We start from the raw sequence: 69335 nt of genomic DNA, 5'->3' as shown, positions 1-69335 counted from the left end.
AAGCAAAGTTTCTTCTCGATTTTCCACTTCTAACTCCACTTCAGTGGACCTTAAATCTGCTATAAGAGGAACATGACAATCATAAATGGCATTAAGTCTGGCTGGAGTCTTCCTACTAAGTGTATTCACCACTGCATTTGCACGACCAGGATGATCCTTAATCGTGCAATCATAGTCACTAAGTAACTCAATCCACCTCCGCTGTCGAAGATTAAAGTCTCTTTGAGTAAACAGATACTGGAACTCTTATGATCTGTGAAGATCTTACATTTCTCCCCATAAAAATAATGTCTCCAAATCTTCAAGGCAAAGATGATAGATGCTAACTCTAAATCATGTGTAAGGTAATTCTTCTCATGAGGTTTCAACTGTCTCGAAGCATAAGCAATTACCCTACCATGTTGCATCAATACACAACCTAAACCATTCAAAAAAGCATCACTATAAACCTCATAATTACCGCTATCATCTGGAAGCGCTAGAACAAGAGCATGAGTGAGATAGTACTTCAACTGTTGGAAACTTTGCTCACATTTATTATCTCACTCAAACTTAACATCCTTTCAAGTCAACCTCGTCAATGGCAAAGCAATCACTGAAAAATCCTTAACGAACCGTCTATAATAGCCTGCTAGGCCAAGAAAACTTCGTACCTCAGTGACGGTTCGAGGTTGCTCCCAATTCTCTACAGCTTCCACTTTTTGAGAATCCACTTAAATACCTTAAGCAGAAATGACATGTCCCAAAAATGCTACTTGATTTAACCAAAATTCACATTTGCTAAACTTAGCATATAGTTGGTGTTCCCTCAAACTGCTTAACACCAACTTCAAATGCCTAGCATGCTCAGCTTTAGACTTAGAGTACACTAGAATATCATCAATGAAGACAATAACAAACCTATCCAAATATGGTTGGAATACTCGATTCATCAAGTCCATAAAAGCTGCTGGTGCATTAGTTAATCCGAATGGAATCACAAGAAACTCATAATGACCATATCGAGTCCTCAATACGGTTTTAGGGACATCTTCATTTTTAATCTTCAACTAATAGTATCCTGACATCAAGTCCATCTTAGAAAATACGCAGGCATCTCTGAGTTGATCAAATAAATCGTCTATATGAGGCAATGGATAATGGTTCTTAATTGTTACCCGATTCAATTGCCTGTAATCAATGCACAGCCTCAAAGTTCCATCTTTCTTCCTCATAAATAAAACTGGAGCTCCCCAAGGTGAAGTACTCGGCTAAATAAAACCTTTATCCACTAACCCTCGCAACTGGACTTTCAATTCCCTTAATTCAGTACGAGCCATTCTATAAGGAGTTAAGGATATATAATTCGTACCTGGAAGTAGATCAATAACAAACTCCACTTCTCTATCTGGTGGCAATCCATGAAATTCCTCAGGGAATACATCCGGAAAATATCTAACCACCCAAACATCCTCCACACTACAAGGAGCATCATCATTCAACACCACATGAGCCAAATATCCCTGACAACCTTTCGACAACAATCTCTTTGCTTTCATGGCTGAAATAATACCATGCCTCACCCCACTAGGCTCTTCTACAAATGTAACTTTAGGTAATCCAGGACAATGAAATGTGACTATCTTCCCATAACAATCTATCTTGGCACGATTATAGTGCAACCAATCAGTGCCCAAAATCACATCAAAATCCATAATATCCAACGGCATAAGATTAGCCGGCATAATAATATCCTCTACTATCACTGAACATCCTCGATATACCCAATCCACAAAACATCTATCCCCTCTAGGCATAGAAAATTCTAAATTATATCCTATAGGTGTAGGATGAGGTTGTGTCACTTAAGCAAATGTATGAGAAATAACAGAATGTGTAGCACCACAATCAATCAATACTCTAGCAAAATGACCAAGAATATTTAACGTACCCATGATAAAATCTGGATTATTATGGGCATCTTGCAGTGACATGTTGTGGATACGCCCTTGATTCTGCTGTCGTCCACCGCGACCTCTGTTGGCATGAATACCACGTCCCTGTCTCTACTGACCCGACTGCCTCAAAGATCCTGCACTATTAGCAGCAATCTCTCATTGATAGGGCTGTCCCCCTTGGTACCACTAAGATCCACCGGCTGAATGTGGCTGATAAGACATAGATCCTTTTTGATACTGAGGATACCCACTCTGATACTGAGGATCCTGAGAGTACTGATGTTGTCCTGAGGTGTAAGGAGTGGCGTCGCCCTGATAATGGTAGGCACTTCCTCGTCCAGTCTAAGAATAACCACCAGATCCTGAAGCTCGTTGGGTCGGTGCAGGTGGTGGGAAATAAGGCTGCTGGGGTCTCTGCTGACTCTGAGGGTATTAGGCAGCCCTATGACCCATCTGTCCACAAGTAAAACATCCATTGTTGCCTCTCCTACACTCCCCAAAACGCCGATTATTACATATGCGGCATAAGGAAACACCAGATCCACCTAAACCACCAAAATCTATGTACCTCTAGAACCTAGGGCCTCCAGTAAATCTACCATATCTCCTCTACATATTAGTACTCAATCATTCGCTAGAAGAGCTGGAACTGCCACCACTCCTCTTAAAGTTCTGGGTATTGCGGGGTCCTTGAAATGTTTGCCTTTTTCCTTTGTCATCTTATCTCTGGCCCCCATTTTTTCCTTCCTTATCCTCACTTTCACTAGGCATGTTTTCTGAGGCCTCAATCTTCGGTAAAATCTCATAAAACTCCTGGTAAGAGGTACAGTGAGTCAATGTCGCTATGGAACGCCATTTCTTCTTAGTACCTAAACTGAAACAGCAAAGCATCTCTACCGAATTAGCAGTAACCTCCGGATCATATCTCGACAGATCAGTAAACATCCTATAATACTCATTAGCGGACATTTTTCCTTGTCTGAGATGAGTAAACTTCTGTTTCTTATTATCGATATACGCAGAAAGAATGAACTTTTTCTGGAACAGCTCCTTAAACATTCCCCAGTCCACAATCTCTGCTGGGGTTAACTGGTAAGACTCCTATCTCCACCAGGATGCAGGCTGTTCTCCCAAAAACCAGGTAGTAGTCTTGACCCACCTATCAGAAGAAAGATTCCCCTGACTCTGCATCATCTAAAAAGTCTTCTCCACATGATTCAGCCATTTTTCTGCCCCCTTATGACCTTCATTTCCAATGAAGTGAGTCAACTTTAGATTATGAACTGTCTTAAGAGGTGTCCTATGGGGAGTACAGAAACTATAGCTTCCCCTAATTGAGCAATATTAGGGAAACTAGATTCAGCTGATTGACGGGGCTCTCTACGAGGCGGCATAGTTCTGACATAAGACATCACAAGGATTATAATATTCCAGAATTATACAGGACAGTTAAACCTAGGCTCTGATACCAAACTGACACACCCCGATCGAGATCAAGGCATGCAGGTCGTCATGTGAGAGTGACGTAGTCATGTGCACAATGCGGAACTAATAATGAAAAGAAATATACGAATAATCAAAAACCAAATTACTAGAGTGCACTACTAAACAGGAAGTGATAGAAGTTAGTTACAAACGTAAATACTCCTAATCAGAGCATAGTAAGTCTAGGTGTAGTCCGGTAGGACAAGTACTAGTTATACAGTAGCAAAAATGTCCTACTATTATTTAGGTAGGTCAGAACTGCCGACGTCTTTAAGCCACCAACAACAAGCTTACTTAAAACCTGGAGGGGCGCAAAACAAAAAACGTGAGTGGGCAAAAACAAATGTTTTACAAAATCATTTTCTTTATCAATATATCTAACCCCTCGCTGTAAACCATGTATAATTGTTCCCAGAATTAGAATATAAGCATATACAAAATTTATATATATATATATACATATATATATATATATATATGAAATCATATCAATTCAATTCATGCTTCACATAATCATTTTTTAAATATATGTCATGCCAATATATAACAGAGTAAGCAATTCAGGTAAGAATAAATTCATAGAAATATGATATGTTAGCCGGAACCCCAGTGGTAGTATGTACGGCTGAATTCATAGCTTAAAGTTACTCTAGCCGGAGTCACTACAATGACCTATACGGCAACATACTGCACATAAGTCGGAACCACTAAAAAGGGGTCTGTACGACAAGATTGGGTGTAATATAATGATGCTCAATTCTATTCTCTTATAATAGCCGGGCGATAATTCGCTAGTCACCTACGAGTCGGAACCATACATAAGGTCTATACGACAAGATTGTGCACTTAAGTTGGATCCAATTTGAGCATATAGTACGGGAGGTGACGTAAATAAACAGGCATGTACTTTATGTCTCTGGCTAAATCACAATCACCCTAGGTGCAGTTTTATGAGCTCAACATTATTCAATCACATATCACATCATCGATGATTCACATAACCAAACGTAACTTACCTGAACTTACTTTTGCCTCCACAACACCACATTTATATATATGCAACCATGAAATGCATATTCAGAATATAAAAGCATTTGGCATATTATTTCAAAGCATACTTTCCTAAAAATGCATTTCTGGGAAGTATATCAAGCATATAAGTATATACTGAAAACAAAAGCTCACTCACTAATATGTCGACGGGTCGTAACCCCCGAGTCTCCTGTGGATACGCTCGTCCTTGGGATAAGCCCACCTATATGCGAATTAACTATAAAAATGTTATTTTAAAGCACATAGACAAAACTATCTAATAACTTCTCATACAAAGCTCAATTTTGGTATTTGAATATACCAACATGACCTACACAACCTCACGAACATCGTGAAAATTTTAAAATAATTTTTCTGTGGCTCAGACGCCGGGGAGGGTACGGCCTCATGCGCATCACCTTCAACCTCTAGACGCCGGAACAGCGTCGTCGGCGCCGGATTCTGGGCAGACCTGCAACTGCTTCTTTCTCGCTCGTTTTTGCACCATTTTTTATAAAATTTTCACCAGAATGTGATAAATCACGAGAGGATGAAGGTTATACCTCTTGGGAGCTTCAAATCCCTTGAAAACTCGTCGGGAGAATCCTACCAAAACCGGCCACCTTCGAACCTCGTGATACCGACGTCAAAACCGAGCCAACGAAGCACTCCGAGATTCGTGAGAACCTCCTAGAGCTCACTGTGAGCTTGGATTGTCCTAAAACATAACCATTCAAAAGTTCATGAATAGTGCTCAACTCAGAGCTTAAATTTTCAACGTGATATCGAACGAGTTCTTACCTGAAATGGGTACCTTTGAACTTGTATGGTCCTCACGAACACAATGGTACCATTTTCTTCCTCGATATGTGAAGATTTGGCTTGGTTCAAGGTTGTCCGTGCAGAGGAGAGGGAAGAAAGAGTGAGTCCGAGAAAGAGTACGGGAGAGAAGAGAGAGAAAGGGTATGGATGTGTGTGTGTGGTTCCAAAATGTACACCAATCAAAATTCTTTAATCTTTTAGCTCTAATTGTGTCCAATTAGTTAGGGATAAAACTAATTGACCCAATTTCTTAACCCAAAAATACAAACACACACTCGACGCTCAAGGGTAAATTCGTCTTTTCACAACCACGATAATTATTTCTCTGGACGGGCTGTGACATAAAACTTAAAATATAAGCTTTAAAACCCCCCAAACCATCTCCAATCATGGCCTAAAATAAGCCTTGAGGAGAAATATATCTCTGGACTAGATTTCTCTCAGGATTTAAACCTAGCTTAAATTATTTTGGACCCACCAAATCTAATGGTAAAGAAAAAAAAAGATTTTACGGCCCAAAATTAAATCTTTAAAAATCGGTTCAAAAAATGAAAGTTAAAGTCTAAAATAATTAACGAAAATTATTTAAATCAAATTTAACTTAAACTTTATAAATACCTATGTATTTGTATGATTTTTAATTACTTATCAGAATTTAAATATTTTTGGATTATAATATTCATACAAATAAAATAGGATAATCTACATAAATTTTAATTTCAAAAAAGTTACCGAACAAATAAAGTTAGGCTAAAATCAGTGTTTAGTAATCTTGAGCTAAAATTTTAAGCCTTTGGAGGAGAAAAACAGTTTATGGGATATGACTTAAAATTTTCTGGCTTAACTTTTTAAGCTTTATCCCCAAGGGTTGGAGATAGTCTAAGAGGTGAGGGGTGGGCTAAGTTTCATAATGAACTTGCAATAATATGGTTTAAATTCGCCTTACAAGTGAAAAGCAATACCATTATAATGTAGTGGCACTATTAAAATTGTTATTATATCTCTACTTAACAAGCATGATTACAACGTATGATCTATATGTGTCCCTCAGATTATTTGTCTATTTAATGAGAAATCATTTTGAATATGTCTTACGTAGCTAAATTTGAAGATATAATATATATAAGATGCGGCAAGTATTTAATCGTCTAACTCGATATGTGGCACTTTATCGTAATTTACAAACGTGATAATGTTTGATGTATTAGTTGTTGGAAAATATTAGTATTTTGGTTTATTTGAATGTTTGGTTTTATGGGCTTAGCCCATTAGAATTAGGTTTTGTTAGAGATTAAGGTTAGTTTATTATAAATAAGGTGCTTTGTTATTCATTAGAGAATAAGTTATTCACAATGTAGTCTCTTAGGTTTTTTGTAGCCGTTCCGGCATTCTCGTTTGTTTAATAATATTTCTATTATTCTTATTAGTCTTGTTCGTTGCGCATTCTAATATTCAACTTGTTATCAGAGCAGGTTTGATCCTTCGGGATTTAATCTACTTCGGGTTGGTATCTGTTTGCTCGTTTCCGTTGTCGTTCATGTTCAGATTGTTAGTTGGTATTGATTGTTTGCAAGAAGAAAATAATTGTTCGTTCTTTTTTTGTCCTGTGACTCTACTTCTGCACCTTTGAACGCCGCAACCTGCTGGAGTATCCGCAAGTCTGTATTGCTGCAAAGGAAAAAAAGGGGAGTAAAAAATAAAAATAAAAAAATAAAAAGAAACAAGAAAAAATTGGTTGCTTGTTTGAGGCCTATGCGGGCAAAGGAAAAAAAAATTTGGTTGGATTTTTTGTTTGTTTGTTCGGAAGTTGGCATCGACATTGGTATTGGTATCGGCATCGACATCGGCATCGGCATTGGTATTGGTATTAGCATTGGTATTGGCATCGGCATCGGTATTGGCATCAGCATCGGCATCGGCATTGGCATTGAAATTTGGAGGCTTGCATCCACATCTGCTTGTTGGCAAACTCATGTCGTGTACCGCCATAAGTTTGACGGAGAATGTTGAAAAATATTAGTATTTTGGTTTATTTGAATGTTTGGTTTTATGGGCTTAATCCGTTAGAATTAGGTTTTGTTAGAGATTAGGGTTATTTTATTATAAATAGGGTGCTTTGTTATTCATTAGAGAATAAGTTATTCATAATGTAGTCTCTTAGGTTTTTTGTAGCCGTTCCGGCATTCTCGTTTGTTTAATAATATTTCTATTATTCTTGTTAGTCTCGTTCGTTGCGCACTCTGATATTCAACTTTAGTCGCCGCGATCTCTTCAGTAATCGTAATTAGTCTGTTACTTAGGTTAGTCGCATCATTTTTTTATAGACAATAATTTGGCTTTTCAGTTTTCAGACCGACGAATAAATTTTATAAACAATCAATTAAGCTCTTGGTGATGTCACATGCTAGAAGGGTTTTCGACTTATTTTGGTCGCTCGTGGAGATTTCCAGCAGCTTCACTTATTGTTGTGTTGGAATTAAAAATCTCTAAGCTAATTGGGAGATGTTTGGAACATATATATTGGTTGTTATCTTTCTAATTCTAATACATGGGACTGGCCTTTATTAAAGAGCAAATAGCATAAAATAATCCGTAAATGTGACACAAACATAACACTATTTAGAATAATTTAACAAGTTAAAGTGATGACATGAAACTTTCATGAATAATCTCTACCATGAGGAATAAACTAAGAACATTGTCATCACTAGTAAAAACACCATATAGTTAGCCAATGATACGAGTCAATAATAAGATAAAACATGTACTCTTATCAAGGGTGAGAGGTTTGGGCCAAGCCTACAAAATGGCTACTCATAGTATATACTAGCAGAGAGCACATATTTTATGTCTGTGTGAACAATTTTTCTTAATAAGTGCATATTTTTTCTTAATATTGCATAATTACTGTTTTGTCATAGGAAAAATAGGTATATGATTGTCATTTTGTCAAAAGGTACAAAATTAAAGCTTCTTCAACTGCTCAACTCCTCTCACGTTCTCCTCAAGTGCAACCGCTTCAGTTCATTCAAACTATCCAAAAAACATCATGATTTCACTTACGTGTATGAAAAAATGATGGTGGGATAATTTCTCTTAATAAGTGCATATTTTTTATCTTATGTAAATATTTCGATACAAAATTACTATTTTGTCCTTCTTATGTAAATATTGTGGAGCAAAAGTGAGGGCAAAATAGGAAAAAGGGGGAAAAGTTCAAAATATACAAAATTACTATTTTGCCCTCCTCGTGTCAACATTGTGTATTCAAAAGTGAGGGCAAAATTGGAAGAAAAGGTTCAAAAGATACAAAATTACTATTTTGCCCTTCTCATGTCAACATTGTGTATTCAAAAGTGAGGGCAAAATTGGAAGAAAATGGGGCAACAAGTTGACAAGCCCTCTCACAATTACAAATGGAGTCTATGAAAAATGATTTGTATAGAGATTGTAAAAACAAAATTGATATTCTTACCACAGTTTACATACCACATTCATGCCACTTTTTAAATAGAGATGAGACTCACTTGTGTTGACGGGCTCAACCTCTAATAAAAAGATGGTACAAATAGAGTGTGAAAGATATGATAAATGTAAGATTATTCTGTTAAAAAGCCTGAATTATTACTCGCCTCTTTTGGTTAACCAATTAGAAGGCATTGCATAAATATGTATATTAATCAAAGCCAAGGTTTACACTTTATTGGCCACTTGACAATATATAGTTGGCTAAGCCTGGTTCATCGAACATATAAGGTGAGCCTTTAATCAAAGCCAAGGTATACACTTTATTGGCCACTTGACAATATATAGTTGTCTAAGCCTGGTTCATCGAACAGATAAGGTGAGCCTTAGTTTGTATACTTATTTATTTATTCACGTGATACATAGAATGGATTAGGGTTTATCGAAGGGAGGTATATATATTTTCTGCTTGAGCTTTCTTCTGAGCTGTCATCATATATAGATTTACTAACTCAAATGCTAGCTTTCTTAACTGTCAACAAATGAATAATGAGTACGCGTACTTAATATTGAGAACCTTTGCTTTACATACCACTACCAGCAAATGATCATCTGCCATATATGAACACGGAATAGGTAGTCAATCAGAATTGAGATTTCGTCTAAAATTTAGTGTAAATATATCATTGTATTAAAAAAAAAAATTGTTACCACTATCGGTAATGGTGTAGACTCTAACTAGCTCGCACCCACACAATTTCCAAGTGTATTTTGACGTAGCCCACCATTATTTTTTTTTTTTTTTTTTTTGTCATTGAAATCTTAAATTCAAACTATCACATAGATATAATATTTGTAATCAGTTCTAGAATTAAAAATTAGAGTACCAAGAAATGAACGAATTTCAAAAACTAAAGTATATTACTCAAAATGAAAGAAAACACTACAAACTTGACAAGAGGACGTGATTATGTAAGATTACATTGTGACTGACTTATAAACTATATTTGTAGAGGCTTAAACTTAAGAAACTTAATACGAAAAATATCAAATTTATCCGAACAATACAATTCATGGTTGTAGTTAGAGATGTGGCAAATTATTTGTACAGGTAGTAATAATAATCTGAGTAAATTTGTACATATTCCTATATTTATATATTTGGGAGGACTCACTTACACTTTCAATACATCATTAAGATATCTTAAACTAACAATGTTAAACACATAATATTACGCTATTGGCTAAAGATATAACATGACGTATTCACATATGGAAAAATAGGCATGCCTACCGTTGACAGGTGGTTACATTTATGAATAAACAATGATGCATGCGGGCTTTATATACCACCCTCTCCATGCCAAGATTGCCCCATCAAAGACGCAAATTGTAGCTAGAGAGCTTATCTCTCTGCTTCCTCTCCCCTTTGTATCCTCCCTCCCCCTCCTGGCATTCCTGAAAACCCTCCTCCCTCTCTCTTTGATGCCCACCACAACCACCAGTACTTGAATCCTTGTGATTCTTTTCCGATCGCTTCATCCATATTTTGCATGATCCTTCACTTGTTTATTCATTGAAAAAATATGAGTAACACAATGATTCCAAGAGTGAAAGTCATGGTTTATTTGGTCTACGACAGGGGTTAAATCCACACATATCCGATCCTATCATTTCACAATTTTTTTCGTGCCCTTTGTTTATATTGTTCATATTACAAAGTTCTCATTTCTCCTTCATACTAAATTGATGGAGGGTGGTGTTGTGTGTTGTTTTTGAAACCCAACATCAGCATATAAATCTTTTTTCTATCCGTTGTTCGGTTTCAATAATTCTTGTTCACGAAAAGGCAAGATGGGTTTGATAACCAAAACCTGGAAGCGATGCAAATCAATAGGCCGGGGTCGTCCTACTAATATTCATGGAATGGTGCCTGCTCTGACCACCAAGAGCAAGTCATGCCCGAACATCAACCTCGGGATACCCGAGGAAAAGCGTGCGACCAAGCGCCAAGTGGCTCCTGAAGGCTGCTTTACAGTCTATGTCGGATCCCAAAAGCAAAGGTTTGTGGTCAAAACGGAACACGCAAATCATCCTCTCTTCAAGATGCTACTCGAAGAAGCCGAGTCTGAATTTGGGTATGACAGTCGAGGTCCCCTTGTGCTTCCTTGTGATGTTGAGATATTCTACAAGGTTTTGATGGAAATGGATGATTGTGGTGACCAAAAGGTTCCTCAAGGGTGTGGCTTGGCTAAGCGTTATGGCTCTTACCATCTTCTTACCCCGTCCAGGATGGTTGCCATCAACCAGTTCTAGTTATAATGCATATTTAGCACTTTACAAAACTGATAGCTTGCTTGGTTGATGATAAAATATATGGGTTTGATGTATAATTTGTGGGATTTAAGATTTCTTGAGTCTTGCAATATGTCAATAACTTTAATTGTTAAATATTAGGATCGGAGAGAATAAGGAGATGAAAGAAATTCAAGCTATCTTTGTAATATATAAATATTTTGTTATGTTTTGTATTTTGAATATCTATTAATTAAATCTCTTCTCAGTCACCTGCTTAATTAGTTGCTCTTAGCTTTTAATCAGCATGTACTCTCTTTGGCAGGCTAAAATCTACAAACAACTAATCTTACAAATTATTATTTGCAATGATCACTAGAAGTACAAACCATGCATCATGTTTACGGGTGCGTAATATATCTTGTAAAATAGGGTTACAATTTATATTTTAGTAAGAATACGATATAAATTTCAATATTTCTTGATAATGTTGGTAGCAACTTGCAAACAAATTAAGGGGCGAAAATTGACCCCAAAAAAAAAAAATCAAGGGGCGAATATGCATAAGAATTCATGTCATCTTACTTCGTGTGTCTATATATATGTCTGATTGGAAAGGGTAAGATAAGAATAAAGAATTGAGGGGACCTAGCTGGGATATATATATGTATGATTGGAAAGGGTCAGATAAGAATAAAGAATTGAGGGGACCTAGCTGGGATATATATATATATATATATATATGTATGTATGTTGGGAAAGGGTAAGATAAGAATAAAGAATTGAGGGGACCTAGCTGGGATGGTGAGGGCTTAACCCTACGTACGTTACTTTCACTCCTCGTTACAGTCCAAATGATTAATTAATTTCAACTATGTAATCCGAAAACAAAAGGCTGCTTTTAAATTTGATTAGCCACCTAAGTAGACCGTTATAGCGGTTTAAGAGCAAGTCCACCCTTAAGGACTTTGTGTCAGCATACAACGCATTTATCCACTCAAGTGAACAGTAACAGACCAAAGCATCTCCATCCCTAAAAAAATACGCTGGCACCCAGCGCATTTATTAGGTGTGTTTTTTTTTTTTTTAAGTTTATTTCGGATATGATTTTTAACCAATTTTGGATAAAATTTCAAATAAACTTTAAAAAAAACACACTGAAATAAAATTACATACTCATCAAATAAACTTTAAAAAAAACACACTAAAATAAAATTACATAAACTCATCAGATAAACTATAAAAAGAAAAAAATAATTTTTTTTTAAAATTTTCTGTATTTTTTAATAAATTTTAATTAAGTTAATTAATCTGGACCGTTGATCTTTGATCGGACGGTCCAGTTTAAAAGTAAAATTTAAATTTTTTTTACCGTTGGAAATCCAACGGTCTAGAAAAACTAGCCGTTGGAAATCCAACGGCTATCATAACGCCACGTCGCTGAGCCCAAGTGGGCTGACACATTTTCAGGAAAGCCTGAAACCCACTCGCGCCTTGCGCGCTTGTGTTGCACGCGCCTGAGAAACAGGCCAGCTTCTTGGTCAATCCAAAACATGCTGGGCTGTTGCCTGGCATGGGCTGGGTGCTAGGCAACTCCACGGGCTGGAGCAAATGGACTGAGGGCCAGCTTGTTTTTTAGACTGAGGGCTGGGACATTTTTTTCCCGGTGGACTTGCTCTAAGGTCGATAGATATATGGGTGGCCTGGCTGATAGTAACATTTCATTATCTTCTTTGGCTGATAGTCATGAGACTATACCTAAGCACATTTGATCACGTAATTTAGTAACAAAACAGCATATCTAATGTAATTAATACTAAACCGTTTTTGTTTTTGTTTTTTTCCTTCATTGAAATACTATTTGTATGGTCGAAATATTAAACTATGTTTATTAGTTTGCGAAGCAGCTGCCGGGACTATACTGGATAGGAAGTAGCTGCCGCTTTTCTTGACTGCACACTATCTTTGTTAGTTTTTTGTAGTTTGTTTTGGGTTGGTGGAACGAATGATGAATGCACGAGAGGATACAAATGAAGTATGCATAACTTCATTGTAGACTTACACTTTGATGCAAGTCGTCTAAAGTAGTGTCTCTTCTCTTCGGTATTTGAGTTAAAATCTTCCTTTGTTGTCTCTGTTTTTTTTTTTTTTTTTTGATGTAACTCTTCGCTAAATGAATGCTATAAATGTTTAATTTGAAGTTTTTTTTTATAAATTAACAAGCTTTAAGTCCTTGTTTAATATGAATTATACGCTTGATTTTAATTTAGTTGGATAAAAGCCTGTCTTATGAATTCTTAATCAGCAATAATAGCTGGTAAGTTAATTTAGCAATATATGGACCTTTCACAGTTGACATTAGCCATTAGGCCACTGCCACCACGCATGCCATTTTCATCAAAGTTGACATTGGAGTTTTTAATTTCGTCCTCATTTTGTTAATTTGGTTTTCGTATAATATTCATTTGGAGTTCGTCAGTCAATGGAATTGTTATAAACTCGGTTTTTTAATACAACTAGACTTCAATCATGCTTTTGTTTTTCCGTCAAAATTCATATAACAAATACATTTGAATTAATTTACTAATTTTTCAAACCAAAAAAATAGACAACTAGTTTTTTTTTTTTTAAATATATTCTTTAGCTTGCAGAGCATTGACATTTTGAATTTTTAAGCCCTACGGGACAGGGAGTGTTACATCTGTCAACTAAATTGATATTGATATGCATCCAAGTTTTTTTTTTTTTTTTCTTTTTCAGAGCTATTGGAGTCGAAAGATATGAGAAATTGACTACTTCCATGCAAAGTTTGAATGCTCGTTATTGACTGCATTCGAGGCCAAGGCCGGAGTGGAATTCTTTTCAAGCTTCTCTCATATTTTTCGGAATGCAGATTTTGCTGTGAAGCCACCTCTATTGGTCATCTAAAGACTGTTTATTTTTACCTTGTATGGGCCTCTTAGGATTAGGTCCTTCATCCCACTACACTAACCCAAACAACATTGACTTAGGATAAAGGTACTTTAGTCTTTTTAGCGCTATCTACATTTATTTGGGGTGCCATTTTGCTCACACTTTATTTCTGTCTTTACGCATATTTGATTACCTTTTGTTTTTAGATTGAATACATAAAAAGTTTTGTGTAAGAGAAGATAAAAGGTGTCTGAAAACCATTTCTCATTTATTTTCGCTTGCAAATTGTAAATGGAATATCATAAATATAAATAACGAGTTTGATGTCGAATTATGACTAACACATTATGTAACTCAGCTCAAAATCTCGTTTTAACAGCTTTGCAAGCAAGATGAAAATGGGTCTTTCTTAGAGCAAGTTCACCCCTAAAGACTTTGTGCCAGCACCCAGCACATTTATCCACTCCAGTGAACAGTAACATACTCCAATGAACAGTAATAGGCCAATGCATCTCCACCCCTAAAAAAATGTGCTAGCACAAACGATCTCCACCCCTACAAAAAGCGCTGGCACCCAGCCCATTTAAAATATTTTTAAATTTTTTCTAAAAGAATAAAAAAATAAAATAGTTTTAATTTCGGATAGGATTTTTAACCAATCTCGTCACGCCATGTGTCATTATCCGAACGTACTATTTTTTTAATAGATTTCCGCTAAGATTTTCAACCAATCCCGACGCGCCACGTGTCACTTCTGTTTTACAATAATTTAGCCAAGATTTCGATAAAATTTTCAACCAATCATGCCACGTGTCATTATCTAAACATACTATTTTGTGAATAGATTTCCGATAATATTTTCGACCAATCCCGACGCGCCACGTGTCACTTCCGGTTTATAATAATTTAGCCAAGATTTAGATAAGATTTTCAACCAATCACGTAGTGCCACGTGGCATTGTCCAGAACCTCATCCTTTCTTTTTTTGTCCATATAAACCCTACATCCCTACATCCATCCTCACACCAAGCTCAATCCTTATTTTTAGCTTAGAATCCTTGTTCATTGTTTTCAAATCTTGAGTTCTTATTACAATGTCCTCTTCAAGAAGAGTGTATAAACAATTGCAGGAGCAACAGAAAAGGTTGTTGGCACAACATGCAGAATTGGCCAATCTTGAGGAAGGTGGAGGTGGAGATAAGGCTTTCTTCATGGAGGAGGATGAGGATGATCACCATAGAAGGCATAGAGCCTCACATTCCTGCCGTGTCATGGAAGTTGTGAGTCAGATAGCCAAACCAAGACGTGCTGCAAACCTCAATAGAAAAAGGGAAATACGAGGTAAAGATCTCTTGGAAGATTATTTTATTCCCAACAGCATATTCCCTGATCATGTTTTTAAACGTCGTTTTAGAATGCAACGAAATGTGTTCGACAAAATCATGAGTGCTATTTGCAACCATGATCCATACTTTGTGCAAAAAGATGATGTTTTTCATGTTCTATGTCTTATTCCCGAGCAAAAAATTACGGCGTCTTTGCGAATGCTTGCATATGGAGCATCTGCAGATCAAGTGGATGAGATTGCGAGGATGGGAAGAACAACTGTTCTGGAGTCCCTGATGCGGTTTTGCTCTGCAATTGAAGCCCTCTACACCAATGAGTGCCTCCGAACATCCACGCCAAGGGACATGCGAAGGCTTCTGAGGAATGGTGAAATGCGAGGCTTCCCTGGCATGATTGGAAGTATCAACTGCATGCACTGGACTTGGAAAACCTGTCCAAGTGCGTGGTAATGAGCTTATGGCGACAGAAAATAAGCCAAAAGCATCATTTTGGAAGCGGTGGCTTCATTTGATACATGGATTTGGCATGTTTTTTTTGGTGTTCCAGGAGCTCAGAATGACTTAAATGTCCTTGCCCAATCCTCAATATTCGATGACCTGCTGCAAGGAAAATCGTCGAAATGCACATATTGGGTTAATGGTACCCAATACGAGGTATAATACTACCTTGCAGATGGCATTTACCCAAGGTGGTCAACATTTGTCAAAACAGTGCCACATCCACAGACTAAAAAGGAAAAACACTTCGCAAAATGTCAAGAAGGGTGTAAGAATGATGTTGAGCGTTGTTTTGGTATCCTGCAAGCTCATTGGGCGATTGTCAGGGCTGCAGCTAGAATGTTTGATGTCAAGGCTCTTCGATCCATCATGATGACGTGTATTATTCTCCACAACATGATTGTTGAAGATGAGTATGATTATGATGCCGTTGATAAATATGAGCCGGATCTGATGAACAACTCAAGAACACGTATCTACTGTGCTCATGACCGGATCGAAGATCCCGTTCAACACGAGCCGTTGGAACGCGATAGATGTTACAATGAATTGATCGTTCAGCGATACATTGATGTGCAAGAGCCATACTGGCACTTAACCTGCCAGAATGACTTGATTAAGCACCAGTGGGGATTGCTTGAAGGCAAAGATAATTAAAATGAGGCTTGTGGTTGAAGAATAAAGTGTATTTTTTTTTTTTTTAGTTTATGTAATTCTATGTAGTGTGTTTTGTTTTTAATTTTATTTGGTGAGTTTATGTAATCTTATTTCATGTGTTTAAATAAAGTACAAAAATAAATAAATAATTACATTAAAATTGCATAATAAATTAAATAAAAATAAATAAAGTTTAAAAAAATAAATAAGAAATAACATAAAAATTACATAAGAAATTAAATAAAGTTCAAAAGAAAAAAAAAGAAAAAACATAAAAATTACATAAGAAATTAAATAAAATTCTAAAAAATAAGAAATTACATAAAAATTATACAAAGTCTCTGGAGCTAGGATATGTGGTACTAAGATCTTGGTTGCTATGATTTGTGTAGCTAGAACCCCATTGACTTGTTTCTGCATCTCTTGCACGCCTCCTTCGCATGACCTCTCTTTTTTCCGATGTCCAAAAATATTTTGAATTCGGAGACAGTCCTACTAGAGACTTGCTCATAGTGTCATGAACTGCTTGAACCATCCTTTCTTCTCTAAGCATTTCATTTTCTCGATGAAGTGTGCTTGTCTAACCAGCTCGTTCTCTCAATTAACTATTTCTCTTTGTCTCTCAGCCACCGCATCACGGGCCTCAGTAGCTGCTATTATTGCTGCCATATCAGCAACTTTTTCCTCATCTCTAGCCTTTTCCCGTGCCATGTTCAGTTCACCTTGGCGACCAAGTTCCTCCATATATTTAGTGTAGTTATTTTTGGAAGAACTACCTTTTTTCTTTGATGCCTTTTTACCTTGAGTCCTGAGGGACTGAAGAGTCGGTTGGGTCTCGAGCACTTGTTCAGGCGTCCCTTCCGTGTCTTGAAATGTGTCAGCTTCTTGTTCGGCCATGTCTGGTTCTGGCGAACTATGTAGACCCATGCTGTGCATGACAACTTCTAGACCGGTTGCCACAATTTTGTATTTAGGGCAATCTTTGACAATTTCCTAACATTCTCATTTGTTGAATGATTTGTTCTGGTTCTTTGAATTGAAGAATGCTTGAGCTTTTAGTGTCTATAAAAATGTGGGATAAGATAGTGTTAAAAAATGCGGGTGTAACACAAATAAATAAATTCAAATATTGATGCGGGTGGAATGCATATAAATTACATAAAAATGACATAAGAAATTAAATAAAAATTACATAAGAAATTAAATAAATTAAAATTTTGATGCGGGTGGAATGCATATAAAAATTACATAAGAAATAACATAAAAATTACATACGAAATTAAATAAATTAAAATATTGATGTGGGTGGAATGCGTATAAATAAATAAAAATATTGTCACCTGATCCGCTAAACTTGTCCCACTACGAAGGTTACCAGAAGCATGAGAGATGGCGTTTTTCCAACAAGTAAAGGATGCGTTGAGTTTTTTCCAACGACCTTGAAGACCTTGACTAGTTCTGGCGTCTTTTCCATGTACATTGCAAAACGCTTTCGTAATTTTACTCCACATTGCTCGCTTATCCATCTCATTACCCGTAATCGGGTCATGAGTAGTGTGAACCCAACATTCACGCAATGTAACATCTTCAATAAGCTTCCACAAAGACATTTTTTTTTCTCTTAAAGTGTAGAAAATATTGAAATGTAGATAGTATAGAAAGTGTAGAAAATTTTAAATGTGATGTAAGGTGGAAGATGATGGTTAGGTATTTATAGAAAAAAAAAATAACATTTTTAAAAATTTTATGTATTTTTTTTTTATTTTCTATATATTTTAATAATTTTTAATAAATTTTAATATAGTTAATTAATTTTGGATTTGAAAAATATTCAAATCCAATAGCCAAGGAGTTGCCACGTGGCCAACGGTCATATTTCTGACCGTTAGGCCTTTTTTTTTAATTTTTTTTTGTGAAAAAAACGTGGACCGTTGATCTGTGATCTGACGATCCATTTTAAAAGTCAAATTTAATTTTTTTTTAAAGTTGGAAATCCAACGGTTTTCAAAAACTAGCCGTTGGAAATCCAACGGCACTGAGGAGAGCCACGTAGCCCTAATCCGGGTGAACACAAGTGGGCTGACAAGCGGGCCACGTCGCCTGCACCTTATCTCCTACTCGCGCCCAGTCGTGACTGTGCTGCACACGCCAGCCAAATAGGCTAGCCTCTGAGTCTGTCCAAAATGGGTTGGTCTGTTGCCTGCTTGGGTTGGGTGCCAAGCTGTTTTGCAAGCTGGAGCAAATTGATAAGGTGCTGGACTGCTTTTTGGACTGGGTGCTGGGCTAAATTGTGTGGGGTGGACTTGCTCTTAGATACTATGTTACAAGATGTAAAGCATGTGGTGATTTAAATGGTGACTTTGGAGTTTTCTAATATATTTTTTGAAGTGATTATCTCTACATTGTTTCTACGTTGTATAGTTCGGACCCGTATTTGTCCTTCTATGGACATATTATTGAGGACGGGAATGTAGTGTTACTTTAAATCATCGGAGATGGCTTTACCCGCGTGCATCGACACACCAACAATGTTTCACATCTCCTTGCTCAATTTGTACTTTAAAACACGATTTGAAAAGCCTCTTGCTTTTATTTCTGATATAATTCGAATATTGTAATTTGTGGTTTGACAAGGAGGTGGCGAGTCTACTAGTTTCCAATTGTACCGAACTATGTTTGATGTAACAAAATAGTATCACTTTGAGTTTAAAAAAAAAAGGAAGAAGATAAGATCATTATCAAGGGGAAAAATGATAAAACGTCGTTAACAAAATATAAAATGTGAGGGAGACCACACTTTTGAACTATATTGGTGTATAATATCTAATGTGGTAAGTATTAACACTAACCACTTTTAGGCCCGAAGATAAGTACCAGATTGGGAAAAAGCCCTAAAAAGAAACCTAAAAGGCTTAGAAGCTCAAGGGCTCGGAAACTTGTAAAAAGGCATGTTCGCACACGATGAACACTGACTGATTGGGCTGAAGGTTGAGTGGCTGCCAACTTGAGCACGTGGGTAGACTGACATCTTTACGATACGGGTTTCAAGAGAAATGTCCACTAAGATGACATTTAAGCCACATGGCGACTTGTAAACAACAATGAAGACCCTGGATGGGACACGAAATGGGTCAGAACGACATTCGGGGAGATTGGGTTAAGTAACCAAGGCCGATCGGGGGAAATAGGCTACCTTATTTTGGGCCGACATGTATTCGACTGGACACCAGTCACTTCATCGCCGAATGTCGGGTTGACAAGTACAAAGGTGTCAGCCAGGTAATCCATGTGGAGTGGCACATAAATGCTCACTGGGAAAGACCCAATAAATGGGGTTTACTAGAGGCCTATATAAAGGAGTGAGAACCCCCAAAATCGGGGTCGAACAATTTGAGAGAGTGAAATTGATGTATTAGCTTACCGTTATTTTTAGTCTTCTAATCAACAGAATTCAAGCAACACAGTAAACATAACCTAGGTTTTGTGAAGTGAACCACTTATATTTTTGTTCATTTTAATCCAGTACATATCCAAAAGCCCATCAAGGGTTATATTTTTTCGATTGTTGGGTTTAAAGTCTGTTAGTGTTCACATGGATTCATTTGGGTTTGACATGCAAATTTTGCGCACTAATAGTAAGTGATGTGTACATGTCACGCTAATAATGAATTTCTCTCATTAAATGTTGGTATAAATCACTTGCGACATGAGATTGTATACTATATGATAATTATGTGGTCTCCCTAGTTTCTTGGAAGAAAAAATGATGATTTTGTTTTAAACGACATATGAAGAGTTGAGGTATGTTATCAACTTATCTATATAAATAAAGGAAGCATCCTAAATGGTGAGACATTCAAAATACCATATATTGTCCTTTGAAAATTAAAAGAAAATTACAATTGAACCAAAAAGAGATAAAGTAATTCACCACATTTTAATGTTAAAACTTTATGAAAAAATTAAAAACTCTCACATGGGTGACTTTATGTTTTTGCTTCATTTCATTTTTTTTTTCTTTTGAATAAAAATATAAATTAGTAATTTAAATAAAAAAAATTAAAAGACATGCTCTAATATAGAAAGGCTAATTGCTAAACGCGTATGCGTGTGGCAAGAGGCTAGTACAATATCTATCTATATATATATATATTTTGCACCATGGCAGTTCATATTTTTTAGGCCTTAACCTCTCATTGACCACCATCGTGTGGTTCACCAACACTTAAAATCAAACCCAAAACGTGACGGTAGAATACGGACCTGAAATTTATACCACCATTGACCACCCTGTGATGGTTAAGCTGGTATAATAATTAAACGACATTGAAACTTTATTATAAAAATCAAACCCAATATCATAGACTTAAAATAAAATGAGGAAAATTAATGAAAATGGCTTGAAAACTTTGAGTTTTAACAATAAGGACAAAATAAAAGGTAAATTGAATAATATCAAGTTTGACTTTCTAGTATAAAAATGTGATTTTTCGTTAAGGTGAACAGTACACGGCTTTTCGTTAAAACTCTCAATAAAATATCACTAAAAGGTGGTGCTGACGTGGTGAAGGTCGGTGGCAACCCATTTTCTTCTGCTTTTCCGTTTGCTTTTCCTGGTTTTCCCCTCTGTTTCCTAGCCCTTATTCTTCCATTTTAACCCTTCCTTGCTCCGATCGGAAAATTTCTTTTTGCCTATCTCCCTTCTCTTCTTTCCCCCACTGCCTTTCCCCTTACATGCGTTCACCCTTTTCTTCTTCTTTCTCTCCCACTTGGGTTCGGCCTCTCTCAATTTCACTTTTGAACCGATCTGCTTCCACCTTGTTCCGCCGTTTTCAACAGCTTTATCGGAAGGTACGTAGAGCTTCTGCTCTCGGGTGTTCGCACCACCACCTTCCACCTGTGTGTCGGTCTCAACACTGTTGTCAATGGATCCACTGACTTCCTCCCAGGTTTTCTACCATTGGTGGCTGCAGATTGATTCGTTGTGGAGCTTGATTAAAGACGGTGCCTTCTCTTTTTGTTGGGGCTTGGTTGGGTTTCACCTCTGGTGTTGGTTGGGAAGCTGGCTTGTGGTCACCATGGCGTACATTGGCCGTGACGAGGGTACTAGAAGGCTAGCGTTTAGTTTTTATAGTTTATGTGCTTTTCCTTTTCGGGCTCGACCCTCGGGTCGGGTTGTTTGGTTGTTGTCTTGGAGGCCCATCTTTTGTTTGTTTTTGTTGTGTTTATGTTTGTAAGTGTTGGTAATGAATTTCACCTTTCATCCACACAAAAAAACGAACAAACGAACAAACTCTCTAACCGTAACAGTGACAGCGTCCAACTGAAAACCCCGCCAGCCAGCTGCCAGCAACAAGCTAACGGCTGACATCCAATTCATTAATAAATAAATCGATTCAAGAACGTGTTTATTGAGGAATAAAAAAAATTATCTTTATCCAATTCCTTTCCGAAGTTGCAGACGTTCAGATTCAACGAATTCAAAAGCGACGGCGGAGAAGATTGAGAAAACGATGGCGTCTCCGACCAACTTCGCCTCAGCAGTGACTATACTTCACAACGCTACCATCGTCACCATGGATTCCGACAGCCGCGTCTTCCGCAACGGCGGGATCGTCATCGAGCGAGACGCGATCAGAGCCGTCGGTCAGTCTTCCGATATACTCCGCCAGTTCTCCGCCCTCGCCCACCGGGTTGTCGATCTCAACGGCCAAATCGTCCTCCCTGGTCAGCTGCTTCGCTCTCCGATTCCCGATTTCTCTGCTTATTTATTTAATTCCAATTTTTTGAAAAGCAAAATTCGAAGGAAATAATTGGAAATGTTGAAAATAATAGGACTGATCAATACGCACGTGCACACCTCGCAGCAACTGGGAAGAGGGATCGCAGATGACGTGGATTTGATGACGTGGCTGCACGATCGGATTTGGCCCTACGAGTCCAACATGAGCGAGGAAGATTCGTACATTTCCACCTTGCTTTGTGGCATAGAGCTCATTCACTCTGGTGTAAGTTTTTTCTTTCTAACAAGACGATATTCTAAATTATTTTAATTTATAAACGAGGAGGATTTGAACTTGGGCGAGCAACTGGTCTAATCCACGTATGCGGAATTGGTTTTTTGTTTGTACAGGTAACTTGCTTTGCTGAAGCAGGAGGGCAACATGTGTCGGGAATGGCGAGGGCGGTGGAGTTGCTGGGGTTAAGGGCGTGTTTGGCTGAGTCCACCATGGACTCAGGTGACGGCCTGCCCAAGTCTTGGGCAGGTCGGAGCGCCGGTGATTGCATCCAGGTAACTTGATTTCTAAGCTCTTTTATGCTTTTTTGTTGGTTTTGTTAAGTTAATGTCCTCACTCACTCACTGCTCGCACACATTTAAGGACAGTCTCAGAAAGAGCTTTACAAGAAGCACCATAACACCGGAGACGGGCGCATCAGAGTGTGGCTAGGAATTAGGCAGATTATGAATGCAACTGATGATTTGCTGCTTGCAACAAGGGACACTGCCAAGGAACTGAAAACTGGAATCCACATGGTATAATACTCAACTAACTCTACCAGCATTTTGGACTTGTTCAAAGAGATTTTGAAGTTTTACATAGACTTAGCTCAAGTTTTCAATTGTTTAGCATGTTGCAGAGATAGCATACGAGAATCAATTTGTGACAGAGACGCGAAAAGTTGACCATGGAACGGTAACACACTTGGAGAATATACAGTTCCTCCAGAACAATTTGCTAGCTGCCCACACAGTTTGGGTTAATCCTTCTCAGGTGAGTTGCGGTTTTTCTTGCTCGTGCTATTTTATATACAGAATAGGAGTAGATGCAGCTGTATGTGTTTAATAGTAAGATATCATGAGCTTTTTAGCCTCTGGAGTGTTATGTATGTTATTGTGTTACTTGTTCATCAATAACTTTGGTGGTTAAAAACTTGTTAGCTGGTATGAAGCCGTTATTCTGTCTTTTCAGATTGATTGTCTTTCAAGGGGCGGGGTCAAAGTATCTCATTGCCCTGCTGCTGCAATGCGAATGCTTGGATTTGCACCTATTAGAGAGATGCTGGATGCTGGCATCTGTGTCTCTTTGGGAACAGATGGGGCACCCTCGAATAACAGAATGAGCATAGGTGGAAATTCTGATCGCCCACTCTTGCATTTTTTCCTTATTTGGGGGTTTGCACATTGAAACATTGATGGTTGGACCTCGAAATTCATGTATAGTTTACTTCCTTGCAGTTGATGAGATGTACCTGGCTTCTCTGATTAACAAAGGACGGGAAGTTCATACAAACGGCACCACTGATCCTACTGCTCTTCCTGCTGAAACAGTTCTTGAGTTGGTGACTATAAATGGTGCAAAATCAGTACTTTGGGATAATGAAATAGGATCCCTTGAGGTCGGGAAAAAGGTTGGACTTTTGGCTAGCTCCAATTAGTTTCTCTTGTCCTTCTGCTTCATCTCTTATACAGCTTTCTCTTTAAGTAAAGCCATACCATACACATTTGTGCATATCTCAACGAATTTTAAACACGAGGCTGATTAGCTTCCTTCTTCCATGATTTGGCAGGCTGACTTGGTTGTTATCAATCCTTCCTCTTGGACCATGGTTCCTCTCCATGACAGGTAAGAACCATCCCCGAAGGAATCATATGCAGTAATTTTATTTCAATCAAATACCCTAAAAGTTGGAACCATGTTTTTTTAAGGCAGTTTTTTGGCTTTTCAGCGGATCTGGTTCCAATCTAATCTGTATAAAAAAAAGTCGTTTTGTTTGTCTGCAACATAGCCATTTATTCAGGTAGATTAATCTTTTCCTTTTGCTACATATGCAGCATTTCCAGCCTTGTGTACAGTATGCGAACCGAAAATGTAGTCTCTGTAATGTGCAATGGTCTGTGGATTATGAAGGATAAGAAGATTTTGAACGTGGATGAGGTATTCTGTCATACTTTTCGCTTGTTAGACATACAAATGAAGACTAATGGCGGATAGCCAGGCCCTAAAATTTCATTGTTTACTTACGGGTGCCAATTATAACTGGACAGGAAGAAGTTCTTGCAAAGGCAAAGCAAGCTTCCGCAGAAATTCTGAAGCGGGCAGGGATCAAAATACCAAGTAGAATGAATTTTCTTTAGGCTCAACGCTCAAGATACGCCACACGCGAGGCAATGGATAAAGGGGTCACTTCACGACAGTATGCTGCTATGCTAGAAGTAGGAGATGTCGGTTTATTGAACATAGGAGGGAAGAGAAACGAGAGACACGAATGCCATAAACGATATCAGTTTGTCCATCAGGGAAATAAGTTTGAAACTTTGAAGTGTTGTAAGTGCCCGTTGATTGAATAAAATTGGCATTTGAAAAGAGAAACACGGGTTTGTAACACGAGAACTGATGTATGCACATTTTTTTAGGCCTAATTGGATAAATGGTCCTCTTGATAGGATATTCAGAAGATAGCCATACAACAACAACAACAACAACAAAGCCTTTTCCCACTAAGTGGGGTCGGCTATATGAATCCTAGAACGCCATTGCGCTCGGTTTTGTGTCATGTCCTCCGTTAGATCCAAGTACTCTAAGTCTTTTCTTAGAGTCTCTTCCAAAGTTTTCCTAGGTCTTCCTCTACCCCTTCGGCCCTGAACCTCTGTCCCGTAGTCACATCTTCGAACCGGAGCGTCAGTCGGCCTTCTTTGCACATGTCCAAATCACCGGAGCCGATTTTCTCCCATCTTTCCTACAATTTCGGCTACTCCTACTTTACCTCGGATATCCTCATTCCCAATCTTATCATTTCTCGTGTGCCCACACATCCCACGAAGCATCCTCATCTCCACTACACCCATTTTGTGTACGTGTTGATGCTTCACCGCCCAACATTCTGTGCCATACAACATCGCTGGCCTTATTGCCGTCCTATAAAATTTTCCCTTGAGCTTCAGTGGCCTACGACGGTCACACAACACGCCGGATGCACTCTTACACTTCATCCATCCAGCTTGTATTCTATGGTTGAGATCTCCATCTAATTCTCCGTTCTCTTGCAAGATAGATCCTAGGTAGCGAAAACGGTCGCTTTTTCTGATCTTCGCTAGATTGCTCCGGTCATTAGTGTGGATAAGTATATAAATGGATAGAGATAGGAAAGCAAACACAAGATGTACGTGGTTCACCCAGATTGGCTACGTCCACGGAATAGAAGAGTTCTCATTAATTGTGAAGGGTTTACACAACTACATAGGTTCAAGCTCTCCTTTAGTGAGTACAAGTGAATGATTTATTACAAATGACATTAGGAAATATTATGGGAGAATGATCTCGTAATCACGAAACTTCTAAGTATCGGAGTGTGGTGTCGTCTTGACTTGCCTTATCTGTCTCATAGGTAGATGTGGCATCTTCTCTGGAAGTACTCTTCCTCCATCCAGGGGTGGTATCTTTAACTGGTGGAGATGCACAAGGTAATGTATCAATTTCACTTGAAGCTTACTTGTAGTTTCAGGCTTGGTCAAGCGCGATACAAACCATGTAGTAAGAGTCCCCCAAGTCGCCGAGCTAGGGGGTCTGCTGAAAGAGGTGACAGACAAGGTAAGCAATCAGAGCTCCGACTGATTGTTCACCTTCTCCCCATCTTGCAGCAGCATGAAGGATAAAGAGAAGAAAAATGAAAAGAGATGATATGAGATACTTTTGCTTTTGAAGAAGTAACTTTCCACAGGCTTATTCTTGAACTGAGCTGAAGGGTTTTCTGGTTTCCTCCAGAGTATAAGGCCGACTGGAGAATTTGAGGGTCAAAACAAGTCCATCAAATCTAGAGTACGTTCCACCCTGCTGATATGGGATACTTTTGCTTTTGACAGAGTAATGGATGTATCGGCACGTGTGCTGTTACGCTTGTCTCCACATGCTTCCTTGTATCCTTCGCACTTGCCCTATCTGTTCCTCAAGCAGATGCGGAATCTTCCCTGGAAACATAAGATGTTGAAGATAAGTACTCGAGAGCAATGCCAGGTAAGTAATCAGGTAAGGGGTTCCAGGCAGTCAGTTCCTGGCTGGAAGCTTGATTCCAAGTGCTGACTGATTGCTCTCTTTCTCCTTGTCTTGCAGGTAAAAACAAGGCCAAAGGAAAAGACAGGGAAAAAGCATGATATGGGATACTCTTGCTTTTAACCCTGATGATATGAGATATTCTTGCTCTAGTATAGCTTGTTTGCAGAGGTATTATCGGGGGGAAAGAAAGCTGAATATTTCGAAAGGCTTCGTTGGGAGTGCCCTCTCAGATATGATGAAGGGTTGAGCATTTTTGCAGGTCTGCCTGTCCGTTGGGGATGGAGGTCGACATATATAGGAGTCTCCCTAACAACAAGTAGTAATGCTATTCCTTTACCCTGCTTGGTCATAGCACAGTAGTGGGAGCTGCCAGTTTCACATGTTTTAACTCTGTCAGAGCACTTTGAAAAAAGTGGTCTGTGGTATCTGGCTCTCGAGATTCGGAGAACGATGCCTCTTCGATTTTTGAGAAAGCAATCATGCTGGGGGTCTGGCTCTCGAGATTCGGAGAGCAGTGTCTCTTCGATTTTTGAGGAAGTAATCATGTTGGGAGTCTGGCTCTCGAGATTCGGAGGGCGGTGTCTCTTCGATTTTGGAGCAAGCAATCTTGTTGGGAGTGTGTGTCTCGAATGTGAGTAAAGGTTGGGCATGTTTGCTAGTCTACCTTGCCACGAAGCACAAAGGTTGACACACAGAGACTTTCCAATTATCCAGCAATGGTACTGTTCCTTTACCCTCTCTTCGATTTTGAGAAAGTAGTCATGTTGGGAGTCTGGCTCTCGAGATTCGGAGGACGATGCCTCTTCGATTTTGGAGCAAGCAATCTTGTTGGGAGTGTTTTCTCGAATGTGAGTAAAGGTTGGGCATGTTTGCTAGTCTACCTTGCCACGAAGCACAGAGGTTGACACACAGGGACTTTCCAATTATCCAGCAGTGGTACTGTTCCTTTACCCTTGTGGGTAATAATATGGTAGCTAGACCTTCAAAATTTATGTGTCTAAACTTTGTTAGTGCTGTTTCTTTGCTATTCTTTTACCTTTCTTGGTCAGAGAGATGTAGTGGGAGCTGCAAGCTTCACGTGCTCAACTTTGGCAGAGAACTTTGGCAAAGTTATCTGTGGTACCCATGAGCTATTGTTGCGTGTGGGAAGTGGGTGATTGAACAGTAAGATTCATGTGCTTTCTACTTCACCAGAAGTCTTCGACAGAATGCCCATAATTTCTGCAAAGCTGAGTGTGCGTGTGACAGGTGCTGACAAGGCTAGAAAAGTAGGTGCCTCTTCGATTTCTGAGATCGGCCCTCGTGGTCTCTGAGCAGCCCAGCTTTTGAGAAAGCGAGCGCCTCTTCGATTGATTAGGAGAACGATGCCTCATCGATTTTTGAGAAAGCAATCATGTTGGGGGTCTGGCTCTCGAAGATTCGGGGAGCAGTCTCTTCGATTTTTGAGAAAGTAATCATGTTGGGAGTCTGGCTCTCGAGATTCGGAGGGCGGTGCCTCTTCGATTTTGGAGCAAGCAATCTTGTTGGGAGTGTTTTCTCGAATGTAAGTAAAGGTTGGGCATGTTTGCTAGTCTACCTTGCCACGAAGCACAGAGGTTGACACACAGGGACTTTCCAATTATCCAGCAGTGGTACTGTTCCTTTACCCTTGTGGGTAATAATATGGTAGCTAGACCTTCAAAATTTATGGGTCTAAACTTTGTTAGTGTTGTTTCTTTGCTATTCTTTTACCTTTCTTGGTCAGAGCGATGTAGTGGGAGCTGCAAGCTTCACGTGCTCAACTTTGGCAAAGTTATCTGTGGTACCCATGAGCTATTGTTGCGTGTGGGAAGTGGGTGATTGAACAGTAAGATTCATGTGTTTTCTACTTCCCCAGAAGTCTTCGACAGAATGCCCATAATTTCCGCAAAGCTGAGTGTGCGTGTGACAGGTGCTGACAAGGCTGGAAAAGTAGGTGCCTCTTCGATTTCTGAGATCGGCCCTCGTGGTCTCTGGGTAGCCCAGCTTTTGAGAAAGCGAGCGCCTCTTCGATTTCTGAGATCGGCCTTCGAGGTCTTTGAGCAGCCCAACTTTTGAGAAAGCAAACGCCTCTTCGATTTCTGAGATCAACCCTCGTGATCTCTAAGCAGCCCAGCTTTTGAGAAAGCAAACGCCTCTTCGATTTCTGAGCAGGCGCCTCTTCGATTTCTGAAGCTCCGTCGAGTGCAGATTTTTATAGGGGCTGGCATTAAGTTCCAAAGCACACTTGAATCTCCACCAGTAGAAGCTTCATTCTTGCACTTCTAAGATCTTGATTTGTCCGACCTCTTCTCTCTTCAACAACTTTGAAAATGTCTGGCCCCTCCGACCGTCGTTTTGACTTGAACCTTGTTGAAGAGGCAACCCCGCCTTCTCCAGACAACATATGGCGCCCATCCTTCGTCTCCCCTACTGGTCCTCTTACCGTTGGGGATTCCGTGATGAAGAATGATATGACCGCTGCGGTGGTGTCCAGGAACCTTCTCACTCCCAAAGATAACAGACTACTTTCCAAACGGTCTGATGAGTTAGCTGTTAAGGATTCGCTGGCTCTCAGTGTTCAGTGTGCAGGTTCTGTGTCTAATATGGCCCAACGCCTATTTGCTCGAACCCGCCAAGTTGAATCATTGGCGGCTGAAGTGATGAGTCTCAAATAGGAGATTAGAGGGCTCAAGCATGAGAATAAACAGTTGCACCGGCTCGCACATGACTATGCTACAAACATGAAGAGGAAGCTTGACCAGATGAAGGAAACTGATGGTCAGGTTTTACTTGATCATCAGAGATTTGTGGGTTTGTTCCAAAGGCATTTATTGCCTTTGTCTTCTGGGGCTGTACCGCGTAATGAAGCTCCAAATGATCAACCTCTGATGTCTCCTCCTTCTAGGGTTCTGTCCAGTACTGAGGCTCCAAATGATCCCCCTCCGGTGCCTTCTCTTTCTGGGGCTCTACCGACTGCTGAGACTTCTCCTAAGCAACCTTTATGAAGGCTCCCTCTTGTGTGTTTATTTTGACTCATGTATATGTACATATTTGTAACTTATTGGGGATATCAATAAATAAGCTTTCCTTCATTTCAACGTACTGTGTTAAAAACACCAAAGCCTTCTTCGCTAAGTTCTTTGAATTTTCTTTTGTTGAAGCTTGTATGTTGAAGCTTTCTGAGTGGAGCATGTAGGTTGGGGTAGTGTTCCCTTAATTTTCCGAGTGAGGAAAACTTCTCGGTTGGAGACTTGGAAAATCCAAGTCACTGAGTGGGATCGGCTATATGAATCTTAGAACGCCATTGTGCTCGATCCTGTGTCATGTCCTTCGTTAGATCCAAGTACTCTAAGTCTTTTCTTAGAGTCTCTTCCAAAGTTTTCCTAGGTCTTCCTCTACCCCTTCGGCCCTGAACCTCTGTCCCATAGTCGCATCTTCTAATCGGAGCGTCAGTAGGCCTTCTTATTCAGAAGATAGCCATGTGATAAAAAAATTCAGATTTAAACCTTTGTGGTGAACTTTGTTAGGAATTAAGCCCAAAATCAAAATTTTCATTAGTTTCTCTGTTAAGCTTCCCTTTTTTTTAAGGGGTTAGGATCCTAAATCTCTACATTTGGGTTTCATGCATTTTCCCGCATTTCGCTATATTTAAGTCATTATGTGCCGTTCGGTTTTGTTCCCCTTCATCAGTTGTTACTTTCGTGCATCTTCATTGTGTTCCTCCTTCACTGGTTTTTCCCGCATTTCGCTATATTTAAGTCATTATGTGCCGTTAGGTTTTGTTCCCCTTCATCAGTTGTTACTTTCGTGCATCTTCATCGTGTACCTCCTTCACTGGTGTTCCTTCTCCTGTTTGTGGCTCACTGGAAATTCACTCATGGTTGAAAGAATCTTCAAATTCAATCAAGTAATCATTGCGCCTATTTTTCCGGGAAGGAGGGCTGTACTGGTTCTTCAATGTCATCTCACATTATGGGAAAGAAACAGAAATGAGGAGATCATAGAGAGAAGGAGGGCCTTACAAACAGATGCAGGGCCTACTTCCTCTCCAAAACATGCACGAAAACAATTTAGGAATAAAGAAAACACAAGGGATCAATATAGAATTACATTTTTACTTGATTGGATTAATCATTGAAGCATTTATATTGAGCCACAACGAAGGGAGTGCATAAATTCACAGAAATATGAAGTTTTGATTTTGTGGTTAACACAAAGATAACGGAAATTTGTTTTTTAGGTTTAAATCCTAACGGACTTCACTATAAGGGATTTAAATTTTTTATTTTTTTATTTTTTTTACCACATGAGCTATTTTCCAAATACCCTCTAATTAGGAATTTTTTATGTTCCGTATACTCCTTTTAATTTTGACTGTTGATTCTTCGTTGATTTGGCAGTTCAATGGGTAATAATTAATAAGAGAAAAACAAGGGTGGGCAAGAGGCCAAACAAAGTGTGCAGAATGGTTACTAACTCACCGTCCACTCTAGATTTAGCTCCTTTACTAGCAAAAGTGTCTCCGCGCAATGCTGCGGGTTTTAAAACCGTATAAAACATATAGAAAGTTATAAATGTATATACGATATATTTACATACATTTGAAAATCTTACAACCCTAATTACAAAAAGGAACAAAATAAGAAAGAATTTTGGCAATACCATTTATATACTGTGACTTCATATTATGCAAAATTTGTGCAAACCCATTTTAAGAATAACATATGTGATTCTTCATTGTACACATAATTAAATTGTTACCCCATTCTTCAACACTATCAATCTGTTTTTGCTTGGCTTACCCTCTCAATAACAAATTTCTCCCACTGAACACAAACGCACACAACCAACTACAGCTTCATTAAACTGGTTCTACAACGTTTGAATTGATGGTACACAATTCTGTGATTGGATGGGTCAAGCAAAACTGTATGCTTTTCATGCTTATCTAGGTTCAAGTGTATCCCTAATCTATACATTACCTAAGAAATCCTTGTAATTCACAGTGAAAATGTTCTGCTCAGGATCAGTGGTGTTGGAGAATCATCCCACTGCACATACACAACCCCACGAAAATCGAAAAATACATAGAATGAAGGCATGAAAATTTTAGATTTATTTCTAGCTTTTGAATTAAATAAAATCAAGCAAAAATCAAGCAACAAAATAAGCAAAAACGTGCTTAAGAAAAAGGGAAAAAAAAAAGTGTGTGGAAATCATTTTCCTTTGAGTAAAATGAAGAAATTACATGAATTGGGCCTGGGAATTCCGTTTGAAAATGTCAAAAATCATGCAGAATTTATGGCCTTCTTGATTGCGATGAACAAAGTGGACGAAATAGGCACATTGGGATGTATTTGTAGATCAAGACCTGGTGTTCTAGCTCCATCCATTGAGATGGAGTGAAAGGTCCTCTGCCTCCTGCTATACTCCATTGCATGGCAGCAACTCCATTACTCAACTCCCACTATTATGCCCTGAAACACAACCAGAAATCAGAAAACCGAAAGAAAAAAAATTATATATATATTTGAAGTTGAAATTTTTTTAAAAGAAAATTAAGCAATTCAGCGCCTTTGGAATTGGCCAAAAAACGGGAGAACTGAGCTTCTACACCTATAGTGAATATATTATGTGAATGTGGTTCTTGCTCTCTTTCTCTCAACATCACGATTATGAAACCTTCGACATAATCAAGAAAATTTTTCTAAAGCCCAATTACATTAAATCACAAATTCAAAACATTATTTTAACATGCAATTATCGAAACATAAATACATAACTGTAAATAAATCTTCACAGTTTTGGAGGAGGAGCAGAGAGGAGGAGATGTGCGACCACCATGAAGCTCCAGAAGGTTTTCTAGTCGACCAGGAAGGAAGAAATCATGGATCATATGACTTTTTGTTCAATTTTCATAGGCTATACACATTGTTCGAACAGATAATTCGGGTCTTTTAACAAATATTTAACAGACAGAACTCAAAAATTTCAACAACGAAAACAAAAGGTTCGAAATTTACTCAAACCCAACAATAACAGACGAAATTAAAATTAATTAGAGCAAAGTCGGTACAAATTCGAAATTCCAAAAACCAAAATTATACGCAAAATATCAGAATTTATAACACAAAGAACTCACCGAAATCGAATCGAATGGAGAGAATGAACCATCAGGATATGAGGAATGAGGCAAGGCAGAGGCTACTATGAGTGAGTTTTGGGTTATGGATTTCAGATTTCTCATTCAGGGAAAGGATGAGGATTCTAGGTTGGGGAAAGCAAGGAGCAGGGAGAAAATGGAGGATGCCCAAAAAAGCAAAATGATTTCTAGGGTTTGATGGAGTCTGCAGCCGATTGGACTTGCTAGAGTGTTTTATCACTGTGATGTCGAAGAGAAAGAACGACACCTAAGAACTCAGCATAAAGAATGGCAACCTTGTAATAACACAAACTAAGTAAGGGTAAAATCGGAACGATACTGTGCTTATGAACAGTGTTTCAGTTGATTTTCAGTTTTAGTATATATTGAAATTTGCGAATTCATTTGTTTAATCTAAAAATACATATTTTTATTTTCTTGGATTTGCTGCTTTTGTTTTTTTTCGAATTATATTCAATATATCAGGTACACGGCTTGTGCACCAAATGTCATAGTACAACTAATTAAATTTTTTTTTATTCTCAAGTACAATAGTTGATGTACCGAACTTTGTTAGCTTATTCCATAAAAATGAGCGTTTCCCACACTTTATGCAAACAAAAAAAAATCAAACATGAGAATCAAATGACTTACCAACTGGGTAGGTTTTAATTTCTTATGCAGTACGTATGTAGCAGTTATACAGGTTGCAGCAATCAAGTGAACTGGAATCGTTATGTCTGCAACGTGGGTTCCTTCAAGTTCATGTTTCCATTTTTTTCTTTTTAATTTATTTTTTATTTACTGTGTTTTCTGCTTTTGTTTTTTTTTTATTTGGAGATTTCTATCCTTTATCCATATTCCTAACAGTAAATTTAAATATTTTTGTTCGAAGGGCTTTAGGACCCGTTTGTTTGACCGGATTAGGGAGGACTGGACTGGACTGGACTGTAGTCCCTTGTTTGGTCTGCACCAGGATTAGGTTTAATGGGATTAGGTCTGACTCGCTGGGATTAAACCCCTTACTACGAGTTCTAAGCGAAGCACCCCGATCACCCCCGGACTCGTAAGACCTCTTGCGCTCCTGCGCTCCTGCGAGAGAGAACCTCGCTCAACCTCGATCCTCGCCGTGCTCCCTCCTTGCCCTGCTCCCTCATCTTCGTCCTCCTCATCCTCATCTCTGTGTCCTGCTCGCCCTCAACTCCATCCTGCTCGCCCTCATCTGGTAAACTTCGAATCCGACATTATTTCTTCGATTTTTTTTTTGCAGATCGTGATATTACTGGGCTTTATTTGATTTAGGTGTTTTGGGTTTGATAAATTTTCAATTATAGACCTCTGCACTTGAACAAATTAGGGTTTTGATTTTTAGGGTCAAATTGAGATTAGAATTTTCAATCATAGCTTGCCGTTGCTCTGGGCTTCGATTGATGGTTGATACATGCTTTTTAAGTTTGTATATCTTTTGATTCTGGTTTTCTAGGGTCTGTAGCTTTTAGATTTTAATTTCTTAACCAGTCAATTGTTGATTTGGATTATAAGTTACAAAACATTGTTGAGTTATTTGATTTAGGTGTGTGTGCAGTGTGTGTGTGTGCAGTGCAGTGTGTGTGTGAATGAGTGTGTATGCAGTGTGTGTGTGTGTGTGCAGTGTGTGTGTGAATGAGTGTGTATGCAGTGTGTGTGTGAATGAGTGTGTATGCAGTGTGTGTGCAGTGTGTGTGTGTGTGTGTGTGTGTGTGAGGGTAAGAGTGTGTTGCACTCTGTCCCCGTGTGTGTGTGTGTGTGACTGTGTTTGTGTGTGAGTGTGAGTGTAAGTGTGAGTGTGAGTGAGTGTGAGTGTGAGTGAGTGTGAGTGTGAGTGTGTGTGTGTTAGTGTGTTGCATTTTGTCCCCGTGTGTGTGTGTGTGTGACTGTGTTTGTGGGTGAGTGTGAGTGTAAGTGTGAGTGTGAGTGTGTGTGAGTGTGAGTGTATGTGCAGTGTGTGTGTATGCAGTGTGTGTTTGAATGCGTGTGTATGCAGTGTGTGTGTGAATGAGTGTGTATGCAGTGTGTGTGTATGCAGTATGTGTGTGCAGTGTGTGTGTGTGCAGTGTGTGTGTGTGTGTGTGAGTGTGTATGCAGTGTGTGTGTGTGTGTGAGTGTGTATGCAGTGTGTGTGTGTGTGTGTGTGCAGTGTGTGTGTGAATGAGTGTGTATGCAGTGTGTGTGTGTATGCAGTATGTGTGTGCAGTGTGTGTGTGTGCAGTGTGTGTGTGTGTGTGAGTGTGTATGCAGTGTGTGTGTGTGTATGTATGCAGTGTGTGTGTGTATGTAGTGTGTGTGTGTATGCAGTATGTGTGTGTGCAGTGTGTGTGTGTGAGTGTGTATGCAGTGTGTGTGTGTATGTATGCAGTATGTATGCAGTGTGTGTGTATGTATGCAGTGTGTGTGTGTGTGTGTGTATGCAGTGTGTGTGTGTGTGCAGTGTGTGTGTGTGAGTGTGTATGCAGTGTGTGTGTGTGTGTGCAGTGTGTGTATGCAGTGTGTGTGTGTATGCAGTATGTGTGTGCAGTGTGTGTGTGTGAGTGTGTATGCGTTGTGTGTGTGTGTGTATGTATGCAGTATGTATGCAGTGTGTGTGTGTGAATGAGTGTGTATGCAATGTGTGTGTGTGTATGCAGTATGTGTGTGTGAATGTGTATGCAGTGTGTGTGTGTGTATGTATGCAGTATGTATGCAGTGTGTGTGTATGTATGCAATGTGTGTGTGTGTGTGCAGTGTGTGTGTGTATGCAGTGTGTGTGTGTATGTATGCAGTATGTGTGCAGTGTGTGTGTATGTGTGAGTGTGAGTAAGTGTGAGTGTGAGTGAGTGTGAGTGTGTGTGTATGCAGTGTGTGTGTGTGTGTGCAGTGTGTGTGTGAATGTGTATGCAGTGTGTGTGTGTGTGCAGTGTGTGTGTGTATGCAGTGTGTGTGTGTGTGTGTGCAGTGTGTGTGTGAGTGTGTATGTATGCAGGGTGTGTGTGAGTCTTTGTCAGTGTGTGAGAGTGTGTATGTCCGTGTGTGTGTTAGTGTGAGTGTGAGTGTGAGTATGTATGTGTATTTTGCACATTTGTCCATGAGTGTGTGTGTATGTACTTGGTTTATAACCATGATATTACAATGTGAATGTTTTGTATTGTGTGGGGTTGATGCTGAATTGCAATTTTTTGTGGTTGTTGGTTGCAGAGAAGAGGAGCATAAACAGAAGGCTAAGACTAAGGCTAAGGCTAAGGCTACTGCATTACAGGTGTCCTTTAATTTCCCTCTTCACATGCAATGCCTAGCAATGATAGCAATCCTCATACTAGTGTTCTTAGACACATGTTTATAGATGTTTATAGATGTCCTTAATTTGTTTTTTGTTTTTTTTTTGTTTGGATAGATATGGATCGAATGAAGCTTTTATTGATCTTATTGTTAGAGATGTCTTATTTGGAGACAATTTGTATTTGTACGATTCTTGTGGTGATGATGCTACGTGGCAAACAGAGACATGTTGAACGACCCACATTGACTAACCGTTCACTTATTAGACGAGATATTAGTTTGTGTTATCTGAATGGTATAATAGGGAATACTGATACTGAATGTGTCAACGAATTGAGAATGGATAGAAGGACTTTTGGCATATTATGCGACTTACTTCGTCAAGATGGGAGGGTAAAAACTGATGGTTTGGTGTCTGTAGAGGAACAGGTGTGTATGACTTTACAAATATTAGCACATCATACTAAGAATCGTAGTGTTGGCGGTAGATTTTATAGGTCGGGAGAGACTATAAGTAGGTATTTCAATAGCGTATTGCAAGGAATTTTGCGATTACAAGGTATCCTACTAAAAGTCCCCCAGCCTGTGCCTATTGATTCTACAGATCCTAGATGGCGATGTTTTAAGGTATGATGAGAATTTTTTTTCATTTTCCCTAAGCTTTAACTCTTCATTCCCTTTGTATAAATTAACAACAACTTTTTTATTTTTTATTTTTAAGAATTGCTTGGGAGCATTGGATGGAACACACATTGATGTGCATGTACCTGAAATTGACAAACCAAGATACCGAACAAGAAAGGGTCGAGTCGCAACTAATGTGTTAGGTGTGTGTTCATGAGATATGCAGTTCATATATGTGTTTCCGGGGTGGGAGGGTTCCGCATCAGACTCTAGAGTGCTACATGATGCAATTAGTAGGCCTAATGGTTTTAAGGTACCAGCGGGTAAGACTATTACTTAGTCTCAACTTTGTAAGTTAGGTTTAGTTCTGTTTGTCAACTACAAAACACTAATAAGGTCTGTTTTTTTTTTTCATTAGGTTATTATTACCTTGTAGATGGTGGTTATACAAATGGTGAAGGATTCCTTGCACCCTATAGAGGAATACCTTATCATTTATCTGAATGGGAGGGACGAACACCTTCTAATAAGGAAGAATATTTTAACATGAAGCATTCTAAGGCAAGAAATGTAATTGAACGCTGTTTTGGCTTGCTAAAAGGAAGGTGGTCGATACTAAAGAGTCCATCTTTCTATCCGATAAGGACACAAGGTCGAATAATTACCGCTTGTTGCCTACTACACAATCTTATTAGGCAAGAGATATCTGTAGATCCAATGGAGAATTTGCCAATAATAGAAGATGGACAAAATACAGAAGAAGGTGAATATGTTGGTAGTGTTCAAACATCGGACCAGTGGACTGCAATGAGGAATGATATGGCTCAGGAAATGTATAATGAGTGGAGAGCAATTAGGAACCAGCAACCGAACTAGCTATATGTGTTAATGATAACATTTTATTTTAGTATTCCTTTTTATCATGCATTTGTTAGATATTAGCACAATGATTGGATGGTATGCAAATTAATTGGATATTATGCAAGTTGATTGGATATTATGCAAATTGATTATTTGTATGGTATTTTCCTTCATTAAAATATTTTTTGTTTAGGTATGGATAACGAAAATTTTTTGAATGCTACTCAAGAGCCAAAAGGAAGAAGGCGTAAATGGGAAGCATTTGAGGAAGAAGTATTACTAGGAGTTCTTGAGGATTTTGTTGCTCGGAAGCAACGGTGTGACACCGGTGTTTTCAAACAAGGTACTTTGGTTGAAATAGCAAAAGTTGTCAATGTTTTATGTCCTCATTCAAATATAAAGGCAAATCCACATATTGAGTCCAAGTTGAAGAAATGGAAAAAAACATATAGTATGGTCGTTGACATGATAAACACAAGTGGATTTGCATGGAATGATGTCAAAAAGTGCGTTGAAGTTGACAGTGATGACGCATGGCAAACTTATGTGCAGGTTCATATCCTATTTTATTTATGCATTAGTTATATTCTTGCTGCTATATTTGTTACGCATGCTAAATTTTAGTTTTGCTATGTTGATATAATCTTAGAGAAATAAAGAAGCCGATGGATGGAGAAGCAAACCTTTTCCACTGTTTGATAGATTTGCATATATATTTGGAAAAGATCGGACTACGGGTAATGTAGCCGAAACCCATGCTCAAATGGTGGAGGAACAAAGTCATGATCATGTTGGTGAAAGTGATATTGGAGGTGAAAATTTTGTTTCTTCAATGAACCAACAAAGCCAACAAAGCACCCCATCTGAAAATAGCCAAAGAAAGAGGAAAAGAGCTGTGGGAAGTTCAAGTGATGGAACCGAGGCAATTATCAGTGGACTGAAAGATTTTTATGTTGAAAGTGGGAAGATGATGCAAATGGTAACTGAATCTTTAGTTCAAGGTACTGCAGATCATACTGACATAGCTAATAAACTTGAAACAATGGGTCTCTCTCCTATGGATCAAATTGATGCATTGTCTCTTATTTTGGATAAACCAAAAAATGTGGGAGTGTTCAGGGCAATCAAACCGGAACTCAAGAAAGTGTTCGTCCAAAAGCTTTTAAGCGACAACGCAAGCGGATGAGGATTTTGGCTAATGTTAACATGGATGTATTTTATTAACGTTAACATGGATGTATTTTATTAATCATACAATCTTATGTTATGACTTATAACTTAGCTTTGCACTAGTATTTTGGCTTATGTTAACTAGCCATTTTGTAAATTATGGAGATCTATTTTGGCTAATGTTAACTAATGTTAACTAGGATTTTCTAAATTATGGAGATCTTATGTACTTGTATTTGTTGAAGTTGCATGTATTGGCCACTATTATTTTTCTTCTGTTGGGTGATAGAGTTTAAATCAAGCTACATTTGCAAATTAAACCCAATTCTATTAGCAGGTAATAGAAACAAAACAATTGTCAATTTTTTTTAAGATTCATAATATACATGGCAAAAATATGCTCCAATTAACCCATATCATGAGATTTGTAGCATTACTCTATTACACAATGGCAAAAATTTGTAGTCCTAGTCTAAGCAAACACAAATCTGGTGAACAGTACTGTTTTTCTTATCCTGCTTCTTAGTCCGAGACTGCACCAAACGCTTCACTAAGTTAGTCCAGTTTAGTCCAGTCTAAGCCAGTTCAGCTTAGTCCCGGCAGCTAGTCCAGTCCGAGACAGTCCAGCGCAACAAACGCACCCTTATAGTTCAATTATTTTTTATGAAACTTTAAGACACTAAACTTCTGACTTTCTGGCTTTCTAATATTTAGAGATTTGAGCATGCCAAGTTTATATACTTGAAACTTCTGGAACTTTCGCGCCCTTCCTCGATCAAATATCCCCTTTTCTATATAAAATATCCCAAACCTTCGTTTCTCAATCATCGAATTAGAAAAGTTTCCCAAGAAAAAGTTGTTCGTCTAAGCTTCCAAATCGTCTTCGTTTTCATTCAAGATTTCGAGATTCTCGTCACCCATGGATCCATTCTTCAGAAGGCATTGGCACAATTTCGCCCCACAACAACGGTACCCGCAGACCAATTTCGCGCCACAACATCAGAACCCGCAGAACGCGAGGCAAGTCCCGGTCCAGCGCCGAGCGGACCCGTCGCCGAAGGTGGTCTCAATCCCGGTCCACTACGTCGGGTCGGAGCGCAGCCGGTCGGATTCCGCGCTGAAAATCCAGAAGGCGTTCAGAGGGTTTATGGTGAGGAAAACCGTGAGGAAGATCGCCGCCATCAGAGTCGAGGTCGGTGAGATCGAGAAGCGGACTTCGAAGCGAGAGGCGGTGGAATTGATGAGGAGGGACGCCAAGGAGCGGCTGAGGGTCAACGAGACGCTGATGAACTTGCTGTTGAAGTTGGATTCGGTGAAGGGCGTCGACTCTGGAGTTAGGGATCTCAGGAGGGCCGTGATAAAAAAGGCGATTGCTTTGCAGGAGAGAGTGGACAGCGCTGTTGCTGAAAGTCCCCAAATCGACCAAACCCTAGAATTGCAATCCGAATCCCCTGTAAATTCGGACGAGACTCCGAATCTGCAGTCCTTGGAATTGGAATCGGCAGCCGAAGCCCACATCGAAACTGTTCCACACGGAAATGCGTGGGTATGCAGAGAGGAAGAAGGCGCTGTGAGGAAGAAGGCATGCTGCTGCGACTACAGATTTCGTGTCCAAGTACCAAGTTAATAAATAATGCAAGGAGACAATGACATTTGCTTATCTTCCTATTTACATTTTGACTTTTGCTCGTGTTTCTATTTACATTTTGGCTTTTGTTGTAAAGCATTCGGAAACTTAATTATTTGATTGATGAAATTTGATGCTTTTTTGGTGTCTTGGCGACATTGATTTTGTAAGTTGATTGGGGTTCGGTTCTCAACGCTCTCATGTGTTTTTATCATTTGATTGGCCTATTTGACCCCAAAAAAACATGATTGGTCTATTTTGTATAAAAGAATATATATTCGCTTCTTTTAAATAAATAATATTGTTTGTTAAAAAAAAAGTATTGTTTATATAAAATAACAAACAAAATTATAGCTCATGGGCCGTGTTGTGGTTAGTTTTGGGATGGATAGAACGCAAGACTCAAACCAAGCCCAACCTATTCACTTTGCGACGACACTGCGTTTCAGTCCAGTTCGCAGTTGACGGCCAATAAACGCAAAAGCAAAAAATAAATAAAAAATAAATAATTCGTTGGCTTTTTGACAGTTTAGTCATGAAACCTTTCTTTAACGCCTTTTTCCCAGGAGTTGAAAATCCAAAAGTAAAAATATTTAATATTATTTAAAGAAAATTAATGAAAATTATTTGAAAATTTTGAGTTTTAAAGATAAGAACAAAATAAAGGGTAAAATAAAAGGTAACAGATTGAATTTTTAGTGTAAAAATATTATTTTTTGTTAAAATAAACAATACCGAAAGTTTTTCGTTAAAGTTCTCTATTATTTAATTCAAAACATTGTTTAATTTTAAATAAGGGTTTTTATATTAACACTCCACAAAATGTTGAAGGCATCCCACATTAAAATTTAATATTAAATGACTTATTTACTCCACTATGCAATAACAATTTTGACGTTATTAGGTTTTAAAAAAAATAAAGATTTATAAATACATCCCAAATCACTTTTAGCGTATTATTTATCTTCTCAACTATCAAACATGTTGATTAAGAAAAATTGTTTTTGATGAATGGAACACGAAATCAATGTTTTAGGAGCTTCACATGAGGTAAGACTTCATAGTTTTCATTGTTTTAGCGATTTCGATGATATCGATAATTATTTAATCTTGCGTTTGCTGCATTATTTAAATTTCTATATTCATATTCATCTTTCAGTGTTCATATGGTTAGATTCAATCTCTGAAAATTAAAAATGAGTGTTATAAGATTTGAGAAATGTGGGGGTAAAGAAAATGTGGGGTGTATGTACAAAATATAATATGTATATTGAGAATGTGGGTTGTGGGGGTATTATGGAAAAGTAAATGGGGTGTATTAAGATAAAACTTTAAGTGAAAAAATAAATGTGGGGTGTATTAAGTTTGTGGGGTTTATTCAACAATTTGTGGGATGTTAATATAATTAGCCTTAAATAAACTATTATTTATTCTACTAAACAAGCAACCTGAAATCGTTTACTTGATTAGTTGATTTGGCTGTTCTGACCACCACCCAAAACACTCACCCTTTTCTTCTGCCACCTCTCTCTCTCTCTCTCTCTCTCTCTCTCTCTCTCTCTGTGCTCTCAGTGTCGTTGTACAAAACTCTTCTGCGAAACCCTAGATTTTCTGAATTTCAAAAATTCAATCCTCAACGCACAATCTCCCTCTCTCTCTGTTGGAGCTCCAATCCACTGCGCGCTTCTTCTCCCTCTCTCGATCTCCTCTCCCCCTCCCTCCGACTTCCTCACTTTTCGATGGCGGAAGGCAAGCTCGATCTGCCCGACGATCTCCTCTCCTCCAAACCCTCCGATCAGTCCTGGACCTCCAAAGGTACTTCCGCCGTTTCAGTTTTCTCCTGCAATTTTATTTCCTTGGCAATTCAATTTTTTTTCGATTTGGGTATTCATTGGATTTGATCGATGTGAAGCTAATGTAAGGTGAATGGTTACTGATCTGGAGCGTTTAAGTATGTATTGGACCAGTTCATTTTTTATTTCTTTCGGCATCAGGTTCCTTAATTTCGGCTTCCTGCATCTTGAGCTGTTCGAATTTTTATGTTTTGGTTGAATGTTTCGTGTATTGGATTTTGTTCAAATCAGTTTTTCTTCTCTCATTTTTTGTTGTTGTAATTTTAGCATTCGAACTTGATCTTTAACACTAATGTATTGTAATCCTTCGTGTTTTTACTATCGCCATATTGAATTATCCTATTGATTCTGTGTTCTGTATTTCATTGATCTTTATGTTTTAAGATCAAGTAAAGAAATTTGCACGTGCTACAGTCTTTAGATGACAAAGATGATTGTTATCAAGTATTCAATTTGTTGATTGTTATCGCCTCTTTCGATGACAAAGATGGTTTACGGTTAAATTCTTTCGTTGAATCAGTGAAAGGGAGAACTTATATTTTTCTGATCAACTGTAGTGCAATCATGGATGTCAAGAATTCTTGAGATTTATTCTGGTGTGCAATGAAAGCGAATCTAGGGAGTTAGTATTCATAGTAGTTCAAGTGGTTACTATTATTAAGCTCTCACTGTTTTTATTTTTTTTGTTGGAGTTCACTAATGGCTGCTATAGTTCTCTCCTCGCCAGAAATGCTCTTTGAATTTCAGTTCCACTATTATATCTTTATTTGCAGTTAACAAAAATGTACAGTTCCTTTATGGTTCATCTAGTGTTATGGGGTCAGCGACTTTATTACTGGATTAGTGTGGAACATTGAGTGGCTTTGTAATGAGAGCATAAACATAGATTTGTGTTTTAATATGTGTTCGTGTTTTGGCAGTTGAAGCCTCTGGAGGAAATGATGAAGAAAAGGTGCTTATTGGGTCATCTGATGACTCGAAAGGTGAGCTTTGTTCAAGTTTTTAGCATTAATTTCATGAGCTGTAGAGTCGATTAAGTAATATATTTTGCTTCCCCTATTTGTTGTTTGTTTCGTCTCACTTTCATCTGATTTTGTATTGCTAATTTATAAATTTTGCAGATCCAGCTGCCTCAGAGAGCATACCTTTGTCCCCCCAGTGGCTTTATGCCAAACCCAGTGAGTCTAAGTTGGTATGTGTTCTAGAGATTGAATTTCTTTTAGTGTTAATTGACTTTTTTTTTGGGTATATGTTCTTCTGTTATCTCCCTGAATCAGGATTAGTTGTAGTTAATTCAATCCTCTATACTTATTGAAAGACTTTGTACTTGTTACCGAAAAAAAAGAGACTTTGTACTTGGAATTGTGCAGCTGCTTTCTTCATACTCTGATTTTATCTGCATATAGTGAAAACTCAACATATAATCAATGTACAGCCATTTAAACCTGGATTACTTGGAAATTCACAACTTAGCTGACTAGTCATTAAATTTGCTGTATATTACAGGAAATGCGCGGCCCAAGTTCCCTTGGAAACTCTACTGATAGCAACCAGAAGGAAGGTTGGCGTTTGGAAGGATCTGATGACAAAAAAGATTGGAGGCGGCCTGCCACTGAAAGTGAAAGTAGCCGTCGTTGGCGTGAAGAGGAAAGAGAAACTAGCTTGCTTGGTGGCAGAAGAGACCGAAGGAAACCAGAACGCCGTGTCGACAGTGTTCCAGTGAGAGACACAACTGACAATAGGGCACTGCCTGCATCTGAAAGGTGGAATGATGGCCGTACTTCTGCACATGAAGCACGGCGTGATAGCAAATGGTCATCAAGGTGGGGTCCTGAAGACAAAGAAAAGGAGACTCGAACTGAAAAGAAAACAGATGTGGAGAAGGAATATGCTCACAGTAACAGTGACAATCAATCCCTTGGAGGTAACAACCGTTCAGCTTCTGAGCGCGAGTCAGATTCTCGGGATAAATGGAGGCCACGCCATAGGGATCTTCACTCTGGTGGGTCAAATGCTTACCGTGCTGCACCAGGATTTGGACTTGAAAAAGGACGGGTGGAGGGTTCAAATTTGGGATTTACCCTTGGAAGAGGGAGGGCATCTGGTGTCGGGAGATCATCTGCAGGTGTTATTGGCTCTGCTCCTTCTGGAAAAAGTGAAAGTGTTCCTGGGAAACCTAGGCACTCAGCTGATAGTTTTTGCTACCCAAGGGGAAAGCTTCTTGACATTTATCGCCAGCGAAAGCTTGATCTATCTTTTGCTACCATGCCAGATGAGATGGAAGAATCGCCTCCTACAACTCAAGTGGGCTTTGTGGAGCCATTAGCTTTTCTTGCCCCCGATGGTGAAGAGGAGGTAAGAGATAGGATTGGGCATCTTGTGAATGTGGATTATTTTTCTTTAACGTACTGATTCTTTTATGGTTTTTAATTGGTTCGTGTATTGCTAATAGGCCATCCTCAGTGATATATGGAACGGAAAGATTACAAGTAGTGGGGTAGTATACAATTCATTTAGAAAGGGAAGATCAACTGAAAACAATACAGGTATTTTCAACTCAATATTTCCCAATTTGCGTCCATTTTTGGAACTGTCGAATTTGTAAAACACTCATTCTCTAGGTGGCGGAGACTTGGAAGCTGTTGATGGAGTTCTGGGTATTTTGCCCTCGAGCATCACCGAAGAGACAAACAATATCTTGCAGGAGTCTGCAAATGCTGATGATTATGGGACTTCATGGAATTCTGGTGCACAAAGGAATGTGGTAGATGGTGAGTTGCAGTTCATTTCTGATTTGGCATGTTGTCTGTTGTATTGAACTATATGAAGGTATTGTTGACTGGAACATCTGAACAGTCTACTTATTTTATTGCAGAAAAAGATGTCAATCATAAAGAATGGGAAACCAAATCTAGTGCAGAAAAGGACCTTGATGGATTTTCTCAAACATTTCAGAAAAGTAATGGTATCTGCAGTGATGTTGAGACTGATGGTGGCAGTAGGAAAAATGAAGCTTCTTTTTTATCCAGCCATTCTTTGTCGAATGACATTGAGTTTGCAACTTCTGACTTAAGATCAAAACTTCACGATGGTTCAAATACTCTCTATGCTTTTGGCTCGTCTGAGCAGAATCTGAATAATAATTCTCGGGTGAAAGAGTTAGAAAGGGATGTCCCTCCTGAGGATTTATGTTTGTATTACCTTGATCCTCAAGGGGCGGTTCAGGGACCATATTTGGGGGTAGACATTATTTCATGGTTTGAACAAGGGTTTTTTGGGACAGACTTGCCTGTTCGATTGGCAGATACTCCTGAAGGAACACCTTTCAAAGAATTGGGGGAGGTCATTCCGCATCTGAAAGTTTGGGATGCGCATGGGAATATTGTAAATCCAACTTCTCATATAGAAGAATCAAGTGGCTCCTTAGGGAATATAGAGTCTAGCTTACCTTCTTCCGATCTAAATAGCCTTTCAACTCTGCATATTCAACCTAGAAATTCTGAGCCTGAAGCTCCACTACAACTGCCACATTCAACGGGTCAAAGCTTTAATGATTTTTGTGCAGAAGATGAAGGTTTGTCTGTAATAATAAATTCTTTTTGGTCTGTTTATTGTGCTGACAGATGGTTTTTCCGTTATCTCAACCTATTTCATCTTTAATTTTCCAGATATTGTGTTTCCAGGAATACCTGGAACCACCGGCTATTCTACTGCAAGATCTTCTGGAGCCATTCATGATTCTATTGAAAATTCTATTGGCCACCTTCCTTCTCCAACTGAGCTGACAGAATCTGGTGTGCCTATTCAGAATGATAATAAGTTGCACCCCTTTGGCTTGCTTTGGTCTGAGTTAGAAGGCGGTCAAACAAAACAAGTCAAGCCAGCCAATAGGCCTTCTAACATGGGGAGGGCTGTTCCATTTAGTGGAATTTCTGATACAGCGATTCTTGCTGAGACATGGTCTGATGTTCATAGAAAAAATGCAGTCTCTGATACAAACCTGTATCAAGACATGGTAGCCCCACGTCAATTGGCACACATGGAACAGGAACCCAGTCATTATGATTTAGCGGAGCAGCTTATGTCACAGCAAATTCGACAGCAGCAGCTCCAACAGCGGAATATGTTGTCTAGCTTTGGACACTTGAATGATGCAGCATTAGAGCATTTGCCAAGTCAGAATCTTATCCACCAACAGTTAGCCAACCATTCTTCAGCAGATCTGGATCATCTTTTGGCACTTAAGATGCAACAGCACCGGGAGGCTCAGCTCCAGCAACATCAGCAACTGCAACAGCAGCAGTTTCATCACCAGCAGAAGCTTTTACAGGAGCAACAGCAGTCCCAACTGCAACAGGTGCTTCTTGAACAACTGCTGCGTGGTCAAATGCATGATCCTGCGCTTAGGCAGCCACACATTGATCCTGTCAGAGCAAACAACGTTATTGAACAGGTTCTATTAGAGCAGCGCCTTATGCATGAACTCCAACAAAGGTCTCACCATTTTCCAAGGCATGTTGATCCATCTTTGGAGCAGCTTGTCCAAGCGAAGTTTGGTCAGTCACCCCCACAAGCAGATTTTCTTGATCTACTGTCTCGTGCGCAGCATGAACAAATTCAATCATTGGAACATCAGATGCAAGCCAGGCAGTTACCAACGGGGATGAGACAGAGGATGGAAGACGACAGACATGGTGGTTCTGTCTGGCCAGCAGATGAATCAAATCAGTTTTTGAGGACCCATGCTGGTGCTCAGCGAGCTCACTCTTCCGGATTTAGTCCTTTAGAATTTTATCAGAAGCAACAGAGGCCATCCCATGAGGAGCAGCTTAGCCAACTTGACCGTAATCTTTCATTGCAGGATCGACTTCAGCAAGGGTTTTATGAGCCTGGCTCTCATCCGTTTGAGCGGTCTATGTCACTGCCTGCTGGGGCACAAGGGATGAACTTGGATGCTGTAAATGCCATGGCTCGTGCTCAGGGCTTGGATATGCAGGATTCCCTTGGACGGATGCCATCGGGTGGTCAATTGGGAACATTTTCATCTGGAATCCATTCTCATAATCCTCATCACCCTCTTCCTAACCAATTTCATGCTTCACATTTGGATGCAATTGAGGGTCACTGGCCTGAGAAGAATGAACAGCTAGAAAATGATTGGATGGACTCTCGGTTTCAGCAGTTGCATATTAATGCTGAGCGGCAGAAAAGGGAGTCAGAGATCAATATTCCTTCTCAGGATCGAGGTTTATGGATGTCAGATGGATTGAATGAAGAGCATTCAAAGAGACTATTGATGGAGTTACTCCATAAAAAATCAGCCCATCAACCTGCTGAGTCATTGAATGTCAACAATGGCATCTTCTCTGATAAAAGGCCTTCATCTGGCATGTACTCTGGTTCAAGCTCTTCAAGTCACCCATTCAGTCTTCATTCAGACCAAGAAGCAGGTCTAAATAATTCATTTCGAGTAGGATCATATGGTTCAAATCATATGGAGCTCCCACAGGAAGAGCGGGCCAGCAGCATGGAAAGCAATGAAAAGTTGGTGTATAGATCTGATTCTGGAGCATTGGTTGAGAGAGAGTCATTCTTGGCTGGCATCAATGCTACGAGTCAGCCGATTTACACAAATTCTAACATCATTAGTAAGTCTTCTATCAGTAAAGAGGTTTCGGAGTTGGAGGGAAGGAAGCGTGGGACGAAGAGTGAGGGGATCATTAGGGGACAAGCGTTTGACACTCGAGAACAAATGGTTGAACAAGCAGTGTTGGCTGCTCCAGATTATGAGGAGAGGTCAGCAAATTCCCTTAACATGCGTTCGTCATCTGGTGTTTCAGGTATTTCTTGTTGCTTCTTTTTAATATTGACGCAGTGCATAATGCTCAAAATTGTTCATGTAAGAGTTTTGGTTTTCTAAATTTTGTGTGTTCCCATGGGGGAATGTAGGCTTTCATAGCGACAAGATTGGCCGAAGTAATTCATTTGCGGAAGAAACAACCAGGGATCGGTACATATACGACCTTGCTCTTATTGGTCCCTTGTCTTGATCATCCAAATTCTTCAGAGCATGTATAGAAGTAATTCCTTTTCTTTCTTTTTCCGGTACAATGCCACAGGGTTCCAGCCCCATCCAAAACTCAAGATAATATTCTGCTGAGACGACCTCCTGTCTCAAGCGCTTCAGCATCCCACGAAGGATTGTCAGAACTGATCTCTAATCCAGTCTTCCGAGGACAAAGTGCAAGTGCTGCTCCAGATGGTATGTACATCTAGCTCTCTAGTTGTTTCTTATCTTGGCACGACCGGTTTGCGGTCGGTCTAGTTGCTTATCTCAAAGGTTAACAACTTTATAGCTCCACCTACGTTGTTCTAACCCTTTGTGGCAGCAATGTGGGAAGATTCTTAATTGCAATCAGATTGACAAATAATGTTTTTCTGAAATCTACAGGGGGGAGGCAAGACCCCGTTGTTCATCCAGTAAACCAAGGTTCTGATGCCTTGCCGTCATCTTCAAAGAAAGAAATTCAATTTCGCCGTACTTCTTCCGCCAGCGATGCTGATGTGTCAGAGGCTTCATTTATGGATATGCTTAAGAGTAATACCAAGAAGCTGGCTCCGACGGATGCCCATGCGACGGCGGGAGAAGATGCAATGCAAGGGAACCGGAGTGGCAAAAAGAAGGGAAAGAAAGGGAGGCAAATCGATCCTGCCCTCCTCGGTTTTAAAGTTACCAGCAATCGGATAATGATGGGCGAAATCCATCGCATAGATGATTAGGCCCGTTTGTTGTGTAATTTATGTGTAAATCTCCGTTTCATGATAGTCTCGTATAGAGGTTTAGAACACTCGATGTAAAGCATCTCCGGGTGAAAATTCTTTTATTTTTTCTCTCCCCGTCTCCATCCGTAGTGGTTTGATAAAGATCGATTGATCAGCGATCTGAATTTCAAGGATAGTGATCCAATGATACATCTGTATAGATGGAAATTAAAATCGAAGTTGGGATAATATCAGTATGATTATCGGCCCTTCACTGGCACATATTTGCTTACATTTTGAACTTAGGAAAGCCATTGATTTCGGAAAAGTTGCAACGCTGTTCTTCCCATGATCGACTCCAACTCCGAAGACGATAGCGGCACTCCATTGACGATGAGAGAAACGGCTTCTTTGGCTCCTTTATAGCCACACTCGGGAACAACAAATGGAAAATCACTGCAACGAAGACTATTAGTGTTAGAATCTGCTTCCTGCCCGATCAGGAAGGAAGCAATTTGTTTCAAATTTCAATCCAAAGAAACAAGAGAAACACGGCTACCTGCCCCACATGACGCGGTTAGCACCAAAGCTCGACACGACTTGGGACAGTAAATGAGATAAATCCTCGTACGGAAATGGCATTCTCGACAACCGGAACAGCGCACTGAATTTGACATAGACCTGGCCACGAAAATATCACGTTATGCTTAAGAATCAGACTATCAATGTGGGTGACTATAAGTTGGGGAACAAGGAGAAGTGAACAGGCATTGGACAGAGATGCCAAAGTGGTTGCAAGGATTCATGACTCTGTTTTATACCCGATCCAATAATCTAGTCGTTTTCACCCTCCTCGGTCAGCAGATATGTAACTACGAGAAGGTATTCTGGAGCCTTTTTACCTGTGGGAATCTGGATAGCTGTAAAAGTGCAGAGAAAGCGAGCTTTTCCTCATCGTTTCTGCAAGAAAAGAACCTTAAAGTAAGAAGAGTTGCAAATGGTCTGCAGAAACATTGATTCTTTGTAGCAAAGTAAATTATGGGAAAACTCACATTGGTGGTTTGCAGAAAGCCAAATGATCAAGCAATACAGCTGTTGATGGAAACTCCGTGCACAGCTCCTCAATTTCTGATATGTGCAAACCGAGGCCCTGAATTACCCATTTTTTTTTAGTAAATAAACATGTCTGAAACTCCAATAGCACCCAACTCCTCCCTGCCCTCTCCCACAGACGCGCGCACACACAGAGAGTAATAGAACAAAAAGTTGCAACCAATTTTCCAAAGATAATAAGAAAGGATAAGGAACACCTTCATACACATGAAACCAACTGGTACTCCAAGTTCTCCTGCCTTAGAGAACATTGCCTTTCCTACTTCATTGGTCATCTGCAGAAGCCCTCAAGTGTTATCACTTTAGGACAAACTTACTCCATATTTTGTGGCGTTTCACCGGGATATGTACATCTTAAAACATGTACAGAAGTTCAAAAACATCTAAATTACCTGTTGACCAGAAGGCCACAAATATGGATTGAAGCGAACAGCACGATAGTTATCCTAGCATAAGAGAAAATTTTGTCAAGGTAATTCCTTGAAGATATTAGAGAAAAACCCGATTAACATTAAAATTATAGGAAATTATCCAAAGACCTTCAAAATGAGATTTTCAAGCTGCTTAATCCCACTTCCATCTTCGGCTGGATTTGCTAGACAACAACCGACAAATTTAGAAGGGTACTTCTTCAACACACTGTCCCAAGATAAAAGCAATAAGGTTTAGGCTATAACCTTAAATGATATGTTGTAAAGAACTATAAATGTGGAAGATACAACTTAGATGGAGCATGACTAAGAAGTGTCGGACATGGCGTGATGAACTTCTGACCATTAGTCTTAGTTGTTTAGTTCTGAAATTCAAGTCAACAGGGAACGCAAAGTTCACTAGGTGGGAATTGGGATACAAACTTTGATTCTGTGAGACATGACAGTAATAATGTTGATGCTGCGATTTGGCAGTTGAGCCGTCTAGCTACCGGGTTTTACAGTCGAAACATAAGATCAGGTACCATACAGATATTTTTCCCATGTCAACTAAAGCTTCATGATTTTGTTGTTAACGTGACTGACATTATCTCAAGTAATCTATCTTACTATAGTAGGAGAAATCGGAGAAGAATAACTTCGACATCGATTTGAAGAAAGATCAAACGTAAACAGACCTTGTCACCAAAGAATGATCAAATTTGTGATTAATGGGCTGCACGATAAGTGCACCGTCAACACCTGCTTCTTCCATACACTGGAAGGGGAGAAAATCAGCATATTTAATCAGCATATAATTTCAACTAAAATATCATTAGATCAAACAAGAAATACACACAAAAGAGACAGCTTGATGAAAGTCATATGATCACACCTGAAGCAAGAAATCGACATCTCCAGGCAAAGTGGGTTCTTGGCCAGGAAAGTAAGGGTATTTATCCGCAGCCTACAAAACCCAAAACCCAAAATTCCAAATACCATATTAACTTGAGAAAAATCAATAAAAAAATTAGTAGAGACTTGCAGAGCAGTTAAAAAACTTTGGTGGGTTTTACTTGTACCTCTTGAGGGGATGCCCACACATGCAGATGTGAATCTATGATTTTGGGTTTACTGGCAGTGGAAGCCATTGAAGCAGCAGCAGCAGCAGAAGCAGAGGCAATGAGCCGGGTCTTCGTTGAAATGTGGGCAAATGGTCGCGTACGTTTAAGTCGTACCAAAGGGAGTGCAGCTGGAGGTGAAAGCAGAAGAGATGTGACCCTCGCGGCCGTTGCCATTGGATTATGGCTATAAACCGTTTCACTGCTTCAGTATCACATATATGATACACACCCGGCCCAATCTGGGCCCAATTATCAGCGAACACCAGCAGTCCACAAAATATATATATTTTTTTTTTCAGTTTAATGCAACAACAATTAAAAAAAACAAAGTGTTGCAATTAATCACCTAAAGCTTCAAATTGTGTTACAGTTTACTTTATATTTCTATTTCTGTCTACTTTCCGTCAAAAACTGACACGCGACAAGAATATACTCATGGTTTTCAATACCAGTTCTGTCATTCACTCTAAAGAATACGAATTTGATGAGTATTGGAGAAAAATTGTTAAAGCTTTTTATGAAGAAAAAGAGCCTACATAATAAAATCTTTCGCCGCAATAAAATGTACGTTGGATAACAGGTTTCAGATACCCAGTAACATGCAAAAATGCCCTTGAAAAAGAGTGCTAATGAAGAGTATGGAGGCCAATTTGTGCAAAACAACAGAAGCTTGAGTGAAAGTTGTAAAACAATATGGTTGTCTAGTAATTTAAATTGTTTCGGCTAGACCAACATATTTTTCTGGAGAACCGACTTCGTTCAGATCATGGGCTAGGACGAAAGAAAGAAAACAATTGATCGAGTATCAAATTAGTAATTGCGCAAAATTGAAAATTTTAAAGGGTAAACTGTCGGTTTACCCCCTGAACTTTCACCTCACTTTCGATTTCCCCCCTGAACTTTTCTATTGGAAAATTAAGGACTCAAACTAATTTTTTTAGCCAATTTGCCCCCTACCGTTAGTTTTTCATATATTCCATTCATATTTCCGTTAAGTGAGACCATGTGCATAACATGTGAGGATAGTTAAGTCATTTCAATTTAAAAATGATTAAAAACTGAAAATAAATAATAATAATAATTTTCCCTCTATTTTTTCCCGCTAATTCCTATCCTCAATTTTAATTTTCCCTCTCATTCCTATGCATGAGAAATAACATATGGTGTTATTGTCTTCATAAGTAGCTAAGTTAATCTTTTTTTTGAAGCATGTACTACCATTTTTATTTTCTCTAACAAATTAATAATTTGACAAATGATCATGGTGTTATTGTCTCCAAAGCAGTGCATTAATATAAGAAACATGTCCATAAAAAAGACTAGGGTTTCTTATATTAATGCACTGCTTTGGAGACAATAGCACCATTAGCATTTGTCAAATTATTAATTTGTTAGAGAAAATAAAAATGGTAGACAATAACACCATATGTCATTTCTCATGCATAGGAATGAGAGGGAAAAATAAAATCGAGGATAGGAATTAGCGGGAAAAAATAGAGGGAAAGTTTTGCTTTTTTTATTATTTTCAGTTTTTTAATCATTTTTAAGAGTGAAATAACTTAACTACCCTCACATGTTGTGCACATGGTCTCACTTAACGGAAATATGGATGGAATATATGAAAAACTAACGGTATGGGGCAAATTGGCTAAAAAAATTAGTTTGAGTCCTTAATTTTCCAATGGAAAAGTTCAGGGGGGAAATCGAAAATGAGGTGAAAGTTCAGGGGGTAAACCGACAGTTTACTCAATTTTAAAATATCAAGAGGATGCAATTGGCATTTTAGGAAAAGTTGAGCATTAAATTTGTAATTTTTGAGCCATTGCATTGTTGGTGGTGAGTGCTTCACTCTCGAATTCATCGCTTCTTTGCAACAAAGAAGGAACTTACCATCCATAAAATTACAACAGCCGCATTGAGCCTTATCACCACACTGCACAGGAAAGCTTCAGCAGCAGCAGTAAGGTAGCTTCAATGGCGGCTCCGTTGACGACCCTGGTAAAAACCCATCTTCTCTCTTCTCCTGTTTGATTCCCCAGAAAGCCCAATTTAATTAAGTAAAAAGTTTTACTCTTTTGTGCTTTTTCTTTCGCAGTCAAATGTTGGTTCGCTTCCGGCTTCTCGCAGCGTGTCTCAGATCAGAGTTTTGACCCCTACCTGTTCTTCGGTCACAATCCCATCGTCGTCTCACAAAACGGCGTCGTTGTCCTCCAGCTTATTCTCCAGGTCGTCGCGCTTGTCCTCTCTGACATTCTCTTCGAACCCTAGTTCCCGGAAAAGGACCAGTCTTGCTGGCTCAGTCCGCGCCAGTGCTGAGGTTAGCATCGAAAGCTTGGATTTTTTTTTTTTAAAATTTATTAAAAATTCAAAGTTACCGCTTTCAGTAAGCTTAGAACATAATTTGAGTTTCTTTTTGGTAATTGTAGGAAGCAACTTTGCAATCAAAAGTGACCCATAAGGTGTATTTTGATATTAGCATTGGGAACCCGGTTGGGAAGCTTGCTGGGAGGATTGTGATTGGATTGTATGGCGATGATGTGCCTCAAACCGTGGAGAATTTCCGTGCGCTTTGCACAGGTTTTACTATTTTCCTGGGTTTTGTTTATGGCTTTATGTAGTGTCATTAATATAATTGACATCTTGATTGAATGTGCTTTCGTATGAATTGTGTCTTTGTTAGGTGATAAAGGCTTCGGGTTCAAGGGGTCCGCGTTCCATCGTGTGATCAAGGATTTCATGATTCAAGGAGGGGACTTCGATAAAGGCAATGTGAGCGCTCTTCCCGGTCTTGTAAACTCGTAGTTTCTGGTTTATTTTTATGGATTGCCACATTTGTTGACTATACATTTAACAGTGATATATGCTATAGGTTTTTTAGTTCCATATTGACTTGATATAAGGTTTCGATATTACTTGGAAACCCAGTCTATCAATTATAAGGAAATGATAATGGCTCACTTTAAGCCAAACAAGTTAAAATATATTAAAACAGAGAAACAATTTGGGATTTGCCAGAACTGTTTTGAACTTATGATAGTTTGAATGGGTCTCTTTTCTAATTCGGGATTTGCTTTGCACATAAATGGCTGGTTGACCATTTTGGTTATCCGTTATTAGTTATAGCTACTTCTTCCCATATGTATTGACTCATGTTCTCAAAGGTACATAGGTTAGATAAATGCTGGTAAGCAAAGTTACTTTCTCCCTGCTAGTAAAAAAGGAGCTTGAATTACTGAGAATTGGAAGCAGTTGACTAAACTAGGGAAGTAGCTAGACCGGGGTTGTTTGAAGTACCGATTGGGCCTTTCAATCATATCTAACAGCCTCATATGCATTTCCAAAGACTTGCCTTGCATCTTTGTTGGCTATTTCATATTCTTATTAACTGCTTACTTGTAACATTTGCTCATGCTTTTGTTTTTTTCAATTATTTGAAAGGTTTTCTTTTTTTTTGTTTTTCTTTGAGGTTATAATTTTTTGGTTGGACGTGACAGTGAAATTACAATTTTGGAAACATATTTCAGGGCACTGGAGGTAAAAGTATTTACGGACGTACTTTCAAGGATGAGAACTTCAAGTGTAAGTTATTCTTTTACTTCTCATGCCTCATAGTAGTTTAATCAATATTCATTCATGTATTTCTGGATTTCTACATCAGGGAAAACTCCCGTAATCTATGAACTGCCTTTTATTGACAAGAGATTTTGTCTCTAATGTAATATGAGATTGAATATGGTCGCGACCACTTTTGACATTATAAGTTTATAGATTTTTAAATGTCATTGCAGTCATAATTCCTGAATGCATGATTTTGCAGTATCTCATACCGGACCAGGAGTTGTTAGCATGGCCAATGCAGGGCCCAATACCAATGGGAGCCAGTTCTTCATATGCACAGTCAAGGTAAGAGTCATTCATTCTCCATATCGTACTCGTAGAATCAATTTGGCTAAGAATGCTATGGCATGAAAGTTTGCAGCCTCATCTAATCGTGGTTCAACGCAATTCCCTAGCCTGGAAAATTAAGTAGGTTTATTAGTTTATTCTCAGAAGGTGGTTGTGTGGTTGTAGGCTTAGAAGGGGTGGCATTTTGTAACTTGATATATGCTTATCTGTAATTATTTGTTCCAGACACCGTGGCTGGACAACAGGCATGTCGTTTTTGGGCAAGTGGTGGAAGGCCTGGACGTTGTTAAACTAATCGAGTCTCAAGAGACAGACAGAGGTGATCGTCCTACAAAGAAGGTGGTGATTGCCGACTGCGGAGAGCTGCCGGTGGCCTGATTCGGATTTGTATGAGTTTTAGTTATTTCGAGTTTTCCCTCGGATCATTTCTCCTTTTTGGAAATGTGGGCTTTTGTATTATGTACCCCAGTAAGAGGATTCAGTTTGTTTGGTGGATTAGTCCTGCAGGCTGCAGCACCAAATCTCGCCTTTTTTCCATGAATCTCTATTAATATTAGAGTTTGATTACCGGGAATTATAGCCAATTAGAGCGATAATATTTTGTTGATGAATGCTAAAGGATTGATCTTCCCTTTACTCTAATAATGTTTGGTTGGGCCTTGATGTAGCTGGGTCGGAATTAAACGGGCCTTGAAAATGTTGGGCTGAGGATGGGCTTGGGCCTGGTTTTATCGGCCCTAAACATAAATTAGTAGTCATATCTTTACTTTTGGAAGTCTAAGGTGACCATTGTAATCATGTATAGGGCATGGTTGCGAAGTACACGTACAAATATGCAATAAGTAGTGGGGTTGGGTTCGTACACAACTAGGCCGCCTCCGTTTTAGTAAAAAAATAAATTGGTTTGAATTGGTCTTTGCTAAAAATCGAACCTAAGACATTTGACTTACAAGTGAAAAGAATACTACTGACCGTTGTACTCAACGGTTCAATTGATGATTTGTATATAGAAAGTGGATGTATTTGCTATTGACTTTGGAAAAACAATATAGGACATGACCTCGGATGCAGCTTGCAGAGATAAATTTTAATTACGTGAACCACACACCTCTTACCACCATAAGAAATCATGGGATTCTTCCTATTTTCATCCCAACGTTGCATACATAATTCGAGTTTAGTTTTGTGTATGTAGACATAAGTTGCATTACTCATGGGATAGTTTATTTCAGACGATACTTTGATTTTTAGTTGATATTTTTTTCTTACTCTTGGATATTAAAAATAAGTTTGGATATTTTGATCTTGCGTTAAGCTATAATATCTTAGTGGATAATTTGGAGGGAAAGCATTCCGACGAAAAAGCGAGTAACTATCATTCAAGATATCGTAGATATTAAAATGGGAGGTGGATTGTCTGCCCTCCCATTTCCATACTATTCTCATCCTCCTGTTTGTGTGGTTACGGTTAAACCAAGTCAACATTTTATATTGATTTTTTTATTTATAAAAATAATAAAACAAAAAGTAATAAAAATATAAAATGTTGACGTGACTTAACCGTGAGCACACAAAACAGAAGGAGATAAAAAGAGTATGAAAATGGGAGAGCAGACAATTCACCTCCATTAAAATGTGGCTAAATGCAGGCACGGCTATAAAGCTAATTTGAGAGAGAGGGAGAGAGGGAGAGAGGGAGAGAGGGCTACGTGTGGCATTTGCTTCCAAATTGAAGGACAAAACACGTGGAAGGGCAGAGCAAGGGTGGCCCTCTTTTTTAAAGCAAGAGTAAATTGTAGCTACAGTTCATTAACTTTAACTCAATTTGTGCAATAGTCTTTCAACTAAAAATTCATTATCATTGGTCTATTAACTCATCAAAACGTACGGTTATGGTTCCTCAACTAAAAATTTATTACCATTGGTCCCTCAACTTTAATTCAACTGGAGAAACTGTCTCTTAACTTGAACTCAATTATAGCAATTGTCATTCCAACATAACTTGTTTTGACAAAAATTTTCACGTAGTTGACAAAAGTGACCATAATTACACACGCTGATGAGTTGAGGGACCCTAATTATATAAATGGTTATTCCAAAATAACTTATTTTGACAAAATTTTGACGAAATTGATGAAATGACTATAGCTACACATTTTGATAAGTTGAGAGACCAATAGTAATGGATTTTTAGTTTATGGATCATTACTTCAATTTGATTAAAGTTGATGGACCATTGCTATAATTTACTCTTAAAGCAAACATTCCCATTGCAATGACAATTGATGTATGAATTATGATACTACTCAAATTAGTGGTGAGTGCAGTTAAAATCTTCGCCCCCGAAGGAAATGGACTTAAACAAATATGTCCTCTAACGAAATTCAGCAAAAGGAAAAGGAAAAACTCAAATCAGAGAAGGAAAAAGCACACATTATCAAACCCAACAATGTTTACTGTGCTGCAACCCAAAATTCTACCTGATTCTCCGGTTGTTGGAATATTGGGATGGTTAATCCTCCTTTTCTTACTAAAACCCCCTAGTGTAAAAATATCGATGTACCAAAAAATATATATACATAATTTAAAGATATAATAAAATGTTATAATTTGTATAGGTAGTGCTATCCACACGTCTTTTTTAACTTTTGACATACCTCTTAATTTTTTACCATCAGATTCAATGTATTGAAGAAGATCCATGTCAAAAATAACAAAAACATGTAAGAAGTAAAAATAAGTGAAAATAATATAACCATTGGTAACTTTTTTTTCCTTTTTTTTTCTATTTTGCCCTCACTTTTGATACACACTATGGACAAAAAGGAGGGCAAAATAGTAAGTTTGTATCTTTTGAAAAAATGACAATCATATCCCTATTTTTTCTATTTTACCATCTTTTTTTTAGATAATGACAATCATATACTTATTTTTTCAATTTTACCCTCACTTTTGATTCACAATATTTACATAAAAAGGACAAAACAGTAATCATGTAATATTTAAAAAAAATGTGCACTTATTGAGAAAAATTATTCTCACACACACAAAGTGTATGCTCTCTGCTAGTGTGTAAGAAGATAATATAGGTGGCGAGAATAGACCATGAAATGGAAGAGGATCCACTCCTGAGCTCAAGATGAGGATCCTCCTGACCACAAAATCAAGGCCGTTCAAATTTAATCTAACGACTCCAAACAGGTGAACTCTTTAAAAATTATAATAATTACAACCATTAAATTAAATTTAAACAACCCTAATTTCATGATCAGAAAGATCGTTATCCTGAGTTCAGGAGAGCATCCTCTTCCCATGAAATGTGCATAGCAGCACTATATGAATAAAAGGTCTCTCTGCCCATACTATTCACAACTTGGCGCACGCCCGTCGAGGCGGATTCGATACGATCCCGATCACGTGACTCCGTTTCAATTAAAATTTTTTTTCTTGGAGGGCCCATTCCCTGCGTGCATGGCCCCTCGCCAGTGGTCCACGGCATCAAAATACAGCAACCGGGTCCCACATGTACTGGCGGCTCTCTGCCCGGCCACGACCGCGCCACGTCGCGGGAACAGTCCGAAACCATCACCAGCATAAACAGCTATAAAAAAAAGATGCCAAAAAACGACACTAAAATTGGAAAGCGACGGATCATGTGGGCGTGGAGATTCGTGACGCGCCCCCGATGAGATTCTGTCGGTTTTGGACTTTTCATTCATTCGGTTGAACTCATGTCGTTTTAATTCCCATGACAGAATCATTATGCTCATCATAATCGTCATCCACCCAATCATTCAGTCTTGATTGCGTCTTAATTACTTCATCATGACGTTGATTTCCCTTATCATTTGCCTCCCCTCCTTCCATAAATATTCACAATTTCCTTTTCAATGGGTTTATTCCCCCATTTTTTTCTTTTTTTGTTTTTCAATCCCATTTTTCGTCTTCAATGTTATTATGAAGCATATTATAATTGGAGAATGTTATAACAAGGGTTCAAGCAAGCGGAATCACACTGCATCAACGGCCCGAATATGACCGTTCATTCACGTACAATCTTGAATATTTGTTAAAGTACAAACAAAAGAAACTTCAATCAGATTGTTCGAATAGAATAATTTTCACAACTAATAACTGCACGTGATCGAGTGAGACCATAATATAAGAAATCCCATGCTTTATGAGAGATACCTTACAAATAACTTATCGAAAATTCCAACCTCAAAAGAATTTCGTGCGACGGTAATTATTAAATAGTGATTGATGTTTATTCCCACATTATTGTAGCCGTTGAGGCCAGATATTGGTTGATTCTTGAAAGGGAAAATGTTCCCACAGTGACCTAACGGTCCTACTCAAAGCAGTATGTGGCCCACCCACAAAATGCCCTGAGTGAAAACAACTTTCGGAGGCACACCTACCACTGCTGCAATTAACTAAAAGCCCCTGTTCCTGTTGCTGTTCGTTCAAGGTGAATTACCAACCATGCCCAAATGCGCAGTGTCACAAAAGCACTTATTTAATCAAAATAACAACAGCCGGCCAATCTTGGCAATTAACTAAAAGCCCCTGTTCCTGTTGCTGTTCGTTCAAGGTCAATTACCTACCATGCCCAAATGCGCAGTGTCACAAAAGCACTTATTTAATCAAAATAACAACAGCGGGTCAATCTTGGCGGCTCACAAAAGCACTTATTCAGTTATAGAGCCAATAAAACATACCAGGTTTGAGATTCTGCTGTAGTAGAATAGGTCATATATGTATTTACCATAGATTTAGAGAGCAAAGGATTAATAGCAGGGGAAATGTATGTACACGAAACTGTACAAGTCGGAATTCTGATTTACAAGCTCCAGGCCGGACCCGAATGGATTGACCTGAAGCTTTGCATTGCACTTTCAGAGAGCACGATTTACAATTAACCGAAAAGCATCCTAATATACACAGAAGACGACAGGACCTAAGTTTACCTAATGAGACACTCAAGAACACGACTTTATCAAACCCAGGTTGTAAAGGAACTTCTCCGACCTAATGCGAAGGAGATTCCCCAAAGAGAATCTCCCATTCTCCTGTGGTGGAGATTTTGAAAAGAAGTCGTCTTGCACACGCAGGAATGTCAAGCCAATCTCTTGCCGAACTGCTTCTATTGTCTCGCTCTTGACTTGATTTCCAGATGCATCAATCACGTAGAACACATTCACGGCTTGGGAGCCCCTGGTTGTAACCTCAGCTCGGGTGACTGAAAGACCATTTTCTCTAAATATGCGAGTCACATCAGAAAGAAGGCCGGCTCTGTCATCACCACAAAGCTCTAGTCTTATACCCTGCATTAGAAATGTTGCATTAACTTCAAATTACTATGTGAAATTGGGAAGAGTATGTTCAAATATAAATTCCAGTGTGTTCGTACCTCAGAAGTCCGTCTTCGAATAGCAGCTTCCAAACAATGAATAACCCTCTGCCTTTCTCCTTCAGAACTAATAGGGCAGCCGTCGGTATGCCTTATATAATATTCCTATCACACAAATTTACAATGTTAGAACAAATTATATATTTGCGTTGATTGCAATACGCTTTTTTTTTAAGATTTAAATAACATAACTAATCCAACCAGGAAAACAAATAACACAACTTGAGGGAAATAAGGAAAACCTGATAAGCCTCTGGTCCTTCAGCAATCACAGTTGCATGATATACCACATACTCCATATCTGTTAAAGTGCACACTGTGTCAAAGAGCAACTTAGGACGGTCTGGACACCTCAAGTTCACAACAGTATATCCTTTATCAACACAATTTTCAACAGTGACAAGTGGTTTGCTTCGATCACTGGCTGATCCACAATCAGCATCATCCATGTCGTAATCACGATCAGCATACATCATCTGGTGAAGCCTCCTCTCCTTATGTGTGGAACCAACAGAAACAGCGGTGTTGGCACTGCGCTTATCTCTGCTCCCCTTAAGCACATAAAGGAGAAGCTGTTTGATCTTGGTAAGATGTTCGGGATCATCAATGGGTCTCCCAGTTGCCTCGTCAGTGATGTACACAACTGATGCCATTCTTGAATTGTGAGTCCAGACTTCTCCGGCAACCACATTGCATTTAAGGTCCGAAAGAACAGCAAAAACTTCAGAAAGCAAGCCTGGCCTGTCCCTTCCAGTCAATTCAATAGTAGTGTGTTCTGTGGCAGCTTGGACACCCACAGACCTTCTCAAGGAAGGGAAGCTTCGTCCTCTTGGTCCCAGTGACTGCAAAATTTGAATTCGATAATCCAAATGACTTAGAACTACATGGTTCCACTCCACAGATAATTTTGCTAACTATTTCGAGTACAAACCAAAAAAATAAAAGCACCGTTTCTTCTTTGTCATCCGCCAACAATGTGAACCATGCTTTAAAATGCAAACATTTGCAAATCGATACTAATACTTAAACCTAGTTGATACATGAGCAGATCAAGAGGCACATAAAACCATACAAAAGCTGAAAAAGGCAAGCTTCCTAAATCCAGCAAGACTCGGGCAAATACTACCACAATACAGCTTGAAGACACATCGATTAATCAAGTTTACTTTTAAGTTCCACCTATTAAATGTCAGTCTAAACTCCATTCTCAAATTCGCCATTACACCGGAACTCTCAGCGAAATGTCTCTTTTGTGTAATTAAATTCCATAGTAAACTATAAGAAAAGAGCAATTAATTTCTGGGATCTACCTGTTGAATGCATTCAGCGATTCCATCGTCAGAAAGCTTATTCCCCTGTTGATCAGTGACATGAAAAACTGCAAAAATTCCATTAAAAACGAGAAATTCAGTCATAAATATTAAAAATTTGAGATAACACAGCATGTGAAAATAAAAAATAAAAAGAGAAGCTCACCATCCATGAACCATTCCCCATCAGAAGAAATATAAGCTCTTCTTATAATGAGGTTCAAATCATTCAGAACCTGAACCAATTCCAGCAAACTCCCACGCTTATTTGCACTGTCCACCTACAAATTTTTCAAATGAAACAAAAAGACAAAAACAATTGTTTAAAATTATATGAAAAAATTTAAAAAAGAAATTGACCCTTTTGGATTTCTTGCAGAATACAATTCAAGAAATTCAGCCAGATACCTTAATCAGAGTGGCTTTCCTGCTTGATGCATTATCAACTGTAACCCTACAAATCCCATATCAACATGAAAACATATCAGAGAAACAGTAAAAAATGGAGAATTTCAGCTCAAGAAACATTGATATTTCAAGAAAACAAGCGAAACCCAATTTTTTATATAAAAAAACCAACAACAATTCGACCCCGGAAAATCCCAGAAACGAAAAGGAGAGCGAATTCACCTCGGGGGGTTAATTCTCATGGCGAGCTTCTCGAACTCGTCGTCGGCGGCGAGAGAAGGGGACCAACAATCCATTGGGGAGAAGAAAATGAGAGACGTAACTCAGTGACTGGGTTTCCAGAGCGGTAAAAAACTGACGAGAAAAAGGAGAAAAGGTTGGAGCTTTTCGTTCTTTCTTCTCAGTCTCGCAGTCTCTGGGGGTTTCTGGGTAGCTTCGTAGGGTGTGTGTGGCTCTGTGTTAAGAGTTATTTGGGCGGCGATGGCTCTTTGAGTTTACAAAATATTACAATATTTAAATATGATTAGCTAAACAAGCATGGAAACAAAATAAATTAATAAAATAAAAAATTAGAGGCGCATGCGAGTATTAAGTCACTGCCAAGTGGGGCCCATCTCACCCTCTTAAAACTTGGTCTTCCCTCGTCTGTGTGATCTTCTCTCTCGTTCAAGAAAACAAGGCGGCTTATTTTTCTCTCTTTCTTGTATTTTTATCTTTTACCATTTCTTGGCATGAATGTATTCTATGATTCTCTACTATATAGAAAGAGATGTTCAAACTCGAATTCTCAAGAGAAAGAAGATTGAAATTCGAAATCGAGTGTAAAGTGGCGAGAATATTGGCCCAATATTAACACATCAAATTTGATCTAATTGATCTTTTTAGCTAGAGAGTTAACGTTCATATTTTGATATCAAACTCGTCGTATAAATAAGACCGTAATTACTTATTTTAAACTGATTAGGGCTAGGCTCTTTTGGTTTTGATGTATGGATGATTATTGATTAATGTAGTACCTTATCCTTAGTTTTGTCTATGCACGTTGGTGTTGCAATCTTATATAACAAATGCCGGATTTAATGGCACACAGGGCTTTTCTGATCTCTCTCTCTCTCTCTGATAATATGGAAATCTAGTAGGATTACGCTGTGCTTTACGCAACTTTAAGGGATCCCTCCGAATTGGGGAAGCTTCTCATCAATCATAATTATTCGAAATCTTGGAGGATTTTGTTGTGCTTTTTTGCCACCCTATTTGGATTTTTCATTTTTTATTTTACATTTTTCCAATCTAGAAGGATTTTGTTGGGCTTTATTGGTTTAAGAAATCTCAATTACAAAAATAAAAATAAATACTATTAAACTATATTACTGAGTTACTGTAAAAAAAGAAAATTAATTGAAGCGCTTTCTATTTATAGTAGGGCTGTCCTAAGCTGGAGGGATCCCCTTTTGTCCCTCTATTTTGCCACTAAGCATCTGCCCTTTTCGGATTTGATTTGATTGCCTACTTTCGAACCCGATCTCACTACCCAATTTGACATTTAGTATGAGAAAGAACATAGGTTCACAGCGTTTTCCAAAAAAAAAAAAACATAGGTTCAAAGTATTTCTCACATGTTAGATGAGATATCTTAGATTCGAATCTTGTGGATAACGAGTTTGTTATCAATTTATTAACCTCTCACATCATTGTATTTAAAAAAAACATTTGTCGGTAGGTTCAGTGACATGTACAGGTACTATAAAGTTAAAATGTCTCGTATGTTAAACACTTCCTGATATAAATAAAAACTATATTGCATGATGACTTCTTAATTTCCTATATGTTGTAAATTTTGAGAGTAATAAATTTTTCTTGAAGTACCTTTATGAATTTCAAAAATATCCTAAAATGCTTTTTTAATTTATTTTCTTTCTTAATTCTAAAATGGACAAATCATCGATAATGCTGACATTGAATGACACCAACATCGGTGCAGGAGTCAAGTCAGCGAGCACCTAGGTGTGAACAAATGTGCAAGCGACAGTCAAGGTGGCATGAAAATCAACGTCAGCTGTCGGTATCATAAATTATTATTTAGTCATTAATTTTTTGTGTTTAAAGTGATAAATAGGCGAGTTATGCCGTATCTTTTTCGTATAATGGGGGTCGAAGCTTAAGAAAGAGAATAGTACACCAAAGTAGCACGGGATTTAACAACCTTAAATAATGACTTTCCCTTGACAATACTTATGAAATGACCGACAATGCCTGCTTCTAACTTATAGGCATCCTCCCCCACCCCACAACATTGGCACAAGAAATATACCAACTGTGGGATGGAAATAATTGCCAAACTTGTTCATATTCCGTGCAGTATGCACCGTTGGATCAGATTCTATCTGGAGACCTTGACGGCTAGGAACTTCGGCTGCCTAGGAGGTTAAAATGGATAATCTGAACCAACCCACCATATCTATTATCTATGATTCTATCTATTTGCAGTGCAAGTGCAAGATATTATTTGTGCAACTAAAGACTGTAAAGTCAAACAAATCACTGAAACATGCCGCTTTTCATAACTACTGTTCTGCAGGATCTGCACATGATACACACATGGAACAAGCACAACATGAGGAAAACAAACACTTAAATTAACCAAGTGGGCCTAAACTCTCATTACTTGTGCAATTTTCAAACCCTACTTGTGACATTTCTTGTCGTTCTTAATCATGATCGTTTTCATTGATATATTTTTCCTTGGTTGCATTGGCTTTGTTTTCCTGCTTGTATTTCTTCATTCTTCATTTTTATTGATAGACGTTCTAGGTAGAGAAGGTCGGTCAAAAGTATTCAATTGAAAAGGGTAATAGTCGTTTTCCTTACAATACAGATTAATACCTCGCACACGAATACATAATGATTGTCGAAAAGCTTATCTCACTTAATCTTCTTAACTTATAAAAACAAAAACAAAAATAGAGCTTGAAATCTATAATAATATGAGGTTACATACATATTCCTTATGTGTTAATTTGTTGGTTAGCACTATTAGTTGAAAGGAACCAGAAATTCATGGGAGGGGACAGCATGTCCATACCAGGATGTTGTAAATGGGTTAAAAGAGAGCCACCTGCCGTGGCAGTATCGGCATGTGATTGGTCCATTTTTCCAACACATGAGAGAGCAAGCAAGACTCAAAGAAGCATGGGATGTGATGGCATGTCCTATGCCAAATTAAAATAAACAAATGGATTAGCTTAGCTAGGAATCCTATCATGGTACACGTTGCACTCATCAACAGTAACAATGCATTAGATAATGGATAATGATATTCACACATTTATTTTTATTTCTAATACATTTTTCTCAATTTTCGATCATCAGACTCAATGAATTGAAAAAAATCGATGACAAAAAATTAATAAGAATGTGTGAGAGGTAAAAATCAGTATGTGGATAACACTTTCTTAGATAGTTACCCCCAATACAACAATCACACAAACTTTTTTTTTTGAATAAATAATATTATCTACACCAAAAGGAAGAGGGATGAACTAAATCTCATAATGAGCTAGCAATAATGTAAAACATGATGTAATTAATGACGTTTATCATCATCTCATGAATTGAGTGCAACTTTCTTTCTTTTTTATGTTTTAAGAGTATACAGCATAAAGTGACGATTGGTTTTCCAATTAGGTTTTCTTGGAGTAAAATTCTTATGTCTATTTACACAACATGTTTACTTACTTGACCTAATAGAATTCGTGATTGATACGTAATTGTTCGTGTATGAGATAAGCAACTTTCTTGGTGATTCCATATTTGGTTGTTTTGATAACTTGCCTAATTTTAACACGAGACTGATCAACGACTTTTCATTCATTATGTGTTAGTAAACTTACGATGTATAAAAAATATTGAGAATGATACGCGTAATTTATATATTCTATTCATGGCAACAAACGTGTCCGAAGATGGAAATCAAAGATTTTAATTATGTGTTTGGAAACGCTAGGAAATGACTGATGAGATATTTTCAAGTGGATTTAGCGAAAGGGTGATGATATTATTCAAGTGAAGTTAAACATGCATCACCACTCACCAGAGCTCATCCAATTCCATTGCCCCAGGGTTGTGCAAATCCACTCAGCACAGTGAAACTCTAATTCCTTTCGGCCTCTATCTCATATCTCAGTGGTCCACTTGCATTGCATGCATCTTCAAAAGTCCGAGACTCCGGAAGGGTGCTTAGCAGCAACAAAACAAATTAGCATATAAGCAAATTATGCCATTGGCTGATTAGCCAACTTATGCTTAATTAAATAATATAATCACACACTTTTTCTTTAGTATAATACATAAAATTACGGTTGTTATTATAATACATCGTGACTTTAAATATACTCGAATAACAGTGGGGTGGATAAAGGTGACTAAGTATATTATCTGTTTTTTTTAAACACTACACGAATTGAGCATAACGAAATTTGTAAATTTTTCCAAATTTATGATTTGATCATGTAAACTTTTTTAGCCAAAGAAAACTTAGAAATGGGTGAATGTGAGTAGGGGCGGATCTACATTGGGACCAAAGTGGTCCCAGGACCATCGGAGTTCGAAAAATATACATGTGAAGGTCTTTTGAGGACTCTCCGAATGTTTGTTATGGTCCTTTTTTGTGCCCACCAAGTGTGTGATATAATGCTTGATATGCGTATCTCAACAGGTTTTGTCGATAACCCTCGACAAATTCTCTCGATACCCTTCATCGAATTGCTTCGCATATGTCGATATCTGTTGACACGTGCGCAACATGGTTTGGCTGACGACAGCAAGCCCATCAAGTGTTCGACGAAATGTCTCAGTGAATAAACAATTTTTTTTTTTGCGCTATTCGCGCTTTGTTTTCATCTAAAAAACTTGAATCTTTACCACCAGAACCCTAGGGTTCGAATCTTGGATCTGCCGCTGGATGTAATTAGGATGACTGATAAGCAGATATTTATTTCCGGTTATGAACTGAATGGTATTATGTTTACAGACCGTACAGTTTTACAAGGATGCTCTATTGGGTTAGTGTCTTTTTTAGAGCGCTGGATGCAGCTGGAACCGATCCAGTATTTGATTTCGATGTTGGGGGTGGTCCTAGAAGTCACTTGGAGAGGGCCACCTATCATTTGTCTATGGTTACTAATCAATTAAGCTTACTGGCACTATTGCAACGTATTGTCAGTATTTGTGAAGCTTTTACACGTCAATGTGTACTGTAAAACTTTAGCAGAAGTGTCCGACCACGTTGTCCGTTGAATACTATTTCACAATATCGTAAAACTCTGAATTTTAGTTTTATCCGTCATTACTCGGTGGGAAAACTGCCATAACTAAGCAACTCTGCTAAAATATCTCCATGTGAGCATGAGAAACAAAGTTATACTATGCTGTCAAGGAGTTTCTTTGTTGTTGCTGCAACGTTATGCTCAATGTTTGAAATAGGTTTGTGTCGGAAAAAAACATATGGGGAGAGGAAATGGGTTTGTGTTGGGCTGAAGGGAGAAAACGGGTCTCTAACTTGGGTTGACGGCCTGCTACTGCCTGCTTCTTTGTTATGACAACGGGTCATTTGTTCTAATTTTAAACGAGGCTTCTCTTCTCTACTGCACATGCCAAACTGCACATGCTATTTACACACTTTTTCATGGCCGCTATCAATATCAAAGGTGTTATAAATAAGCAAAAGTGAAGGAGAGATAACTTTTGCTAGAGATCGAAATAGAACGGGTGTAATGTATCATATTGTTTATTTTCGTAATTATATCACTCAAAGAATGCAGGTAAATAGAGGATAGGGAGATTGGTATTCACTTTCTGCCTTTTTGATCTTCTTGTGTTATCACGAGGTTACAAACATACCTCTACATATAGAGGCCTTGATCCGACAACACTTTCTTGCATGCATGAAGAAAAAATTTCACCTCCCTAATACTTTTTTCACCTTAAACTTTTAATTGTTGACATCAAAGTCTATTTTAGTTTGCTTTCTCGTATATTTATGTATGATATTCGCACTATATTTCATAACAAACGGCTGTTTTAAAGGTTAGGTTATGTTACAACTAGGGCTGGGCACGGCCGGGCCGGGCCCAATTTTGGAGGAACCGGACCTTACCCGTTTTAAATAGTAACGGGGCTGGACGGGCCGGGTAAAGAGATTTTGAGTTTTGGAACCGGACCTAACCCGGCCCGTTTCAAACGGGCCGATTCGGGGCGGGTCCACGGGTCCAACTTTTTTTTTTTTTTTAATACATTATTTTATAAAATGGAGCTGCAGCCTGCCGCTGCACTGCAGTGCACAACAGCACATATTACACTTACACTCACAGAAATATTGAAGCACAGATTGTTGAAGCACAAATGCACATCAGCACATATTAATATGATCTCATTTTAACAATGGTTCACAAACTGATACCAGCTAATGCTTAATCCCAGATTTCGACCCCTTCCACCCAAATCATTTGAACAAAAGATTTGAAATTGGAACATAACAGAGGTCAAGATTTCAAAACCCAACAAAATCTCTAAATCTAGAAAACCTTAATTTAATTTTAAATCCTAAATCCCTAAAACATATTACCTTAACTGAAGAGGACTGTTAACAGAGCTCGACTGCGCTGCAAATATGAGTCTGAGTCAGGTGGAGGAGATGATTGATTCGCCGTTTTGAGTTGTTTGACTTCGTCGTTCGTCCATTCGAGTTCGACAGAGAGAGACTGATTTCGAGAGAGTGAGTGAGAGAGATACACAGCAGCAGCGGTTTAAGATTACATTAGA

At 38.6% G+C, this 69335-nt stretch overlaps 8 protein-coding genes and 2 long non-coding RNA genes across 12 annotated transcripts; 7 read left to right on the top strand and 3 right to left on the bottom strand.

The window, feature by feature from the left end:
- Window positions 1–10104: 10104 nt before the first annotated feature.
- On the top strand, window positions 10105–11317 carry LOC126607629 (auxin-responsive protein SAUR32-like). The gene has a single exon (XM_050275299.1). It carries the CDS (start codon window positions 10596–10598, stop codon window positions 11055–11057), a length of 462 nt encoding a protein of 153 aa, XP_050131256.1. The 5' UTR covers window positions 10105–10595; the 3' UTR covers window positions 11058–11317.
- Window positions 11318–21033: 9716 nt separating this feature from the next.
- On the top strand, window positions 21034–24907 carry LOC126607627 (uncharacterized). Of its 2 annotated transcripts, XM_050275298.1 has the most exons (11): window positions 21034–21301; window positions 21400–22177; window positions 22286–22458; window positions 22584–22742; window positions 22836–22985; window positions 23080–23223; window positions 23422–23578; window positions 23688–23860; window positions 24020–24075; window positions 24285–24387; window positions 24498–24907. In XM_050275298.1, the coding sequence occupies exons 2-11, from the start codon at window positions 21964–21966 to the stop codon at window positions 24585–24587; spliced, it is 1419 nt and encodes a 472-aa protein (XP_050131255.1). In that variant the 5' UTR covers window positions 21034–21301; window positions 21400–21963; the 3' UTR covers window positions 24588–24907. The 2 variants fall into 2 exon arrangements, with proteins under 2 accessions (XP_050131255.1, XP_050131254.1); XM_050275297.1 differs by having other exon boundaries at window positions 21034–22177.
- A 2083-nt stretch (window positions 24908–26990) lies between these two features.
- On the top strand, window positions 26991–30059 carry LOC126607631 (uncharacterized). The gene is made up of 2 exons (XR_007617679.1): window positions 26991–27080; window positions 27930–30059. It is a non-coding gene; the product is annotated as an uncharacterized LOC126607631 (long non-coding RNA).
- A 1152-nt stretch (window positions 30060–31211) lies between these two features.
- On the bottom strand, window positions 31212–32882 carry LOC126607630 (uncharacterized). The gene is made up of 3 exons (XR_007617678.1): window positions 32645–32882; window positions 31751–31979; window positions 31212–31553 (listed from the first exon to the last, which is right to left on the bottom strand). It is a non-coding gene; the product is annotated as an uncharacterized LOC126607630 (long non-coding RNA).
- A 3675-nt stretch (window positions 32883–36557) lies between these two features.
- Window positions 36558–37565, top strand: LOC126606343 (protein ALP1-like). Of its 2 annotated transcripts, none has more exons than XM_050273713.1 (2): window positions 36558–36882; window positions 36996–37565. In XM_050273713.1, exons 1-2 carry the CDS (start codon window positions 36780–36782, stop codon window positions 37433–37435), a joined length of 543 nt encoding a protein of 180 aa, XP_050129670.1. In that variant the 5' UTR covers window positions 36558–36779; the 3' UTR covers window positions 37436–37565. The 2 variants fall into 2 exon arrangements, with proteins under 2 accessions (XP_050129670.1, XP_050129669.1); XM_050273712.1 differs by having other exon boundaries at window positions 36978–37565.
- Window positions 37566–39336: 1771 nt separating this feature from the next.
- Window positions 39337–40355, top strand: LOC126606342 (BAG family molecular chaperone regulator 5, mitochondrial-like). Its single transcript, XM_050273711.1, has one exon. It carries the CDS (start codon window positions 39510–39512, stop codon window positions 40215–40217), a length of 708 nt encoding a protein of 235 aa, XP_050129668.1. The 5' UTR covers window positions 39337–39509; the 3' UTR covers window positions 40218–40355.
- A 1347-nt stretch (window positions 40356–41702) lies between these two features.
- On the top strand, window positions 41703–49112 carry LOC126607009 (uncharacterized). Its single transcript, XM_050274425.1, has 11 exons — window positions 41703–42032; window positions 42991–43053; window positions 43192–43262; window positions 43577–44425; window positions 44523–44616; window positions 44692–44841; window positions 44946–45644; window positions 45739–47910; window positions 48020–48080; window positions 48190–48332; window positions 48522–49112. Exons 1-11 carry the CDS (start codon window positions 41957–41959, stop codon window positions 48848–48850), a joined length of 4707 nt encoding a protein of 1568 aa, XP_050130382.1. The 5' UTR covers window positions 41703–41956; the 3' UTR covers window positions 48851–49112.
- On the bottom strand, window positions 48986–51668 carry LOC126607010 (uncharacterized). The gene is made up of 10 exons (XM_050274426.1): window positions 51438–51668; window positions 51251–51322; window positions 51054–51133; window positions 50485–50584; window positions 50338–50391; window positions 50143–50220; window positions 49885–49982; window positions 49735–49792; window positions 49392–49513; window positions 48986–49288 (listed from the first exon to the last, which is right to left on the bottom strand). The coding sequence occupies exons 1-10, from the start codon at window positions 51651–51653 to the stop codon at window positions 49135–49137; spliced, it is 1032 nt and encodes a 343-aa protein (XP_050130383.1). The 5' UTR covers window positions 51654–51668; the 3' UTR covers window positions 48986–49134.
- A 1634-nt stretch (window positions 51669–53302) lies between these two features.
- On the top strand, window positions 53303–55959 carry LOC126607011 (photosynthetic NDH subunit of lumenal location 5, chloroplastic). The gene is made up of 7 exons (XM_050274427.1): window positions 53303–53477; window positions 53575–53796; window positions 53906–54056; window positions 54160–54248; window positions 55004–55058; window positions 55297–55382; window positions 55611–55959. Exons 1-7 carry the CDS (start codon window positions 53454–53456, stop codon window positions 55761–55763), a joined length of 780 nt encoding a protein of 259 aa, XP_050130384.1. The 5' UTR covers window positions 53303–53453; the 3' UTR covers window positions 55764–55959.
- Window positions 55960–60159: 4200 nt separating this feature from the next.
- On the bottom strand, window positions 60160–63064 carry LOC126609369 (ACT domain-containing protein ACR4-like). The gene is made up of 7 exons (XM_050277298.1): window positions 62739–63064; window positions 62517–62562; window positions 62275–62389; window positions 62109–62176; window positions 61041–61640; window positions 60799–60903; window positions 60160–60712 (listed from the first exon to the last, which is right to left on the bottom strand). Exons 1-7 carry the CDS (start codon window positions 62810–62812, stop codon window positions 60368–60370), a joined length of 1353 nt encoding a protein of 450 aa, XP_050133255.1. The 5' UTR covers window positions 62813–63064; the 3' UTR covers window positions 60160–60367.
- Window positions 63065–69335: the final 6271 nt, after the last annotated feature.

This window comes from Malus sylvestris, chromosome 16 (assembly GCF_916048215.2).
Source record: "Malus sylvestris chromosome 16, drMalSylv7.2, whole genome shotgun sequence".
NCBI classification, from domain to species: domain Eukaryota; kingdom Viridiplantae; phylum Streptophyta; class Magnoliopsida; order Rosales; family Rosaceae; genus Malus; species Malus sylvestris.
This window is presented reverse-complemented; position numbering and strand designations above follow the sequence as displayed.

Excerpts from the sequence above, each read along its gene's own strand:
- LOC126607629 (XM_050275299.1), top strand. The coding sequence starts at position 10,596 with ATGGGTTTGATAACCAAAACCTGGAAGCGATGCAAATCAATAGGCCGG.
- LOC126607011 (XM_050274427.1), top strand. The coding sequence starts at position 53,454 with ATGGCGGCTCCGTTGACGACCCTG. Across the intron at positions 53,797-53,905 it reads CAGTCCGCGCCAGTGCTGAG|GAAGCAACTTTGCAATCAAA; the intron begins GTTAGCATCGAA and ends TGGTAATTGTAG. Across the intron at positions 55,059-55,296 it reads CAAGGATGAGAACTTCAAGT|TATCTCATACCGGACCAGGA; the intron begins GTAAGTTATTCT and ends ATGATTTTGCAG.
- LOC126606342 (XM_050273711.1), top strand. The coding sequence starts at position 39,510 with ATGGATCCATTCTTCAGAAGGCATTGGCACAATTTCGCCCCACAACAA.
- LOC126607010 (XM_050274426.1), bottom strand. The coding sequence starts at position 51,653 with ATGGCAACGGCCGCGAGGGTCACATCTCTTCTGCTTTCACCTCCAGCT. Across the intron at positions 49,793-49,884 it reads GCTTTCTGCAAACCACCAAT|AAACGATGAGGAAAAGCTCG; the intron begins GTGAGTTTTCCC and ends CTTTTCTTGCAG. Across the intron at positions 49,289-49,391 it reads AACCGCGTCATGTGGGGCAG|TGATTTTCCATTTGTTGTTC; the intron begins GTAGCCGTGTTT and ends TCTTCGTTGCAG.
- LOC126609369 (XM_050277298.1), bottom strand. The coding sequence starts at position 62,812 with ATGGATTGTTGGTCCCCTTCTCTCGCCGCCGACGACGAGTTCGAGAAG. Across the intron at positions 62,177-62,274 it reads TGGGGAATGGTTCATGGATG|TTTTTCATGTCACTGATCAA; the intron begins GTGAGCTTCTCT and ends GAATTTTTGCAG. Across the intron at positions 61,641-62,108 it reads TCGCTGAATGCATTCAACAG|TCACTGGGACCAAGAGGACG; the intron begins GTAGATCCCAGA and ends CAAATTTTGCAG.
- LOC126607009 (XM_050274425.1), top strand. The coding sequence starts at position 41,957 with ATGGCGGAAGGCAAGCTCGATCTGCCCGACGATCTCCTCTCCTCCAAA. Across the intron at positions 42,033-42,990 it reads TCAGTCCTGGACCTCCAAAG|TTGAAGCCTCTGGAGGAAAT; the intron begins GTACTTCCGCCG and ends GTGTTTTGGCAG. Across the intron at positions 44,426-44,522 it reads CCCCCGATGGTGAAGAGGAG|GCCATCCTCAGTGATATATG; the intron begins GTAAGAGATAGG and ends TATTGCTAATAG.
- LOC126607627 (XM_050275298.1), top strand. The coding sequence starts at position 21,964 with ATGGCGTCTCCGACCAACTTCGCCTCAGCAGTGACTATACTTCACAAC. Across the intron at positions 23,224-23,421 it reads TTTGGGTTAATCCTTCTCAG|ATTGATTGTCTTTCAAGGGG; the intron begins GTGAGTTGCGGT and ends CTGTCTTTTCAG. Across the intron at positions 24,388-24,497 it reads AGATTTTGAACGTGGATGAG|GAAGAAGTTCTTGCAAAGGC; the intron begins GTATTCTGTCAT and ends ATAACTGGACAG.
- LOC126606343 (XM_050273712.1), top strand. The coding sequence starts at position 36,780 with ATGCAGTTCATATATGTGTTTCCGGGGTGGGAGGGTTCCGCATCAGAC. Across the intron at positions 36,883-36,977 it reads TGGTTTTAAGGTACCAGCGG|GTTATTATTACCTTGTAGAT; the intron begins GTAAGACTATTA and ends TTTTTTCATTAG.